Source organism: Cetorhinus maximus, chromosome 10, assembly GCF_964194155.1.
Source record: "Cetorhinus maximus chromosome 10, sCetMax3.hap1.1, whole genome shotgun sequence".
NCBI lineage: Eukaryota > Metazoa > Chordata > Chondrichthyes > Lamniformes > Cetorhinidae > Cetorhinus > Cetorhinus maximus.
The window spans coordinates 31,771,409-31,843,497 of record NC_135888.1 but is presented as its reverse complement, the minus strand read 5'-3'; the positions used below and the strand labels follow the sequence as shown (position 1 = coordinate 31,843,497).

General features: G+C 41.2%; 1 long non-coding RNA gene across 1 annotated transcript; it reads left to right on the top strand.

Annotated features, from left to right (window-relative positions):
- The first annotated feature begins 27,581 nt into the window (after nt 1-27,581).
- LOC144685220 (uncharacterized) lies at nt 27,582-62,098 on the top strand. The gene is made up of 3 exons (XR_013577674.1): nt 27,582-27,651; nt 61,005-61,112; nt 62,043-62,098. It is a non-coding gene; the product is annotated as an uncharacterized LOC144685220 (long non-coding RNA).
- The last annotated feature ends 9,991 nt before the right edge of the window (nt 62,099-72,089 follow it).

Here is a 72,089-nt window from a genome sequence, read left to right as displayed (position 1 = left end):
TCAAGCTAAAACCACAGAAGCCATGGAACGGCAGGAAGTCGATTTACGTCAGTAATTTGGGATGCCATCATGATCCCTACAGATAGCTGAGAATTTCCAGCTTTTTTTTTGTTTTGCAAGCTGTCAAATCAATTTTCTGACTGTGTATAGTTTCAACAGTCTGCCTTCTATTGAAGATAATTCATTTTAACTCTGTAGTTGCACTGAAGGTTAAACGTAGCAGACATAAATATGATATCTGTCTTCACCTGTCTTAGTGAAACCAGGAATTTGTTTTATGGCCTTTAGCTCCTCAAACATTGAACTTTGTTACAGCCTTTTCGAAAGCTGTTGTATTTTGAGATGTTTTGTAATCTTTGTCTCCTTTTAGATTTTGGTTGTTTTTTGAGCTTTACTTTTGAAGGAGTGAAATTTGAGTGGTGGTGATCGTAAGAAACACATATGTATGCGCCACAGTCGATCTGAATATGTACAATATCACATTAATTGCCTTAGAAGGACAGAACCCAGCAATGCAGTGGAATATAAATTCTGCTTCCAAGATGCAGATTTTTGGTGAGACAATACTTCCACCTGCTATTTTGACCTGCAGGTGATCACACTCCAGATCCTGGGGATGAATTTATTTGCATTAAAGGATTCTCAAAATTGGCTTATCTCAAAATGGGCCCCTTCTCTCCAAGAAGGGGAACCAAGGCCAATGCCTGTAGATAATGGTTATCACATTTGTCGTTAAATTTATTACAGGAATAATTTTATTCGCAACATAAAATGATCTGTCTGGGGTTGATCACCACTGGAGACCCTCATTAATCCCAGAACTGGACCAAACCTCACTCTCAAAATGACACAGGAAATCCTGAGCTTGTGTGTGTAAATGCATACATACATATACACACTGTGCATAGTGAAAATTATATAGATGTCATTATAATAGGAAAGATTACTGGTTAAAACATTCAAAGATGGGAATGGAAAGGTCCAGTGGAATACCCCATAGTTTTCTGTGCAAGTACATTATTATTTTTGAACTTTTCAAATTCAAATTGAAAGTAATTAACTTAATGAAAATGACAGTGTTTGAGATTGACCTAAAAATTCTTAGATGTTGTAAAGTATTGAAGAGAGTGGTTTGTTTAAAAATCATAATGCAAGCCATTTGCCTATAAAGGCTTTAACATAAGTTTTCTCTCAAGACTTTTATGACCAAATATATTGAGCGACCACAAGACATTAAACAGACATTCACTTTAGGATTTCAGTGACTTCAACTTAGTTGAAGTTAAGTGATTTATATTTACTTTTCTCAGCTGATGTAATGGCACCAGACGTGTAGAGTCCAAGAATCCTATAAGATTTAACTGGTTGTTAATATTATCCAGTTGTGGGAGACCCATGCAGCACTTCACTTCGAAGTGCTTGCATGACAAATGAGACCTCAACAGGACAGTGCAAACCCTCATGGGGCTAAGCATGGGTCTTAAGGTCAGGTACGCAGCTTGAATTCCCGAGTCACAGTGTGTTACATTTGGTGCCGAGGAGAGATGTAAAGAGAGGCTGTAAATCAGGCCAGAACTGCATCATCGTGAAGCAACAATTATCATTATGAGTTTCCATGGAGAAATTCATGTTCTTCTGGTGAGCTGTGCCCTGGCACTCACCTCACCTACACAAAATGTAGGCGTAGCTAATCCACTTTCCTGGCCTGTTGAAGTTGGATTCATACAGCTGAGTTTCAGTTCCAAAACTGAAGCATCGATATTTAATTGTGTACTGCTGCAAAAAGAGATGTGTCAAAGCCAGGGGGTTCTCTATCATGGTGTACCGCAAGCCTACCTTCACTGGTCAATATGCGTGTGGGGTTTCTTACGGTTCCACACGCAATAAGATTGGTCTTATCGACAATCTTGTAAATAGGCCCTGACCCATTTGCTCACCATGCATGCTTGATGCTGAAATAGGGCACTTCAAAGGCATCCTGCAGGATAATGGCTACCCTGATCAGATCATTTTGCTCTATATATCACACAAACTCATGAACCAACCTAAAGTCGTCACTTTTGGCCCTGAAAATTGCCCAGTCTACCTTAGATTACCCTGGAAGGACAAGGCATCTCAAAAATTTGAGCAACTGGTGAAGCTAGCTGTTTCACGATGCTACTAGGCAGTAGCAACATGAGTGGTACGCACCACTAACAGGATGCTGCCGTCAAGCCAAAAAGATGTTCTGCCTATCACACAAATGAGTAATGTGGTATATGAATTTCAGTGCCAATGTAATGCTAGGTATGTACGTCATACGTCCCAAGGACTGACAAATCGTATCTAACTGCATGTTCCAGCCACTGTTTGCAACAGCCCAAACAAAATGTCCAACATTAGATGTGATTCTGGGATTGGACAACATTTGCAAAATAATCCTCACTGTGCTAAGAAATATGCTGACAACCAATTTAAGAATGTCAGTCAGGCTTGCAATGTGGCGCATTTGCATGTACTGGAAGCTACATATATTAATACACAGGGCCCTGTTCTTTGCAGACAGAAAGAACATACACATTGCACCTGTTTCAGCTAAACAAAATAAGTGATAGCCATTCGCTGAGTCATTTCTCAGGGCAATGCCTTGAACAATCAGGGTCAAGCTGCCTGGTTAAAATTTCAAACAATGCTTGGCAGTTAACTGTCAGTCACCATCACTGGTGCATTCTCCATGGCAATGCCTGTACCACTTGCCAACCAATCAGCACTCTCTTCACATACAGTATAAATTGTTATTTTCCCCATATATTGCTATTCTTGCCAAGAGTCCTGATGAGTGCAAGATGAAAAGCTTTGACATGTCTCTTTTTTCAGCAATACTCAAGTTCTGTACTGCCAAGCGACTATATTTAATTGTGTTTTTCTTCCTGCAATGCTGCAAAACAAAAACACATCTTTTTGCATTGTTTATTTATTGAACACAATGGCATGAATGTTGCTTGAGTCACAAATTAACATTAACAAAAGAAGCACAGAGAATGGTAATGCATTTGGAGATTCCTATTATATTCCATGGTTTGGGCGAGTGGGACAAGATCAGGAGGGGGCAGCAATTGCAGGTGCAATGACACCTGAGGTGCTTTATTTGCATTCATCACTTCCCTAGGAGTCATATTTACCCAAATAGTCTTTTCAGGGTATAGTAGAGGACACCTGTCCACATCTCTTTTGAGAAGCTGTTATTGAGCTGCTCCAATCTGATCTGCAGGGTGTCTAGAAAAGGAACAGCTCCTCCAATGAGGTTAGGGGAACATTAACCCTTTCTGTTACTGGATCTTGCTAAGTCAGTACAGGAGACATCTGTCAGATCATCAGTCTGGAGTCCAAATGATAAATGTAGCAGTTGCAAAATAAGCAGAGCATCAACTGAACTTGAACTAGGAATTCACAAGAGTATAGGAGCAGCTGGAATCCATGTAGGGATTTGGGCCCTTTATAGAATCCATGCTGTATGCCAATAGAAAAATCTTTCACAATGGTTGACTGGCATCTGACTACAGAATCAACAGAATGCAAGTCAATACTCATTTTACAGGAAGCCCTCATGATGCTTTCATTAGTACAGTTCATGGTGCCTTCGTTATATGAAGGCTCACAAGGTTGAAAGGATGGTGTCTTGGTCTATCCCTGGTAACCACTCCACCCAACGCCTATTCACTCCGCCACCACCATCACCTCCCATCCCTGCCCCCCGCCCCTACCCCCACCCCCACCCCCCAAGCCTCAAATAAAGCAGCTGAACATAAATTGAATGAGAGTCAGGTCACAACCAGTTACCATAGAATATATCATCGGGACATTAGGGCCACCAGACAAGGTGCTGTTATAGGATATCTTTACTCTCTTGTTCAGGATAAAAAGTCTAAGAATTGAATGATGCAGTGCAGTTATTTTCTAACCTTAAAGAATTTTATTTGATGCACTACAGCTTTTACAAGAAAGAATGCAATAGCTTCAAATACAATGTTTACTTTTAATGAGCATAACTCGAGAGAAGATTGATCAGGTTCTTTTGTCTGGGAGTATAAGGAGATTCCTCTGCAATGATGTTTTGTATTGAGGTCATATGTGATTCTCCTGAAAACTCTTGCAATGTAGACTGTTTTTTCTTCAAAATTGGCTATTGATCATCATGCCTTATGAGTTGTCAGCCTCTATCGCTCAAGAACCTCTTTTCACCTTATAGGGCAAGCTTCTTAACTATGAAACTGTGAACATTGTTTCCTTTTATCCATTTCCTGGGCCTTATTTGCAAGTCCTGATCTAGCTTGATCTCACATACAATGTTGTAGTAAACACATCCTTGATCATTCAAAGGCTCTCAGTGCCTGATCAGGGACGTGGCATTGAGAAGGGGAAGGCCTGCAGACAGCAAAAACCTGCCTTTGCTGGTGATCCCCAACTCCCCTCCCTCAAACACTCAACTGTGGCCTGGGTCCATCATGATCCTGGGCCCAGAGCGGATGTCATACCAGCAGCAGCAACCACCTCCTTGGTCTCTGATTGGCCAACAGTTCTTGGCAGGTGGGACTTCTGCCCCCGGGGTCCTTAATCCTGGGGAAGGCCCGCTGCTATCTTGCTGCATGCCTGAGTGGCACATGATGCGGTGGGCCTTCCTGAAGAGAGGCAAGGCAAAGCTTTCGCCAGCTCTCCAATTGGCGGGTGAGACCCCCATTGCCTCCATTAAATCTGGCCCAAAGTTTGTACTTTACATTTTTCCTCAAGATGTGAGTTTGTGACATCCTTCTTTATGTAAGAAAAGGCTAATCTGCGTTTGATATGTGATCAACCAGCAACACCTTGCAGTTTGAATGTTGGCATCTAATAGGCATCCTTAAAAATCTAATATTTCTTCTACAATATTGCTTTCCATCAATACTTTTCCCTGGATTGTTTTCTTATCTGACTCCTTGGGGGTGAATAATACTTTCCACCTTGGCCAAGTGACAATTAGTCATGATTGATGTTTGGCATTAATCTTTGAGAAGAGGACATTACAACTGAATCTGATGCTGCCCTCCTCCAATTTGTACATTTCCAGCTAGTGTCACTAGATAGCGATCATGATCTGAGACAATTTGCCTTCTGTGTTCATTATAATCTGAGACAAATTGCAATTATCACCCATCCCCACCACACAGTTGAGCTGAGATCAGCTAACCTAGCCTAGGTGAGGGACTAAACCTGTGCTCTTACTGGCTTGTGTGGCTCACCTGATCACTGAATAAGCTTGTTGTGTCATTGGGTGAATCTCTACTCCAATTGTTTAAGGGGTTACTTTTACTGTAGGTTTAGCGCAGATCTGGTAGACCTGAGAAACACTTCAGTCACCCATCCAATCTTTATTTGAAATTTGAAATAAAACGAAAGCTGCAAATAATATGCAGGTTAGGCAGTATCTGTGGCGAGAGAAACAGATTTCATGTTTCAGGGTGAGGACCATTTTGTCAGAACTAGTAAAAGTTAGAGATGAAAGAGGTTTTGAGCAAGTACAGAGGCAGCGGGAGGCGAACAAAAGAAAGGCCTGTGATGGGGCGAAAAACAGGAGAGATTAAATGACAAAAGAGATGATGGTGCAAGGCAAAAGAAGCTGACTTTTCCCTCCCTCTATTTGCTTAAAAGCCATTAAATCACTAACTTTTCCACTTCTAACAAAAGGTCAACAACCTGAAACATTAACTCTGTTTCTCTTTCCACTGATGTAGCTTGACCTGCTGGGTATTTTCAGCATTTGCTGTTCTTTTTCAGTAAGATGGGGGTAATCTAGGGAGCTGTTTCTGATACAAACAAGTGCATTCTATTGGCTATAGTGCCTGAACACACTAGTTCTTTGGTAGTAAAGGGGACTTTGTGTTGCATTTGACTATCAACTCATTTTAATCAGCTTTCTGTCCCCCATGTCAGCGCTGAATTTGAACATCCAGACATAGCAGCCCTATAGTTCCGTTCCGTTTTGAATGGCTTCTTTTATCATGGATAAGTTGATGAACCCTAGTCTAGGCATCACATAGAACCTGCATACAAATGCCAATTTTAAGATGCATCCAGCACTACAAAGCTATTCAGTGAAGGATTTTTGCAGCACCCAGCAAATGATCTATATGTTTGGCATGTCTAAGCTGGCATTGATATGCACCAAGGAGCCAAAGTGGCTTCAGAAACGACAGCTCTGGACCTTTTCAGCAGAATTGCATTTACAATGCAAACATTATCTTCCAGAGAGAGGGAAAATAGGCCAAATAAAGCAGACTTTTCAATGAAATCCACAGTGAAAGGATTGTTTCCTTTTGTCGTTAAAATTGTACTTTTCAATCTGTATATTTTTTCCATGAATGTTCTAAAGAATGAAAGGCTAACCAAACTCTACTGGTGCAGTGTTAGCTCTTAGGTCCCTGAAAGTAATGCTGTTTTCCAAAAAAACAGGAGGTTTTTTTGCGTTAAAAATTGTAAAATGGAAATTGTTTTTCTTCAAAATGCTTAAAATCTGTTTTGTTTTTAAAAAAACTATTCCCCTGTAGTTTTCTTTGTCACGAATATGGTCAGGTTTTATTTTTTTTTATCTGTCCAACGGGGATACAGCAATAGCGTGTGAACTTTTATTCAGAAGAGAAATTCTTTGTTTCTCATTTCTCCAGATTGTTACATGTCTGATCTGTCTCCATTCATGGATAGAGCTCCTTAATTGAACCGAAACTCCCCTCAGTAAATAGTCAGCCAGTGGATTATGAGCTCCCTATGGACGAGTGCTAGTGAGGTGCGACTCTTGACTTGTTTCCTTTGGCTCTGCTTTAAACTCTGTGAATGCTACTGTGTTCTTGCATTCAGAATCAGATGGGAGCATTTCAGTCATCTGGGCTTAGTGGCAGTTTTAACCACATCTTTTCAGCAGAAATGTAAATTGCCTCAAGTTAAAAAGCCGCAGTCCTGCGTGGTTATTCCAGATTTATACGGTCTTGAAATATTTAATAAGCTCACTGGTATCTTCTCACAAAGGTAACATTGTTCATGAAGAGCTCAGAAATTCCAGGCAAGTCCACAAAGCGGTCAGCCTGTGAGTGCCACTTCTCTTCAGGGCTTGGTGTCTGATTGTTTTTGAACTCCAGGAGCTACTAGAATACAAGAAAGGCAAATTATACAATGGTTGGCACAATGTCCATCTGTAAAAACCATTAATAAATAAGCATTGCATCACATGCTCCACCTGTCGGCACCTACATATAAGCTGGCCACAAATGGGCGTCTTAATTTCCTTGTGGAAGTTTACTGCGTTTTCAAGAAAATAATTGTTTCTAATGACCACAACCTACTTGTTGAAGGCTACTGGAGGACCCAGCGAAGCATGTCAGCATAAAAAATCCTGTGTGATTGAGGATAAGAGCAGCCTGAAAAAATAAGGCTGCAATTCAACTCAATTGTTGAGGTGCTACTATAAGCTCCAAGAGCAGAGTTCAATCAATTTACAGTCACTATCTGAAGACTAAAATTAAATTAAGTAATCTTAATGGTATTTGTGTGATATTAAAAACAGATGCACGGCAAAATTCATGTTTACTTTTTGCAGGGAGGATTGGTGAGTTCATCAAGACGTTGATGTCCATGATGATGGAACCATTCTGGCAGCTTTAAGCATATGCAGTTGAAGTACAGTATTGGAATAATACAGAGTGAGATGTCTTCTGTGTCCCAATAATGTGCCTCACCCTCATGGAACATTATTGGATACTTTAAAAGACTGCATCATTGTGGCTCCCAATAAAGCCCCTGAGAACATGCAGGGTGGTTTTGAGGCGAGTGTTATGACCCAGCAGTTGATAAAGCTGAGTTATTTTTTTAAAATCCCAGAGGGAAACTTTAAACAACTGTTACAACCTACATTTTTAAGTGGTATATTTCAGATGCAGCTCTAAATTCAGGAAACAGACCATCAGTTCTCGAGAGGCTTTCTATTAAACTAAATAAAGCATTTTATTAATTTACACAAGTTAACTATATACACATGGCTACAAATTACTACTATCACAACTTTTAATAAATCCTCGAACTAATCTCCATTAAGGCAACAGCACCCATAGACTTAACCGGACACCAGGCAAAGCATTTTCACCTTACAAATTCAAAATGAGGTTCCTTTCACTTTGGTTCCTGTGGAGACAGTTGGAGGCTTACAGCTGCTTTGATCCTACATTGCCTCTGCCCTGCACATACAAAAACTGCTATTGGTTATATCCAATACATCTCATTGAATATAAATTCTCATTGTATCACCAGCCTCTTTGAACTCCACTTCTTCTAACAATAAAACCCCTTTCATAGTACCAATTTTATTAGTAATATAAACATATTGCTTGGTCTCTGCTAGCTATGTGCCAGTTTCACCTCACTCCTTAAATGCTCTATTCAACAAAATGCAAATTCACCTCTACTTCTCTGTTTACATCTTAAAACTAGTACACATCAAAGCACCCAGATTAGCTGTCTTTAATCCAGTTAAGACACACCCAGAGACTAAACCTCTATTTTAAAAGGAAAATATTTTCCAATAATATTATATACATTAATAGCTTCATAACATCCCCCTCCCTATCAAAAAATGGACCGTCATAATTCTAAAAGATGGCTCCATTTTAATAACCCATCTCACACTATCTCCTATACTTATTAAACTATTACATTACCAGATGCTTGCATTAACATAAATATATATATATATATAAGTCCTTGCTATCAACAGAAATCACTCCAGTTCAGTGTCCAGATTTTTTTTTAAGTCCCATTTTCCTTTAAGTTACAAACTCTCGATAATGCATCTGCGAACAGATTTTCTCTTCCAGCAATTTGTATACTCCATAGATTAAATGCTTGTAACAATAGACTCCATCTGAAAAGCCTTGCACTTTTGTCTTGAAATTTGTCCAAAAACTTCAAAGGATTTTGGTCTGTATATACATTTGTTTCTGATGAATTGTTTGCAACATAAGTTTCAAAATGCTGCAATGCTAACATCAAACACAAAGTCTATTTTTCAACCTTTGAATATATTCTCTGTTGTACATTCGGCTTCTGTGAATAATACCCTATCGGTTTTTCAATTCCAGTGTCATCTTCTTGTAACAGTCCAGCCCCTATGCCTATTTTGCTTGTGTCAACAGCCAACTTGAATTGCTTAGCATAATTGGATACTGCCAAAACTGGTGTCGTGGTTAACACAGTTTGCAAACTATCAAATCACTTCTGACACTCCTGTGTCCATTGAAACTTCTTGTTCTTTTTTTAATAATTCAGTCAGTGGAGCAACCACTTGACTAAAATTTGGTACAAATTTCGGTCAAACCCACTCATGCCCAGAAACCTCAAACCTTCTCATTTTGTTGTAGACACTGGGAAATCCATGATAGCCTTGACTTTTGCACCGCTCAGAGCCACCTCACTATATCCAATGGTATGACCTAGATACGTAACTTGCACTTTTGCAAATTCACTTTTAGCCAAGCTCATCAACAAATTAAATTCTTGTGGTCGAGTAAAAAATTCTTCCAGATGCTGTAAATGCTTCTCCCACGTCAGACTGAAAACAATTAGATCATCAATATAAACAGCAGAATTGTTTAGAACTGGAATTACTTTGTTTGTCAGTCTTTGAAATATCACAGGGGCATTCTTCATACCAAATGGCATGACTTTAAACTGATATAGTTCACTTGGTGTTACAAAAGCTGATACCTCCTTTGCTCTCTCCAACAACTGTACCTGCCAATTTGCTTTTGGCAAGTCAATCTTTGTGATAAATTTCGATTGTCCCACTTTCTCAATGCCATCTTCCAACCATGGTATGGGATATGAATCCACTTTTCCCATCACGTTCACCTTTCGATAGTCCACACACAGTCTTTGTGTTCCATCCAGTTTCGGTGCCAGTACAATAGGTAAATTCCAGTTACTGCAACTAGACTTAATGATATCATTTTGAAGCATGAAATCAATTTATTTTTGTACTTGTGATAACTTTGCTGGGTTTAATCTATAAGGCTGTTGCCTAATTGAAGATAACATTTCTATGCATACATCATGTAAAGCTACATGTGTCTTTCCCAACTTATTTCCACAAATCGGTTTGTGTGACTGCAATAGCTTTTCCAAATCACTTTGACACTTGCTTGGAAGGTAATTCATTATTTCATTTAAATTTTCAAGCACCCCCTCGTTATTGCATTTGATTAGAGGAAAATCAATTTCAGAGTCCTGTACTTCTAACTTTTTCTCATCATCCACCATCACTAATGCCTCCTTTTGTTCCTCTTCCCTGTCAAAGTACTTTTTAAGCATATTTACATGACACACCCTCTTCTTCTTTCTTCTATCTGGAGTATTTATTAAATAATTTACTTCACTCAATTTCTTTTCAATCCTGTAAGGTCCACTAAATCTTGAATTTAATGACTCACCTGATACTGGTAACAAAACTAGTACTTTCTCTCCAGAAACAAAACTACAAGTTTTAGCTTTCTTATCTGCTTTCACTTTCATCATTTGCTGTGATGTATTTATATATTCCCTAGCCAACTCGCATGCCCTGTTCAATTTTTCCCTGAAATTTGATATGTAATCCAAGGGAGTAGTTTCTGAATTTTGACCCACCAATTTCTCATGAATCAATTTCAGTGGTCCCCTTACCTCATGACCATAAACTAGTTCAAACGGGCTAAAACCAGACAATGCATTGGGAGTGTCTCTAATAGCAAATAACTAAAATGGAATTCCTGTATCCCAATCCTGTGCATAATCATGACAGTATGCTGTTATCATAGTTCTTAAAGTTTGATGCCATCTTTCCAAAGCACCTTGAGATTCTGGATGATAAGCTGTTGCCTTATATTGTTTTATCCCCAAACTGTTCATTACTTCCTTAAACAGCTGTGATATAAATTTTGACCCCTGATCAGAGTGTGTTTCCTTAGGTAAACCATATCTTGTAAAAAGTTTAATTAACTCCTCCACAATCTTCTTAGTTGTAATATTTCTTAAAGGTATCACTTCAGGAAACCTGGTGGACACATCCATTATTTTCAATAAATACTGATTTCCCCGTTTAGTCTTAGGGAGGGGTCCTACGCAATCAATCACGACCCTGGCAAAAGATTCTTCAAATGCTGGTATTGGGATTAAAGCTGCTGGCTTAATCGCTGCTTGTGGTTTTCCTGTTATTTGACCTGTATAACAGATTCTGTAGAATTTGACTGCATCCCTATGCAATCCTGGCCAAAAACAAAACCTCTGATTCTCTTCCTGTGTTTTCCTAATTCTTAAATGTCCCCTCATTGGAATTTCATGAGCAATCCTCAGAATCTCATTTCTATACCCTAATGGGATAACAATCTGATGCACCTCCCTCTAGCTTTCATTCGCTGAGACATGCTCCGACCACCACTTTCTCATCAAAATACCTTCTCGAAGATAATAACATACTGGAATACATTTTGCATCTGTTTCTGAATAAGCTTTCTGATATAACTGTTTTAATTGCAAATCATTTTTCTGTAACTCCACTAAACTCTTTGAGTTAAACACTTCAGCTGAACTTTCCTGTAAGCCTTCCCCTTGAACAATGTTAATAAACACAGTGCCAGCTAATTGGATTTCGGCACCTTCTTCTTGTCTTTGAACTGCCTACTTATCTCGTTTGTCTTGTTCTTCTGTATGAGCCTTTGATCTCATTACAGCACAATCAGGAAACAATCCAAGATGTTCCTTCTGTAACACCTCTGCTGAAAACACTTCTTACAGGCTGCTCAACTATCAGAAACATCACCCACATTTGCTATCCAGCTATATCATTACCCAGAATAAATTGAACTCCTGCAATGGGCAATTTTTCCACCACTCTATAAAACTTCACCTATGTTCCATTTGCTCTTTAAATCTATGCTCCACAACGGAATAGATTTAGCATCTCCATGAACCCCACTTATTATTACCTTCTTCTGCAATACTTCCTTTGACTATCACTAGCCCACAACATTAAAGATTGACTAGCCCCTGTGTCTCTTAAAATTTTAACTACCTTCCTACTGACCTACCCCACCTTCAACACATGGAAAGACTTTCCCTTCACACACAAAATCTTTAAACATTTCTGCAACCTACTCTCAGAATTCTCTTGAGTAAACTGTGAACACATTCCCACTTCTTTATCTTTCACTGATTCTCCATTTCACCAGTACACAAACCATTGGTTTCTCCTGTGCTTGAACCTCAGAACCCACAGTATTTTTACTTCTAGAGCTTTTCTGTACCCCAACAATTCCAACAGGTTTTTCCTGCAATCTCCAACACACTGTCTTTGTGTGCCCTACTTTATTATAATGAAACCACATCAATTTTCGAATGTCACTTCTACCTTCAGCACCTTCCTTTTTATTCCGAGAAAAAAATCCCTGTGAACTTCCAGCTACCCCTTCTCTTCCCTGACTACCAACCTTCCTTTCACCTTCTCACTTTTTATCCTTTTCCAATTTGAAATGGTGATAAAAAAGGTTTAGCTCTATGAACTAATTCATAATCATCAGCTACCCCTGCTGCTTGTCTTACAGAATCAACCCTCTGTTCCTCCACATGAGTTCTCACTACTGAAGGGATTGAATCTTTAAATTCTTCCAAAATAATTACTTCCCTAAGAGCTGCATATGTTGTCTCTATTTTTAACGCCCGTATCCACCAGTCGATATTATTTTGTTTTACTCTTTCAAACTCAATATAAGTTTACCCAGGCTGTTTTCTCATATTCCTAAATTTCTGCCTGTATGCTTCAGGAACCAACTCATATACACGCAAAATAACCTTTTTCACCACATCATAATTTACCGACTTATCTTCTGATAGTGAAGCACATACCTCAAGCACCCTACCTAACAACTTAGACTGTGATAATAATGTCCAGTTTTCCTGTCACCATTTCATCTGTCTAGCTAGCTTCTCAAATTAGTTAAAGAATGCTTCAATATCTTTTTCCTCAAATTTTGGAAGAGCTTGTACAAATTTAAACATCTCCCCACTGGGTTCTACTCTAGAAATAAATACTTCCTCACCTACTGCCATCTCTTTTTTAACTGCCAACATTTTCAATTGGAATTCTCTCTCTCTCTCTCTCCCTCTCTCTCTCTCTTTCACTTATTCTCTATCTTCACAATTTCTAATTCCCTTTTAAAAGCTGCTCAACTATCATAGGCTCTATTTTAAAAGAAAAAATATTTTTAAATTATATTATATACAGTAATAGCTTCATGACAGCCAGAAAACGGCCCTTTGTGGGTTTACCACTTCTAGGAGGGAGAGACATAGAGCTGCAGCCAGTTACAGGGAGCAACATTATATTCACAGTTCCAGCCATTGGCTGAGAGAGCACCAGTTCCGGCAGCAGCAAGAAGAACACTAAGGTTCTCAGGTGCATCTGTTGGTAGAAGTCAGGGCAAGAATGGACTCTTGAGCACTGCAGGGAAGCCCACAAAAGGGTGGGGAAGGTGTTCAGAGGGGAGGTGACAATGGAAGCCATCTCAACCCTTAGTACCTCTTCTACAGCAGACCAAACAATATCCAATGATTTCATAATGATATTCCCAAAGGCAAATCTATGTGCAGAGTGTTGACCAGTCATTTGAGTAGGGCTGAGTAAAAGTAGCAGTGAAAGTTTTACCTCATAACACTTTATATAATGCTATCCCAGCAAAGAATACCAAACATCAGTGTGAGATGACAAAATAGCCGTCTCCAAGCTGTATCTTAACCAGTTGCAGCCTCTACCACCACACTTTTAGATGTGGCAGTTTTTCTGTGTGAGTTTGGGGCAGAAATGAAATGGATTGTTTTGGAGAAACAGGCCAGAGCCCTTAACTCCATTAGGGCAATAAATATTCTTAGACTGGCAGTTTTTTAGAAGGACAATCCCACTCTCTGAACTTTTTGTAATCTTTTTGAGTTAAGATGCCTTTTTAGGATCAATTAGAGGTAAATTGTGAGCAGATTTAAACTGTGGTTTTATACCCAAATACTTAAATCTATTCATTTAGTATCTAATAAACACAAACCTCTAGTGCAAAATTGTTGTTAACTCACATATAATTGGTAATATCCTGTATTTGAATGCATAATGATATCAAGAATCAGTGCTATGGGAAATGGAGAAAAGTACAGGGTAATGATCCCCAAGGAGATCAACAAACTAAAAGAACCAGATTTACCAAATGTCCCCAATGAGAAACCAATGGATAAGATTTCAATTTGAAAATTGAAACTATCAAACCAAAATCAACATAAACATGAGTTGACAGGAACATTGTGGTCAATATGAACTATAAACTACACATTAAATAGCAAATATAATAAAAGTGGATCTCACAGATTTCTCTTGGAGTTATAAGCGTATATGGCACTAATCTCAGGCACAAAGTCCTTCAAAACTCTGTCTTCCACAAGTAAATTTCCAGTTACTTTATTCACACAAGATTTAGCCCGTGATCTTCCTCCAACATGTGTTCCCCACCAACCCAATTCCCAGAGAAACACTCTTCACCAAAATCGCACATTTCTCTCCGTTCTGCTCATGGTGGGTTGTGATGGTGTGGTTCCACCAGAGTCCGTTATGTATTGTATGGCTGGCTCTGTTTAATCAGTACAGTTAGAATAACTGAAGTGGTGGCAATAACTTTTCTTATCCCCACTCTCGGTTTTAGCCATTGGGTTTTCTTTTCAAACTGCCTCTCACACACCTCTCCATAGCCTGCCTGCACTGAACGGCACTGCTGAAATCATCTCATGGCTCTATCTTTCACCTGGTTTCAACCAGCTTCTATGTCTTTACCAACCTGAGATCCCAGCACATTTCCCAGAAACCTTTCTGACTCGGCAGACCCATCTCCATGGAAAAAAAACCCTGCACACACTATTTTCACTCCAGAGGGCAGGGCATGATTGAGTTGGGTCTGCCTCCTCCAGAGGCAGTTTGGAGGTAGCTATGGAGGTGGGCAACTGATGTGGCAGGCTGGTTAGAAGAGGCCAGCTTAGTTCTCTGAGATTTGAGCCTAATTTTATATAAGGCTGTTAGGTCCCCTAGCCCTCACCCACCCACATGTCCCCTCAAAACCCTACATGGCCATTCATATCCCCATGCCACCTTCATGCTACCTCATACCCCCATGCGAACTCCCTAGCCACTGACCCAGTTTCCACTCTGGGCAGACCTCAGGAGCCATGTGTGATGGAAAAAAGTAATCATTCTAACAATCTGAGATTTTTCTCTCATACACACTCAATGGGGAAAACAAATTCTCAATCAGGAAACCCATTTAAAGATTTTAAATCCCCTCGAGTGGTCCATCTGTCATAAAAGCAAACCCACTTCTATTCAGTAACCACAACAAAGATAGGTAATCCTTTAATAGCTTCTTAAAACTGTCAATCAAAATGTGAACTCAGCATCACACCCTCCCCTCTTTCATTTTTTACTCTACTGACAGCTGCAGCTTGTTTTTATCAAATGTTCAAAGGGCTGGGGATTTTAAAAACTTTAGATAATGGCACTTAACTTCCTTATCTGCCCTTCAAGAGCGTTAATGTCTCCTCCATCAATTCATGATTCTCTTCCTGTGGACTAACGCCCTTGGAACTGCCAAAATGGGGTTGATTTTAGCTCAGTATGAATTTCAAATGGCCCTGCTGAGTTCAGGTTTCCCACCTGTGTGATTCTCGCCCCTCCGCCTTACCCCTGGCAACAAAATGGGATCTCATGGAACTGAGGGAGGGCTTCTACAACTGCATCACATTCACCATTTTTAAAGGCCTACAGAGTCGGCCCAACTCTGCAAAAATCAGTCCTTTGTTTCTCTTTCAGTTAGGGGCTGTCTTTAAAAACAAAGCTTTGAGACCAGAGTTAGAACACCCAACAAAACATTTGACAAGTCATCTGTGCAGACAACAGTTTGTACATGCTTCACCACTGGTCCTGCAAACTAGATTTCATCATAACGCTAACAATGTAGCTTTGTAGAAACGGGCAGAGTGGAGGGGGTAGAGTGTTCTCTGTATCTGTTCTGTGTCATATTTGGCCAACAAATACTTGCTATTACCATTTATATTTTTGGTATTTAACTTTAATATTTAGAAATATATGAGGACAAGCTCCTTTCTGATTGCACACCATTTATTAATAAACAGTTCTGTAATTTTCTTATTGCACACATAAGAATTTAACCCAGTAGGGGTTTGCTACAATTGATATACTTCCACCATTTTGTGAACCTTTTGGGCTTGAGTGAAAATTACATTACATCATTTTGGTGGAGTGTTATTTAACATGAATAGCAAATTAAGGAGTAGAGAATAAGACTCATCTCCAAAACTGCAATAAATACATGCCTTTCTTAGAATTTAATGGAAAGATGAAGTAACTTGGTTTAGAAATACAATGCTCTGCTACAGCCTGCTTTTTTCAATGTAAATACAATTTATAATTCTTGGCCCTACTTATGATTACTATTACGCTGAATTTCCTTACGGTCTTTAGCACTTATGCTCATGCATCTTTATTGCACTGAATGCAGCTGTCCTCAAAAAATTTAAACATTGAAAATCCTCACAGGGCTCATGAGCCAAGCTGTCCTGTTGAACAGTATGGAAATTTTCAGGGTTTACACCACTTCTGCAATCAGTGTAACCTTTTGCACTCAACACAAAGGCCTAAAAACTCCCCTTAGTACTTCAAATAAGTGTAAGTGAGGAGTTGGTGAACTAAGGAAGATATCAGCAGCAGTTACAAGGTTCTGAGGGACGATTGTTAACACCCTCCTCCACATCTTGCAGTCACTGACATTTGCAACTTAATTTTACCGTAGTGCTTCCCTGCATTCTTAGAAAAAAATTAAAGGATCTGACAATTTAGATTTACAATTCCTTATGTGCCTGAAGGATTCAGTGGCCAGGATGTTACGGCTCCGCCGCACCATGTCTCCCCCTGGCGGATAAGGCGAGCGATTTAAATCTCCATTCAGTTTGGTGAGACCATAATATCCCGCCAGGCAGGAGGGGATGTAAAATCCTGGCCAGTGTTCCTGGGTACCAAAGGAATTGGCTGTACCATGCCCTGTGCTCTGAGTTCAAAGTTAGTAACAATGGCGGAAACAATCAATAGTGAGGAACCGAAGCTTATCTTTGACTTCCCACTCTAATTGAACTGGTCACAAATCTGGGAAGAGAAAAAGAGAGTGGCAAATATCAATACACTTCTAATCAGCAAATCACCCCTTTTAAGGGCAATTTTATATTTTTCCTTTCCAAAAGTACACATAGAGCAAATTGGTAATATTTTCAATTTATTCCAAAAATACACCTTTAAAAGTTAAGTTTTTGTTGATTTCTGCTGTTAATTTCTTTTGTAATGATAATGGTATTGTGTTAACCTGTTTATTTTCAATGGTTAATCAGTTAATATCGCCCAGTAAAATAGCGGAAAGAGGAATTTGGTAGGATGTGTTAAGTCTCTGTCTAATTATCACCAAAATAATATCTCAGGTTTACATATTCATTTCCAAAAAGTTAACATGGTGCCATGAATAGTAAATGAAAGGAAACATAGGCCCAGATTTTTGCTCCAGGGTTAGGTGCGCAGGGACTGGAGAATTCCTGACTCCACAAATGGGACCTTTAAAAATAGCTGCCTGGATGACGGCATTTTGGTCTGGAGGTGTGGGTTGGATTAAAAGTCAGGGCAGGCGACCCTGGAAGAACTGAGGAGCTGGGCAGAAGGCCTGCCTTGGGGATCCAGCACTGTGTCTAAAGTTCAAAAACAAAGAATGAAACATGAAACAACCCCCAGTGCTCACCTCTCACCAACCCCCCCTCACCCCCATGCCCATCCATGCCAACCCATGCCATTTCATGCACCCACCCACCCTCAGTGCTGAGCCATGCCTCCCCAAACCACTCCTATGCTCTGCATGCCAAGCTATGGCCCCATAACAACTACTATTGTCCCTCTTGCCTCCCATGCCATCTATTCCCCACGCCCAGCAGCCTTTGCCCTTACACATATCATGTCAACTCACCTAGTATCCACCATGGACAGACCCCAGGGCCCAAGCAGAGATGAAGTAAAATAAAGTTCTATAAAATAAAGTTTGAGTGTCCATTTCTCACTTCACTATATTGAAAAGAATCCAATTACAAAACTTACATTCCTTTAACCAACTAAAGCCTTGTAACAAAAAACATTTCATTGAGTGCACAATCCCTTATAACAGCAAGCGTTGGAATTCATAGTCTCATTCAAAAAGTCTATAACCACTTGTATCTGTCAATTAAACTATGAAATGGCAGGCATCCTACTGTGATAATGGATGGTTGTGAAATCAATCATGCAGCACTAATCCAGTAATGGAAACCCACAGGATTATGTCAATAGAGTGAAATAACAAGCATTTTTTAACACTCTAGACATTTTTCTTTCAAAAATTTAAATGGCAGGACTTTTAAATGCCTTGACAGCTTGATGCTCCCTTTGTCAGGTCCTCTTGACACTTTTGACAGGTCCTTTGGACAGTTTCCTTGACAGGTGCTTCTGACAGTTTGGACTGTTGATTTTGACAGGTCTGTTGATAGTGCCAATGAGCTTGATAGTAATGAGTTTATGCACTTTTTCTGCACATTTAAGCTTACTTTCACCATTCCAAAGAGCATCTGATCTCCCTCAAAGGTGTCCTGGGACCAGATCCAAAGGGATAACCTGCCTCCCCAAAGGCTGTCCAAATGAACCCACAAAGTTCAGACCTATTCTTATCAGGTCTAATCTACACAGCTCAAGGCTACCAAAATCCCATTTCACTGGAGGCAGCTGGTGATTTTAATAGCCAGCTGCCTCTAAAACATATATGTGCAAAATGCGCCCTGCCCCCATTCTCGCTCCCATGAAAACGGAAAGTGCTATGTGTGGGAGGGCTGAACTGCAATTTTCGAGCAGTTTCGCGATTTTCGCCACAACTGGGAGCCTCTTTGTCATGGTGAAAATCTGGGCCATAGTAACTATACAATACCATTGTTTATCTTTACAATGTGGCTTAGTCTACTGTATGTCAGAAATCATGATCATATTTTATGTACTGTATGTTTTGCCAATCATCTGCTGAAAATACAGCAATGTTTCACTGCAGATATTCCCTTATGACACTATTATTTTAGATGTCAGATTATAGACCGAAAAGTGTCAACATTACCAAACACTTCCAAATAAAGAGTATTAATAGTGTATTAGCGTGTTAATGATTCTTCAGAAAATACTGAGACATTGTTGGTAGCAAATTAATAGTTATGTTTCCCTCTTCTTCTCAAAGGATAGTGTATGAAAGCAGCAGCTTGCTAATTCTTCAGTTAGCTGCCCATTCCTCATGTGTTTGTCTGGACAAAGCAAAATCAAATTAGGCGGGGGGGAGGTGGGCGGTAACGGTGTGTGCAAGGTAAGCAATGCGACCTTGGATTTCAAATTCCATCCATAAAACTCAGAGGGCAAAGCTGACATTGGGTGGAATTTTCTGTGCCCTCTGGCAGTGGGTGTGATAGGCAGTGTGCGCGGACAATATGGCGCGATCGGCTTCACGACAGTGGGAAGGCAGGTTATGAGCGTCTGCTCAGCCCGCCAATGGTGGGCTCCATTTCCCGCCAACCGTCGTTGGGGAGCTCATTGTGATACATCAGCACGTCATTAAAAGGCCGTTCCGCCAGGCTCATGACCCGCCTCCAGATCGTCCGTCCATGTCGGCGGGAACGCACATCAATGTGTTTCACAGCAGCACACAGGCGACGTGCACTTGGCGGCCTTCGCTTTGGAGAAACTGGAGGTGAGTGAGCAGCATCGTCCTGCAGAGCTCACCAGGGTCGCCTTCAGGGATGCCAGGGGGCTGGGGTGAAGTGCTGCCCTGCCATGGAAGCAACTGTTGTTGGGGGATGTCCAGGGGCAACTGCTGCCCAGCCTCGGGAGGTGACTGTTGTCGGGCGGTGGGCAACTGCTGCCCTTGTGCTGAATCCCGTGCACAAGAAATCGAGGTGGGGGGCAGGGTAGGCAAGGGAAGTGGCCACACAGTAGGGGCACCTGTATAAACTGACCATTCCTCTGCAACTAAGACAGTTCAGGCGCAGCCACAGTGATAAGATTGGGGTCGGGCTCCTAGCCTGCCCGCCCATGCGAGCAACGAGGAGGCACCAAAGGGCCACCAAGCATTCCAGACCTTAAACCACCACCCCCCCACCACCACCCCACTACATTCTGGCAGCAATGACAAGCACCGCCGAGGTGCAGGCATCAGTAATGTGTCCAGGGAGCTTGAGGCCGGATCATCACTTTGGTCTGAAGGTTGCACAGAGCACAGGGAAGAGGCCCTGGACTGAGACACCTGCCTTTATCTTGTGCAGAAAGGTTTCATATCTAAGTGACAAGAACACTGCTCATCAGAACAAAGGTCCACAGGCAGGGAGACATTCTTGGGAGTTTATTGACAATAGTGAACAGTATGTACAACTGAGTAACACCCATGCCCAGGCCGTGCAACTAACTCTCCTTAACCTTCCTAACCCTGCAGCTATGCCTTGGTACTCCTCGGGCATCCACAGTGGAGGTGGAGGCAGCCTGCTGGCTGTGACACCCTGTCTGTGGTGACTTTGGCTGGCGTTCTCTGGAGGGCCGAGACTTAGAGGGCCCCAAGCTGCTTTTGGGGTCCTGCTGTGTGGCAGTGGCACCCCTCTCACGTACACACTGTTGGAGGCCAACTACGGCATCAGTGATGGAGTTAAGACTGTGCAGCAGTGCAGGAGCGACATCCTGGATCAAGGTCTCCATGGTGGCCGTCACCTTACCAGTGTTGACCTTGGTACTTTGGCATCCCTGAAGGTGAACGAACTCCTCCATCGTGTCTTGCAATCTGACAAGTACAGCGAACATCCCTTCCTGTTGTTCCCGAGCTTACCTTTGCAGTTCCAGCAACTGTGTCATGACCAAGTCTAGAGGCTCGTCACCTGACTCGGACTCAACAACATTCTGGTCTCCAGCAGCCCTCTGAGTGCTGGGGACCTGGGAAGTCCCTGCCGCTGCCTGCTGTGGATCAGAAAGTGCGATGTACTCACCAGATTGTGATCCTGAGGCTACTCTTAAGCTAGGCCCCACCGAGGTGTGTATCTCTGTGCTGTTGGAGGGTGTGGGTGAGTGCTGTGATGGGACTTCAGGGAGGGTGCCTTCAAATTCCTCTTCAGAGGTTTCTTTGGGGCTTGATTGGAGGCCCTGGGTCATGGGCTCTGTCGGCTGTTTGGCAGATGTGCCTGCAAAAGCAAGGAGAGATTATTAATGCATGGCAGTGGCCTGTGAAAGAGGACACATCACTCATGGCATGGTTGCCTGATGGATGTAGCACCGCTGGATCCTCACTTGGTTGAGCAGCATTGACCTCACCGTCAGCACAGGACCAGTCCAGATCATTGCCAGCCAGCTGGATAGTTCTGATTTCAAAGTCTGTGAGGACCTTGATTTTGGGCGTTCCACCATCGGTCTGCGACCCTCTCTCTTGTTGTGTGCCAGCTTGTCCTGCATGAATAGAGATGGAGAAAATCTAAGCAGGACTCCAGCCAGGGCAGATGATAAGTATGCCTGGCCTATGTGGGTGTGAGTTGTCCCATGAACGGGATGAGGATATTGAAGGTGTGTGTGAGAGAGTGAAAGGTGATGTCCCTTAAACTGGCAGTGAATGAGGGACCTGTGTATGTGTGATGGGTTTGTGAGTGTTTGAGTTGAGAGTGATGAGAAGAGTGACTTACCCTGGCAGAACGGAGATCATTCATCCTCTTGCGGCACTGGGTGGCTGTCCTCTTCTGAAGGGCATTGGCGCCGACCACCACTGGCACCGCCTCTCATGCTGGATTGGTCATGTTGCTGCCCATCCTACGGCCAGAGCGGGGGTACAGCACATCCCGGAGGGCCTCCAAGGCATCCAGCAGTCGCCCTAGGGACTCGGCATTGAAGTGCGGGTGTGCGGTCTTTTTTCCTTTGTTGGCCATGTCTCCCGGGCAGCGGTGGTGAGCTGGTGGTGATGAGCACTGTGCTGGCGGCTGCCTTTCAAACATGGTGGCCAGCGTGATGCAACAGTGGGGTGATAGCGGGCGGGCGAAGAAGAGCCCACCTGCCATGGAAGCGGCGTGTTTCCCGGGAATACATAAATAATGAGGCGGGTTTGGGACAATACCGCATGAAAACCCGCCATCGCCATCGGCGGGTGGAATGCCATTTTGCCCGCCAGCTACCGCCCTTAGTGCAAAGGAAAATCTGCCCATTGTTTATGAAACCTCTAGACTGATGCTTTGTAACTTTGTCCCAGTATGTATTATTGAATAACAGTTTTTCTGTCATTTTCAATTTTGAAATTGTATCATAATAAGATCCTTTACATACAATGAGAGCTGAAACCTAATTAATAAGAAGAGAAATGTTTGAAGCCAGTAATTGCAGAATTCACAACAGTTAACCACTATTATTGAAAATAAAAATTGCATATTTAACAAGAGAAAAGGCCTTGCAATCATTTTATGGAAGAATGGTTACAAAATAAAGTTCAAATCCTAGACCGACCTAGGCTTGAATCATGACTTTCTATTTACGTTGAGTTATTAGTTTATTTTCCATGATAACAATATTGCTGGTGTGGATTTTACAATAATGACAGCTCATGCAGGCCTGAGATTGGATGTCGTTACAGCTGTTGATCTTCCTGAATAGGTGCAATAACCAAAACCTACAGTGTAGATTTCAACCACTATGATATAGGTGGCTAAAGTAACTGCCTTGAGGCTGACTTTGCTTTGGGTGGTGAATTGACCCTGCTCATCTTGTAAGCTTCCTCCATGTATATTGGATGAAAATGTTCGTGCTCACCAGGGTGAGGGATGGCCATCCCTGATGGCTGAAATGCTTTACACTTTTGGCACCCATTGCCAGAATCATGCACTTCAAACAAGATAGACCACTGGTACAAGGTCCCTGTACGTTCTGCTCAGTGTAAGTTTAACCCAGCTTCAGAAGAACATTTCAGTGCACTAATGTGGCATTTCCATTTTCCAACGAGCCATTATTAGGCCTTTCTGAATGAGACACGGGGCAGAGTTTTTAGCTCGGCGGGTGGACGCACGCCCAACCCGACTGAGCGTGAAATGACGCGCGATGACATCGGCTGAGCATGCCAACGTCAATGCACAGTTGTGCGATAGTTCGGTCGGCAGGCATGCGCCGGAGCTGGCAGCATGCCCGGCAACAATTAAAAGGCCCATTAAGGCCATTAAGTTAACAGTTAGCAGAGTCACATGAGGGGACACGGTTCAGTACATTTTTCTACTCTTTATTTTTTTTTTGAAAATTCTTCATCTCCCTGAGGCAGTTCCGTGCCTCTGAGAGATTATTCTGCGGCCTGTCATGCACATGCGCGAAGTTCACGCTAGGCCTGCTCGCACTCCTGGCCCCCACCCGCACAGGTAACACTCAGCGCTGCCACTCGCGTATCGCGGAGCACTGCCAATCGCAGACGGTGGTTGGCTTCCCGGTCGCTCCTTCCCATCTCCGTCGACCCCATGATGATTCCACTGTCAATTAATGCTAAATTATGGACAATTTTGACCTTCTACTCAAGAAGACTTGGGTGAAAAGTGCGCAAGCATTATTTCTTTGGTACATACATAGCTAGAAGAGAGATTTATGTCCCATTTGTCTGGATCAGATTTGTTGAGTGACAGAGGCATCAGCTCCCCTTATTTTTGTTCTGGCTGTTTAAATGTCAGCCTCTAGGACTACTGTCAGTGTGATAGACATTTTCTGCAAGACCCAATGCAATGGCAATCTGAAAAGATCACACTAAGCTGTAACTGCAACTGGACCCAACAGATGAGAGTGTTTAATATTTTTAAAAGGCAGTGTCGAATTCAGACCAGCTTGGGCACATTCTCTATGCAGTGCTGCAAATACTGTAATGTACCTTTAATCTTATATTTAGTTTGCAGCACAAGATTTATGAGTGGCCACACAGTGATGAGGCACAAAAATCTTGTCACTGCTACTATGCAGTGGCTACATGAGTGGTATTTCCCACTAACAGAATGCTACTGTCAGTCCAAAAAGATGTTCTGCCTACCACACAATTCAGCAACGTTGGGTATGAATTTCAATGCCAGTGTGATGCCAGGTATGTAGGCTGTATGCCCCAGTAATTGGCTGATCAAATCAAACAGCATGTTTCATCAGTTGTTCCTAATAGGCAGAGTACAGACCATACTCAAACAGCTCGTACTTGCAAAACCCCAAACACAAAGTCTATTGTTAGATGTGATTTTGTGATTGGGCAGCACTTGGTGAACAATCCTGAGTGTGCTAAAAACTGAGCTAACAACCAATTTAAGATAATCAGTCATGTTCATAGTGTGGTTCCTTTTTTAACTTGCTAGAAGCGACATTCATTCATATGCAATGGCCCATCCTCTGCAAGCAAAAGAAATGCGTTCAAACCTTGTACCTTTTTTGAATTATCCAGGAGCCAGGGGAGCCTATAGTTCCCCATTGCTTTCTCCATGGTGATACCTCTGCCAATCAGAGTTAACTTGCCAACCAATCAGCACCCTTTTTTCCTGTGGTATAAATTGTTGTGATCTTTTGAAATTAGGCATTCTTGCGTTTTGTCCTGATGAGTGAAAAATGAAAAGCTTCAGCAACATGTCTCTCTTTTCAGCGATATTTAAATCCTTTTGTTTTCCTTCAAAGAACTTTTTTCTCCATTTCTTCCTTCCTCTCTGGATTCAAGCTGGGTGGGTCAGGTTAAAATTGCTCCCATTAATAAATCCAAAACACAGATATTACTATTGTTTTTGTTCATTGCACAAATCAAAATGCTGAACTCCTAAAATAAGGTTATTACCATTATTTGCTAATGAAACAAAAGTAAGCATTTAAACAAAGGTCAAGAAGCACTGTAAAAGACTTCATGGGAACATTGATAGGTTAGTAAAAGGTGCAAAGGTGCAAACATATGCAATCTAATATAGAAAATGTGAGGTGTGGCATTTTACAAAAAAAAGACGGAGTACATATTTAACAGAGAGATGTTGAAGATGAAGGGATAATAGACACAACTAGGAGGCACACCTTAATTGAGAGTGCATAATGATAAAAACATAATATTTCTGGGTTTTAAAAATAAGCAAAAATATATTTGTGGAAGATAATCGTTAGGTGATAGCTACGGTACTGTTTGCAGTTTTGGGGTTGCCATAATAGAAAGGGCATTAAAACTATAGAGAGTGCATAATCCAGATTCACCAGGGTGATAATAGGGATGCAAAGCTGTACTTAGGAGGAGAGTCTTGACATTTTGGTGCTATTTTCACTGGTAAAGAGAAGCCGAAAGGTGAATTTAATAGACTTTCTTTTAAATTATGAAGAGTTTGGTCAATCAAATAAGGAAAAATTATTTCTTCTGGTCTGGAGTACATGACAAAAAGTTATCAGTTTCAACTTGCTACTAAGAGAGTAAGGAACAAAATTAGGAGAAATCTCTTTATGATAACTATCATTAGAAGATTGAATAATGGTTAGTTTTGCCACGAGGAATAATTGAGGTAGAGACCATTGCATCTACTAAAGGAATCAGGGGAAGATACAAGATTGTAGAGACATAGCACGGCAGTGGGGTTTGTTTTAGATTGCTTTAACAAAGAGTTGGCTCAAATATAAAGTGCTGAATGTCCACCTTCAAGGGATAAACTTTTACGGTACTATGGACAGGAAATTACGCTGTGTAATATTGTCGAGCAAAAGCTTCATGCATTCATATTCCTTTGTATGCTTTAAACAAAACTATTCTGCTTAAAATAAATCGATTATTAACCCTGTTTTTAAAACATGGAAGGAGGAATTTGATACAAAAGGAATCAAAACATATCATTGCATGGACTAATTTCCAGGCTTACAGTTTAACTATGTGCTTCATTTTTAAAAATGTTGACAAATCCATGTCTATTCATTGCAGTTTGTTCCAAGCTTTAATCAACGTTCTCTACTGAAATTAAATTTTTCACTGATAGTGACTGCTACTGAGTTGAATTGTGAAAAGCTGTATTTGAATCTACATCTGGTTTGAGCAATAAGGTGTTCATCAACAGCCGTACGTCAACTGGCTCACTATGTACTTTAACAATAATTACAAGAATAAGACAGAAAACAGATCATCGTTCTTTTGTAAATTATAACAGGGATATACTGCTGCAAGGTTGCAGTAAAACACAAACTACATGAGAATATGTTGCTTTTCAAAGGAGTAAGAAAGAAATGATATGATATCTCATTCTGCTAATCAGATTAATAAACAATACCATGACTTTGTCAATATTGCCTTGGGATATTAGCACCCAAATGCTGAACACATTTGTCTGAAATTCCTTTCACCACTGCTCTAGTAATGTCGGTAGTCCTGTAATTTTAAGTAGTTTAACATTTCTGTTAAAATAGTGGGGGAGAGGAATTCAGGCACTAATTATTTATGTGCTAGTAACCCACGCTGTAATTTTAGGGCCTATATCTTTAGCCAAACAAAAAGCATTTGTGACCATGGAGCTGTAACCTAACTGTGAGGAGTGCTGTGAAGAGAAGAGAAGAAGAGGAAAACTTCTGAGGAATTTACCCATTTCTCTCTACCCCCTGTGTAATGGCATCAAACCTTCTGATAGGGACAATTAAAAAGTGTTATGTGATTTTTGACACTCAAGCATAACATTAGTATTACACTTTTGAGGTGCTAACTATCAATCAATCTTAGCAGTAAACATATAAAGAATTAGTGATTTTATTTAAACCTGTATCTTCTATTAAGTTACTGATCAGTTTACGGAGTGTACCAGCCACAAGCAATTTTTAGTCATGATAAATACAATTCTAACTTTAACCTTATTATGAACACAGCAAGACATGTTGCACTGTGTTCACTACTATTAATGATTTAAAGAAATATCCCTAACTAAACCTCCTGAGCTGTTTTGTATTATAAAGTTTTACTCCCCCTCAGCAGGTTGTGAGATGCTTTATAATGCTATAGAACCTTTTTTAACTTTTTTTCTCTAAGAGAACACCCAAAGGGGAAAATGCTTCTGTCTCACTATTTAAAGTTTCTCACTATGAATCTCTGCTCTCACCCCTATTCCTCTATTGTGAATTAAACACCTATCCTGAGTTGCTGCTGACTTCAATACTCCTATAATCTGGCGTGTATATGTTCAACCAATAGCTAATCACAGCTTTCCACTTGCAGGCAGCCTTCTCTCCCTTGGTACCCTTAAACATTTGAGCTGGAAATCTTTGATTTGTGGCAGGGGCTCTATATTTGGAGAGCAAGAAACTCCAGCACGACTGCAGCTGAAGACCTGTGGTATTTAAACAGGAACGCAGAGCAAAGCCTCCACTCTTCCAACCTCGTCAGAAATAGCAAGAGCTACTGCCCAGCTGCACTGGGAAATGTCTCCACTTTCTACTGGGATGCTGTTGTTACTTCAGAGCCACTAAAGGTAAGTGGCTGCTTGTTTTTTTTTTTATTCCATTAAATTGAAGGAAGCATTTTGTATGTCTAACCTGCTACTGTAGTTTGTCTATACATTTGTAGTCTTTTTCCTCACAGGATAATCTAACTGTTGATCAGCAGCTTTCATTTCAATCCTTAAAGATGCTCGTGATTAAAGTCAGCTGTGAACTTAAAACTTAGCAGTTTACAACCCTTTTCTGGCTTATAAATGTAGTTGTGTCTGGTGCTGGACACATTCTTTATCCCCCCAAAGAACATTATTTCCTTTAAGCACTTTATCAATCCTTAACTCCAATTGCATTTATCTCACAGTCTTGTCCCGATTTTGGCAAAGAACTAGAGAACAGGTAGTGAGGAATGCCAGTAGTCCCTCTATCCAGACAGAAGTGACGGTGCACATTTGATTGCATTTCCATGTGTTGCCTTTGGTTCAGAGCTTTTGGGTGTTTGCTCCCACTTCTAATAAAAAGCAGGGGCTCATAAATACACATCTGTGCCACAAATTGTTTGCCAGTTGGAGAAATGTACACAGAACAAAGTACAAAAGTGCAGTTTGATTTATATATGATAAAAACTGCATCCCATCAACGTATTCCTATGTTTAGAATGCAGATATGGTTTGTTTATGCGTCCTGAATAAAACAATTGTTATAGGATTAATTGTACTTCAAACTGTTTTCCGTACCACAATTGTATAGTGAGAGAATTTAAAGTAGCTTAGAGGACAGAGAGAGAGTTCATAGAAGTTTACATCATGCAAGGAGGCTATTCAGCCCATTGTCCCTGTGCCAGCTCTTTGAAAGAGCTATCCAATTAGTCCAAATCCCCTCCTCTCTTCTCAATTCCCTTTCAAGTATATATCCAATTCCCTTTGCAAGTTCCTATTGATTCTGCTCCCACATCCATATGGGAAGTGCATTCCAGGCAGTAAAAATAAGATGAATCAATTTTTTAGGACAGAGGATATGTGGCCAATAAGACCATTAGTGGTGTTTTGGTACAAGCCTAAAAGCCTAATGTGTTTCAATAGTTCATCCCCTGGCACACTGTTATTTTATATAACACATACCAGTCAGGCCAGTATTCCTTTGCAATTGCTGGCTAAACAAAATAAGATTGATTTTAAAGCAGGATAAATGGAATATTCAGGTGAAGAGGCCATTTGGTAATAAGATCAGTAAAGATATGACATCAGCAATGAAAAGTAAGAGCAAGTGCTTTTCTTGTGCTACAATTAAGATTATAATTTTAAATTTATGATAGGTTGCACTTACAGAAAAGACATGATGTATCATAACATAATATTGGAAACACTCAACTTCATTCACTTCCCCTTGTGTCTGCACATCACGCATAATGTTTTGGTACGGCTGCATCTTTACATCAAATGTATCTAGTTTCCTTGTTTCCATTGCACTTAAGTGCATTAGAAAAGATATTTGAAAAAATACCTTTTTGTGTAATGAGTGGCTAGGATCTGAAATGCATTGCCTGAGAGTGTGGGGGAGGCAGATTGAATCATGACTTTCAAAAGAGAATTGGATAATTTTCTGAAGAGAGAAGGTTTGCTGGGCTACTGGTAAAGGCAAGGCAGTGCAACTAGCTGAGGTGTTCTTGCAGAAAGTCGGCATGGTCAAGATGGGTCAAGTGGCCTCCTTCTGTACTGTAACCATTTTATGGCTCTATTCTATGATTCTCTACGATCTAGCCAAGGCCAATGCCCTAAAATAACAAGCATATTCATTTTGTTGGTGAAAATGATTGGACAGTGTAAGTAATAATTAGTAGAAGGCACAGTAAAATCTCAATGAGAAAAAAGAGCACATGGCGGACGGGCGAAGTAAATGCCTTCGACCCACATCAAATGCAAGGAACCAGCAGTTACTCACCTGGTGTTTCCATCAGCAGTATACAAGAGCGCAATACAAGTGCAATATCACACTGTATGCCACTGTGTGACAAGGCAGTGGCCAGCACTGAAATAGCATGGCCATACTAATGTGCAAGTTGGGCGGAAAGCGGTCAGTCATGGCAAAAGTTAAGATAAAGCAATAACTGTAGGATGCCTCTATAAAGAACCTGACAGTCAGATGATTGAAATAACTGCCTTGTCAAAAGGCATTGCTGTGTGTTTGAGAGATTTATGGCCTAGCTGGCTTGATTCAAGTGAAAATTGCAAGATCTCCACATGTGTCCTCAGCAGCTAAATTGAAAATCCAGCCAAACAGTCCTGCAATAATCTTTCCTAATCAGTAAAGGGACATGGTGAACAAGTGGAGGTTTGTTCATGCCATTGTTACATTTGAAAAGATTCCAAGAGCTTTTCCATGCATTCAGTCCAATACAATTTGTTTTTGATGCATGTAGTTGTGCATAATAAAAGAACGTCACTGAGGATATCTGATGGAAATATCAGTGTTTGAATGGCTTGGAAAAATGGAGCATGTGATTACCAAAGATAGAATGTGCCATAAGTGCCAAAAAGAAGCATTCAGACAATATTAAGATCTTGCAATGTGTATGCTATGTTGATAAACCAATCCTAGAGAAAGAAGACTAATCAAGTGGTAATGTTCTTGAATATTAACTTCAGCTTTTATCCATTTCATTGTAGGGGCAGAAGAATTGTTTAGTTTGAAATAGTCTACATATTGAGATAACACTGTTATTCTGAGAGCCATCCAAATGATGGAACACTTTTTGTCAAACTCAGTAGATAGAGATTTAATTTTTTCTTTTGGTCCAGCTACAAATCATTTGGGGCCATTGTACAGATTGATAGCTCTGCCTGAGTATCAAGCACAAATTGAACTCCAAGCTGCAACTAGAAGCAAAATCCGAGTCCTTGAAGTGTAGCAGAGCAGCCAGTTCTCATTTTTGAATCATTAGGAAATGAAGGAGAAACTAAGGAAGCGTGCATTTATTTCATTGTCTTGTCACTAGCAATGGAAACATTTTAGTTATCCATTTTACACCCTGCCCAATTTTACTCTCCATTGAAGTCAATAGAGTATACAATTAATAAAATGGACATCTGACACACATCTGCCTCATTCCTACCAAGAGGGTTATCTTACTATCAGGAGCCTTAACTTTCTGAGAATTTTTAGCTTCTAATTTAATTCTGTTCAACTGGCACCTGGCTCTATCAGTTCTGAGGCACATTTCCACGCTAGAGCTCCAAGGTCGGCATGGTTAGGAGACTTATCAAATGTCTGTGCTCAAGCAATGATTGAATTTACTGGCAGGCTGCTTGGAATAGTGCTACTGTCAGAGGGTGATCAAATAAAGCAAAAGATAATTCTGATGAACAAACCATCCCTATTGTGCAGCATAGGGTTAATTAATTCACACCATTCTTTTATATTTTTGCTTTCAGCCTTTTCATTCTAGTGACATTTTAAGAATAAATCTAATAAGAGTTGAATGGGTTTTACATATTACATTTTGTAATATTAGAATTTTTAAAAATATTGAATTGGTTGCATATTTGAAATTAGGGCCACATTTTGATTTTCTTTTAGAATATATAAAACTCTGATAATATTTGTAGAGAAGCAGACCTATTTGCACGTTCTAATGGAATTCATTGTAGGCTTGTGTGCAATAATAGCTTACAAACCTTGATGTTATTCATAATGCAATACTTTGCTATTTTAGCAGAAGTGTTATCTGGATTGTTATATGAATTTTGGATCTCTAGAGAGAGGATTTTAAACTGCAATTCTAAGGAAACCTCTTATAATTCACTTCAGCCCTATAATCCTCAATTTGATGTTCCTCTGACTCTTATTTCTTGTTCATTCTCCATTTCCTTCACATCATCATTGATGGCAATGCCTTCAGCCATCTCACCCCAAGCTCCCAAATTAATTCCTGAAACTTCTGTGCCTCTACTATTCTCTCCTCCTTTTAAGACCTTCTACAAAACTTATCTCTTTCATCAAGCTATTAGTCATTCCTTCTGTTATCCCCACCTTTAGTTCAACATTAATGTCTGCCTCATTGCACTTCTATGAAGTGCCTTGAGACCAGGTCCATTGGCTCCAATGGAACAGAGTATCTGGCGTTACATATAGTGGGGGGGGGGTGGGGGGGGGTGAGGAGCATATGACCCCTCATAAAATAGCAAATAAAGTAATATCACACAATCATATTAAACACTCCTGAAATTATTGCACAAAGCAATTTTAGGCTACAGTGATCTTTGCCATCTCCTATGAGACCAAAAGAGTCAAATCGCTGGAGCAGATGATAGATATATCAGAGTTTGCATTGCTTGGATAATTAGTACCTGCGATTATCAAGAATACAGTGTATCGTTTTTAAAAAGTGTCAAGAAGAACCATTCAGACTCTATTAAGCTCTTGCTATGTGAGCACTACATTGATAACCCAATCCCAGGTAAAGAAATATGGTAATATTTTTGAATATTATCCTCAGCTTATATCCATTTCATTGTAAGGATACATATATGGTTTAGTTCAGACCTTACTCCAGTTGATTGACCTTTGGCTTTCCTTATACTGTTAGATTTCAGTCACACCATTGCTGAGACCGGCATCTAGCATACTGTTGAACAGATGATCCGAGAAATATGTTGGTTTGTAAATGCTTCACAATGATGTTAAGCCTGAGCTTGTTTAAAAGAAATGTTGTGCAGTGATGGAGAGGTTAGATTTCCCTTTCTAACCCCTTACATGCTCCTTACTTCTGACAGATATTCAGCCATATTATCTTTATCATTACATTAATCCTTCATATGAGGGACAGTAGTGAATATGACAGGTTTTTTGGTGGTTTGTCAAAAGAGCCACTCATAGACATCACAGCACAGAAAGCTCATCACGTCTGTGCTGGTTGCCTGAAAGAGTTACAAATTAGTCCCACTCGCTGCTCTTTCCCCATAACACTGTGTTTTTTCCCTTCTTCAAATATATGTCCAAATTCCGTTTGAAAGTTCCTACTAAATTTGCTTCTAATACCCTTATTTTTGATTTGCCTCATGTAGAATTCCTATTTAATAGAAGGCACACACTTTTTTTTTACTATTCTGCAAACAAGATGAAATTTAATGTGTGATTTGATCTTGATGTAAACCAACGGATATTCTGATTAGCTGTTCTGATTACCAATATTGAACATATGCTTGGACTAATAAGTCACAATGCAGTGCAAAACTATCACCAGAGAAATGTTACATTCTCACATCTCCAGCTTTATTTTCACGCTCAAAACTGCACGCCAATGAAATCCTGATACAATTGTCCACTTCACTTTTGCCAAGCCTTTTCTCTAAATATTCAACACAGAAAAATAAGGTCAATGCACATCAATGTGGATGCACACAGGAATTATTGTTTCCACTCTGTAAAAAAAATCACAGACACCACTCTGAACTACAGTACTCTGAAGGAGCAGTAAATAGCTTGTACAGAAGAAAAACCTATTCATTCTACATTTTCTTATATGAATGAGTGGGGATTGGATAGTATGAATGAATTCCATCTACATTGTACTGAGGATAGTAGACTGATTGAAGGATTCAAGCTGCTTATCCTGAACTCCCTAGTAATACAAATGGTTGTCTATAGTAATATTTAACGAAAGGAGTACATTCAACTGTGTATGAGGACTCAATCTGATAACCGCAACCTCCCAGAACAAAATAAACGATATACTATTATTAGAAATATGATATCTTAAAATGCAAAATGTGAGATATAAATTTCCATTCAAAATAGTAACTTAAAATATTATGCTGACAGCATATTTTTTTAAATTAATGTCCTTCAGGAAAAACTAAATAATGTTTTCATTGTCTCCTTCTACTGATTGACATTTCAATTCAATCATTCCTTATGGGTTGTTTTCTAGGCATATTGCAGGGCTAATGGGGTAGATGTAGTTTCCCAAAAAGTTAAAACTGGCAACATATTCTACTATCCTGGCCGAGTATGATTTCCACCTCCGATGGAGAGCACAAATGAGAGCAAGTCCAGTGCTTTCTGCAAATTATCCAATGACGACAAGGACATAATATACCAGAAGGAAGGCGACAGGCAGGCAGAGAAAAAGGCGGGAGACAGGAGACATAATAATAAAAATACAAACTTGCAACAGCCAACTAATATCATTTGCAAGGGTCGTCAGTTATTCTTGAAGTTGCACGTTTCAACTACCTGTGCTTCAAATCATTGTAACTTAGCTCACTCCTCTAAAATTCAGACCTTTTTAACCATTTTTCTCCAACACTATCTCCAATGCATTTGAGACTGTAATATTGTAGATGAACTTTGTTAACTATTAAACAATATTACTGAAAATGCTGGAATCTGTGATATGAAAAAACCATATGATTAGTAGAAACACAACCATGTTAAAATGCATCCTATTTTCCTTTAAGTAGTATTCTAGGCTTTGTTAACTGTAAGTTGAGTTTTCTCCTACATTTAAATGTATTGGTTAATCCCCTGTGGTGTTGTTCACATTAAAAGTCATGTTTTTAGAACAGTTAGGAAATGGGATAGCAATAGTTGTAATTATTTGTTGAAGTGCTGGGGTTTCTATATATTTATTATGTCATGAATTTTATTTTAAGGTATATCATAGCGTAAGTAGTATCGTATTTTGGAAATATTTTAGCTGAAATATTCGTAGTTAGCATTTTATTGGAATGTGATTGCAGGGAAAACAAAAATTTGGGAGAAAGGATTTGCTTAATATGGCGAGTAACAAAAGTAGTGAAGTAGTGAAGATTTTAACGTGGAATCAAAATATGGAATGCTGGTTATGGTGGCTCAGTAATGATGCAGATGGCAGGCTTGACAGAAACACCACTTTATTAGAAATATCGTTCAGCACTATAATTGTGAACAGCTACTTAAATGATCACACAGCTTTTGAAAGCAAAATATTGATTTAGCATTGGGCATCAAATGTGTACTGTATTCAGATAAAATTATTGAAATCAACCACACATACATGTGTTTAGAGGCATGTTCTTCAGTGCACACTTAACAGACTTTATAAAGCTGTTGACAGGGCACTTTACGCCAAATTTTCAAATCACTGAGAAGGCGGCACTGGAAGCCGATGGGCTCACAATTTCCTGCCACCAGCCAGACTCCTGCCACGGCCCCACCTCTGAGCCACTTTTGTTCTGGGAAGATCAGGGGGGTGACAAAGCGGCGAGTGGCCCATTAGGCCAATTAAAGGGCCTATTAAGGCATCTCAGCAGAAACGGACTGGGCCCCCTCACTGAGTCTGAAGCATGTCCAAGGAAAGGAGGTGCCACTTCAGAAAGTCTCTCTCCTTCTCGACCGCCCTCTCTCTCACCCTCTCCTTCACCCTCTTCAGCCAGCATGCACCCTAGTCACTAATCGTCAGCTTGTCAAAAATCATGTTGGACATCAAATATCAGGATCAGAACCCAGAAATTCACCTGATGTTGAATACTGACCCCAGGACAAAAATTCAGCCATTTGCGTTGATACTATTTGCAGTATTTGCTTTTTGTATCTCATTTAGAGTTAACAATTATTTTAAGTTAATCAGCTTAACTTAATCAACAGTTAAGAGGAACTCTCACTAGCTAAATTGTTGGTGTATTTTCCTCATTTGCTATTTTCAGGTAGGGTTCCGCTGATTGTGACAGAGTTGTTGAGAAAGCATCATTAGCTAATCAAACTTGACTTAACTACAGAAAACTCATAAATTGTTAATGGTACAATTAAACATTGCTTTCCCTGAGAGCTACTGAATGCCTTCAATAGAATGATTATTTTGGTTCTGAGCCCATTTTATCAGAAAGACAAACAAAATGCTCTGTGGGTGGTCTTCAGCACCAGTTCTATCAATCATTTAGAATTGGTGCATGACATTTTCAACACAAGTGCGATATTCCATTCTGCAACCCTGGCTAAAAGCTAACACAAAATATATCATCCTATTCCTTCCATGCATATATCCTATTAACACCCAAAAATATTGTTGACATTAGTTTACATTTATACACTGCTTTTAAAGTAGTAAAATGTCCAAGGGCACTTCACAGGACCATTATCAGACATATATCTGGCACTGAGCCACAACAGGGTGTTAGGACAGCTGACTGAAAACTTACTGAAAGACATAGGGCAGAATTCCCCAGTCAGCGAGCGGGGGCGGGGCCCGCTCGCCGATGCATAAAGTGACGCGCGGTGACGTCAGGCAGGCATCCCGACATCACCGCGCGTCATTTAGATTTTCAGTTCAGCGGGCACACAGCCGAGTCGGACTGTCAAAGGCCTATTAAGGCCATTTAAATAGCAATTAATTCAATTAGCTGAGCTGCCCGTCCAACCTCAAGGTTGGCGGGCAGGCGAAGAGCCCAGGCGGCCTTTGCATTTTTCATGAAACCTCATCCACGGGCGGGATGAGGCTTCATGAAGTGTTTTAAAAGTCAATAAAAATTTTTAAAATAATTCTTTCGCGTGGCCCAGCTCATGTCACAGTGTCAAATGAGGGGACACGTTTTAAAAGTTTTTATTTTCCTTTATTTAAATTTACACATCAAACCGAACTCCCTGAGGCACCTCTGTGCCTCAGGGAGATCTCTGCGCTCTTTCGCGTGCATGCGCGCAAAAGAGTGCAGGGAATGACTCAGGGAATCCCCCTCCTCCCCCCACACAAGAAGCACTCAGCACTTCCGGGTGTGCGTCACGCTGGGTGGGCCTTAATTGGCCCGCCCACGTAAAATGGTGGCGTGTCCCCAATCAGGGGCGCAGATCGGGTTCACACCTGCACAACCCCCCTGACGGGGGGAAAATTCAGCCCATAGGTTTTAAGGAGTGGTTCATAGGAGTGAGAGGTAGAAAGGTTTAGGGTGAGGATTCCAGGGTGAGGTTAGCGCCAACCAGCTGAAGGCACGACCGCCCTCAATGGTGGAGTGATGAAAATTGGGGACATGCATCAAGACAGACCGTATTGGAGATCTCCAGGGACTGTAGGGCTGGAGGTTAAAGATACGGTGGGGAGAGGCTATGGAGGGATTTGGACACAAGGGTGAGAATTTTTAAATTGTCAATTTTAAAGTGATCAGTTAATAGTGAAACTTATGATGAACTACTGTAATTATTCTAAATATGGAGCAGCAATGTTTTTCAATATAAATAAATTTAATGAGGAAACTTCATACTCAATCCTCTTTTTATTTCAATAGTGGTTGAGGCCTCTTTATGTGTAACTTGATCCTGAGTGACCTGTTTGCTCTAGCATGCGTAAACATTATTTGTTTTATCATCTGCCTGACCTTATAAAGCATTTGCGACCTGCTGCCACCTTTCTGGACTGAACCAAAACACAGTTGGTGGAGTAGCCGTGACAGCCAAGTGACTGTGTCAATCCATAATGATGCATCCTAATCAGCCAGGTGCAAAGAGCTTGATATCACAAGAAAATCCTGAAGGTTCAGAATAAGGGTGGGATTTCTGTTCCTTTAATAGTTTTACTCAATGGGGGGAGATTTAATTCACAAATAACAGGTGCTGTTTCAGTCGTGTGGGAGGTTGATTATCTTCTCTCAGCTTCTCCCATTTTACTTGGAGTCGCAATAATGCTAGTTGATCATCCTTCTCCATCTCCTCCTGTCAGTCACCTGTTCCACTTCCAATCCTGCTGTGTTTAAGTCCTTCGCCACTGTATCTTTCCACCTGGTCTTAGACTTTCCTCTTCTCCTTTTTTCTGGCAGTACCATCTCCATTACACTCCTCACCACATTTCCTCTCTCTCTTGCTCTGCAACAGATGACTGTAATAGCATCCTCTTATGGCTATTTGTGTATGTATATAATCAAATGGGAATAAACCAGTTTGGTTGGGTACAATGCTGAGGGAGTGTTGCACTGTCAGGTGTGCCACCCTTTGAGACGTTAAACCAAGGGGCATCTCTAGTGGACATTAGATCCCATAGCACTATTCAAAGAAGAGTCTGGCAGATCTCCCATTGTCCTGACCGATAATATCACTGAAACAGATTATCTGCTCACCATCATATTGCTGTTTGAGCGATCTTGCAATGCGCAAATTAGCGGCCATCTCGTCCTACATTGCCACAGTGATGAGGGGCAGGATATTCAATCTGGGGTTGGGAACATGATGGCTGGATGGTTTCTGGATCCTGAACTCACACCACATCAATGATATGACTGGGTTTTTAAAGGGAAGTACCCTAATTGGCTCAGCAGTGAGTTCACCATCTAATTGATGGCGCTGGGCATGGTCTGGAGTGGGGGAGAGTGATGGAGGGCAATTTTGAAAAGCAAAAGCAGCCATTACTGAGTTTGCATTGCCTGGAGGATTGGCACAGGCAGAAGAGCAGAGAGCCAGTGGACATTCATCAGGTACTTAATCTGCTCAAGTGATGGCAACTTTGTGCCACTGCATAAGCATCTCAGTTTGACTAGTCCTTTTTTATACAAGATTTTTCATTTGCAGCCACAATTAATAATGGCTCCCCACTGTGCTCCAGGCAGTTGTGCATTAACCTGTACAACTAAATAATTTATTTTTCTCATTATTAACATTGAAAGTTTGATTCTATCCCTCTCCAGCATTTAACAAGCTCTTCAATGAGCTTAACAGCAAGTTAATTAGAGGCATGCATCTTGCTGGTTCTCCACCCTTCATCATCCATTTAAACATTCCAGTGGAAGACTGACACATCATCCCGGGGCACTATTTTCAGAGCACGCCTGACCTCACCTCTCTAATATTCTTGATCTCATTTTGCTAATACAGAATATTTACAGAGTCTGCTGAGGTAAAGAAAACATTAACTTTATTGGAACATTTCTTACTATATTACCACAAGTTTCTACAAGAAGGAACAAGATCATGTGACAATGCATCACATCCTGTGATGATGTATGTGGCTTCTCATTAGCATATTTCACAGTTATAACTAACCCCTTATGTGACATCTCCTCCAAGCCTCTGATTCTGCCCATTATACTAAATCTCTCCCAAGTCTCTGCCCTCAATTTCTTTTTCATTGGGTCAAACACTATGGCGGTTTCATTAGTCTACCCGACTGGATCCTCTTCTCCATTGGACAGGTTTGGAGACTTGAGTCCCATGGGTGATCTCTCAGACTCTTCTGGGCAGAAGAATTAATAGATGAATCAGGTTCACCAGTCCCGTAGTCATATTGATTGGTAGACGAATGCAGCATCTCTGGCCTGTTCAATTTGGCAGATTATTTGCTCCGACTGTGTATAAAGTTGCTTCTGTGTGGAAACTGTTTCCTCTCACCATACCATTATCTGTTTGGATGAGGTAGGACCTTGGACGTGCTGTCTGTTCAACCAATTGTCCATTGCGAGCTTGGTCTCGGATTCAAACTGGCTCTCCTGGTTGGAGGTCTAGCAGGTTGCCTGTTTTGTAATGTTTGTCACAGTTCCACAACTGGCTGGAAAGATACTCAGCCTCTTTTTCCCTCACCTTGTCCAAGTCAGCAGCTTGTACTCACGGCATGAATGCATGTGAGAGTAGGGAGTTGAGTTCTCAGTCTTCCTTCCATGAGGAGTTTGCATGGTACTAAACCATTTTTGAATGGAGTTGAACCATAGCTCAGAAGTGCAAGTTGGATGTCATCATTCTTCTTCAGTAATGCTTTCACTATAGGCACCCATCTTTCAGCTTCACCATTGGCTTGCGCGTTTCTTGGTGAGCTGATAGTGTGGACAAATCCATACAATGCTGTGAACTCTTTAAAATATCCATTGGCAAACTGTGGTCCATTGTCTGAGGTTACAACATCTGGAATTCCATCTGTTGCAAAAATCACCTTCAATGATGTAAACACTGCTTCAGAATTGTGGCCCTGCAGTTGTTTGACTTATTTCCACCTGTGGTAGTCGTCTACTATGATCAAGAATATTTTACTTCTGTGTTCAAAGTTGTCCATCCCAAGACGTTCCCATGGTATTGATGGAAAGGAATATGACATCAATTGTTCTCTTGTCTTCTGACTACGAATAGCACAAGTAATACAGATACCATCTCCTACAATGGTTTTGAGACCTGGCCACCAAACAGAATATCTTGCTCAGGCTTGACATTGTGTGATGCACAATTGTCCTTGATGCAACCACCACAGTATAACAAGTGTCAGAGCTCTCAGCATAATCAATCTCTCATCATAGATGAGTAAATCATCCACGACACTGATGTGTCCTCTCTGTTCATAGTACTGCCTGAGAATAAGATTGTGCAGCATGTACGCTGGCCATCCTTTTGCCACAGTGCCCTCTGGCCTGACCACATTTGTCATCAGATTTCTGTGCATTTCTGATTTCATTCAGTCGCTGAGTTGTTGCTGTTGGCGTTGTGGTTGTTGTTGGTGCAAAGGTTTCTACTTCTTCGACAAGGACTACATCAGCTTGTTCAGGTCTTGCCATGGATGTGGGTCAAAGCACCTGCTGTATTCTGCTGTTTTCCTGGAACATACTCTGTGTTTGCTCAAACCTCATCATCCTCAGTCTGAATTGTTGCACTCATGGAGCCATTTCTACTCGCTCCTTGGAATTTAAGAGGGTCATTAAGGTATTGTGATCTGTCTCTACCTTGAAGTGGAGACCAAGAACATAATCTACAAACTTTTTGCAAGGTCATGTAGCAGCTAATCTTTCTTTCTCAATCATACCATATATCTGCCCAGTCTCTGTCAGTGAATGGGGTGTGCAGTAAACTGATCTACACTTTCCATTGGGAACTGAAAGAGTACAGTTCCCAATCCTGTAGAAGATGCAAGTGCAGCAGTGACAGTGGGTAGCTCTGGGTCATAGTGAGCTAAAATATCAAGCGATAACAGCATCTCTTTGATTTTCTCAGTTGTGCTTCCTTCCAGCACCATGTATCATCTTGTTCTAACAACTGACCAATTGCTCATTGACAACAGCGAGGCTGGGCAAGAGCTTGCTGGCTTGGTTTACCATACCCATGAATCTCTGGAGCTCAGTCACATTGCAAGGAGCTGGAAAATCTTTGATTGTTCTTGTCTGCTGTCATGTCGATCAACTCTGACACCGGACAAATCCACAACATGCCCAAGGAATTTGACAGAATTTGCATATGTTGTTGAGTTTAAGCCCTGTTTCCTGTAGGGATTGTGGCACAACTCAATCTCTACTGTCATGTTCTGTCTGAGTGGATTCATGGATCGGGATCATCCTTCTAGGGTACTTGACATTGTCCTCTGGAAGATTTCCAGTGCTGATGTGATGCTGAAGCAACTTAGACTCTTAATCCAGGGATAATTGCCAAAAATCATTATTTGCATCTAGCTTAGTGAAGATTGAACTCTTTCCCAATTTATCCAAGCCCTCATCCACAGTCATAGGACCATAGGAAATAAGAGCTGGGAAGGCCATTCAGCCCCTTGAGTCTGCTTCGCCATTCAACTTCTACCATTTTCCCGCACTATCTACATATCCCTTGATATCTTTAATATCCAGAGATCTGTTGATCTCAGTCTTGAATGTACTCAATGACTGAGCTGCCACAGCTCTCTGGGGTATTCCAAAGATTCCAAAGATTCACCACCCTCTGAATGAATAAATTCTGCCTCATCCCAGTCCTAAATGGCCTACCTCTTATTTTGAGACTGTGTCCCCTGGTTCTAGACCAACCAGCCAGAGGAAACATCCTTCCTGCATCTATCCTGTCAAGCCCTATAAGAATTTTGTATGCTTCAATGAGATCACCTCTCATTCTTCTAGACGCTAGACAATATTGGCCCAGACTCCTGAAACTCCCCTCATGGGACAATCGCGCCATCCTCAGAATCAATTTGGTGAACCTTTGTTGCTCTCCCTCTATGGCAAGTATATCCTTCTTTAGTTAAGGAGACCAAAACTGTACACAATACAGGTGCAATCTCACCTGGTTGAGACCCGCAAACTGCAAGTGGCAGAGCTATCCACCTACAGGAAGTGGGTAGCCAATCCTGCTTCTTACAGTCAGTTAAAAGTGGCTGACTGGAATTTCCCAGTCAATCCCCATGTGCTCAGAGGCCACAGGAGCCAGTTTAGCTACCTGGAGGTGGCTTCCCAGTGGTAGGCCAGTGAGCCTGAACTCCAGGCAAGCTTACAGGACCTCCCTGCCTGCTTGGGTGCAACAGCAGCTGCAGGCCGCACTATAGAAGCCTTTCCCCAACAATGCCACCAATGGTGGCCTAGCTACAAAAGTGATTTTTAAATTACACTTTGAATAGGTTTCCCTTCCTTCCTCCCGTCGCCGTCTACTGCTTCTTTAAAGCTGGAAGGCCTCTGATTGACTCTTGCTTTCTTCAAGAGCCCACCAGTCATCCTTAATTGGATTGCGAGCCTGCCCTCTGGCCATTAATTGGCCACTTCAGGGAAAATCATAATGAGTGACTGTCCCACGCAGAGGGTGGAATTTTAACTGTGTTCCCGGCAGCGTAACTGGCAGTTTGCGCCACTTCCGCTCTCTTGCTTTTTCCCGCGATTCTAAATAAAAATCTAAGTTCCAGTGGCGTGCACAGGAATCATGTGTGATTCCCTGGTGGGGAAGCTTTTCATTGGTGAAACCCGCAGTCAGCTGACAATGCTGCAGCTGCTGTCGGGCTATAAAAGAGCCTCCTGGACGAAAAGGGAAGCCCTGCTGTCAAACACCAGTGCCCGTCTTCTCCGGTGCCATCCCTGGATGGCTGCATCTTGACTAGTCTGGTACTGCCTGCTGCTGGCATTGCAGATTCTGTTGTTGACTGGGAAGAGGCCTTTTTAGTTGCATCCTCTCCTTCTGCTCCTAAGGAAGCAGGAATATTGGGTGTATGAGACCCATAGGTACATCAGCAATTGAACCATGTGAGGAAGGCAGACAGGGCTATGACAGCACGTGTGTGCATGGATTTCACCCATAGAACTGATGAGCAATGAGATTTTCAACTCCCTCCACTGCCTGCAGCCAAAACTTCACCCAACACACCCAGGATGCTAGGCCCTTCCCACTTCAGCTCCTTGTTGTCCCCGACCCCACACACACTCCCCCCATCTCCCCTCCACCCCTGACTCACCCTCCCCACGCCCAACCCCTGACCTGCCCTTGCCAGTCCCGAGCCTCTGTGTAAGCTGCCATTCTCCCGTTCCCCTCCCTTGTGCTGCAGGGTTCAGCAAAGAAAACCACTGGCCTTAGACACAGCTGCACAAAGCCCAGTGGTGCATGCTAGCTTCAAATGAATATGAACTGGGCCCCATGAGATTCTCGTGGGCCGCTGGCTTTCTCTTGAAGAGCGGATGTAATTATAAAAAGATTCACGCTGATGAGCATTCATGGAATGCAAACGTATTACAAGTACAAATCTGCTACAGGCCTGCGTGAGGCACGACACGCCGCTGAGTTAACCTCAGCATCCCCACCCGCCACCGGGGAATCAAAAATTCGGCTCATTCGGCCACCTTTCCTTCTCTTGCGGGATCCGTAAAATCCCACCTCCCCTGTCCAGCAACCCCACTCCCCTGAGAGCTTCTGATAAACATTTGAGCCTGATCACGGGGCTCAGATGCTGACGGGGAAAATCAAAGCCCCACATATTTTGTTTTACGAGAATCTGTCAAAATGAGGGTTGCAGAACTTTAACAATAATATTGAGATCATGAAGGAAGTTCTACATCTGGCGTTGACATAATTGAATATGGTATCATGATATATAAGACATGCCTTGCTGTTCAACAGTAAACCAAGAAAAAAAAGTACTGGCTGCTTTGTAAATGGAAAGTGAATTTCCTTTTGCCAGATTTTGCATAATGTGAAAAAAATACATTTTTATTTCCTCAACGTTCTTTAACATATGCCCTTTTGTGAAAGGCCTTTTGAGTTCTGCAGTTCAGAGAATGAATGTCTCTGACATGCTATTGTAGATACTGAAGGAAGGGCTGTTTATTTTATTAACACAGAACTGCCATTAGCCTTGAAGAGTGAAGGATGTTCCAGAAAGAATTAGTAATGTTTTGTATGCTTTCTTTGACAACTTGCAAGAAATATGCCGATAAGTATTTAAAAACTTGGCACCATTGCTATCCAAAAAAAGGAAGGATTCACTTTGTAGAGATCATATTCTTAGAACTTATTTCCAAATTTATTTGTATTTTTTCCACTTTATGTCAACAATTCTTGTCTTCAGCTTGGATGTCTAGTGATTTATCTTTAGTATTTATTGCCACGAGTGTCTGAGCTGGTAACACAGAATGTAAATACAATATTTATTGAATTGTTTGCAAAGGGGGCACATAATAGAAACCTTAAAAATTTTGAAGCAGTCATAGACAAGATTTTACCACTTGTGGATGCTTCCAAAACTAGTGGCTACAAATATAAAGTAATCGCTTCTTTTTTCAGTTCTCTGCCTGAAGGCAGCTCCAGCCCACAGCAACAAGGCCAACACCATGTGAGTGGCAAGGAAGCAGGTCCTGAATCCACCCCAGCCCCAGAATGGGGATCAACCCCCATGCTATTGGCACCCAATCTGATCCATGCCAACCAGTCCCCCAGAGACTCTTGAGTTGCTGTGGCAACACACACTTTTACATGCATGTTGTAGTCCAGAGTTATGAATAGTGTTGGCAGAGACTCCAATTCTTCTTTCCATCACATGTATGACCAGGAATCTCTCCTGCTCTTACCATCTGCCATTAGCATATGTTGGAAGAATTTACAAGTTGATACCTGTTTGGCCATGTTATGAACGTTTCTGCCTTGGCCATCAAGTCCTGCAGTGGGACTTGAACACAGAGCTTCTAGTTCAGAAGCAGGGATACTATCCACTGCACCACAAGACCTCCAGAATAATCACTAATAAATCCAATAAGGAATTCAGGAGAAACTGCATTACCCAGAGAGTGATTAGAATGTGGGACTTGCTACCATACGAAATAGTTAAGGCAAAAAACAAAGATGTATTTAAGAGGAAGCTAGAATTGTACATGAGGGAGAAAGGAATCAAATGATATATGGATGGTGTTAGATGAAATAGGGTGGAGGAGGCTATTATACTGCATGAACACAAACATTGACCACTTGGGCTGAATGGCCTGTTTTGGGGCTGTAAATATTCTGCTAGTCCAACATGTGCAAACACTTCTTAAATGGAAAGTGCAACTCAGACTGAAAAGGAATTCTTGAAAGATTACTGCTCAGGGAGTTTAATTCTCCTGAGCAGTATTTCTAGTGTACCTATTAATGCAGAAATATGTCAGTGTATTAATTTAACAAGTTGACCCATTTACTTTGATGTGATGGTATAGTTTGGTATTGTTATAGGCTAGTTGGACACATTTTGAATTCCTGCAAAGAGCTATCAGAATCTTTAATACCCTCCTGCAAACGGCATGCTGCTTTACTGTCCACTTAACAGTCTTAATAGACTTGTGCTGCATTCATATTACTGCACCACCATCAGAGGCAGATGCAAATGCAAAAGCATTATTACAGTACAAGCATGGTGAAGTTTGTGTGGGAAGCATCAGGGACATCTGCATTAAGAGGCTGCCCATGATGTGGGTGGCATAGAGCTAGTGGATGCTGGTCATCTGGCTGAATGGGTTCTTCCTGACCCCACCATTCACCCCAACAACAGGAAATGTCCATCATCAGCAATGTAAAGACAGAATGCAGGCTTTGGAACAACTGCAGCTTTGTGCTCTTTGCATCTGTGCAGTTGCTTCAGTACATTTACTATTGCTTTACATTCTCTTGCACTGTGTAAGCACCACCAGCCTTATCACATTGCAGAACTGCTTCCAGTGGAAACAATTGTGGAATAAAAATTTGCCTTAAAAAGTTGGCAGGAGGTGGGAACAGAAAGTGCAGTATTAAAATAAAGTAAGTAACTTATTCTTCTATTAACCCTCACTGTAACATTAACCATCATGGACTAAGGGAGATTTTTTCTCTCACTAACACATTAATACAATAACCAGTTACTAACGATTGACATGATCAGCGTCCACATCATCTTCAGGGCTTCCATCGCTCCTGCTGATGATGTTACCTTGGCGCAGGCCAGCATGTCTGAGGAAATTCAGGGATGTGAATAAAGGAGTGGATTACAAAACTATGAAATAAAATATTTGTTGCTAACACTGTGGATTAAACAGTGTGTCCAAAATAATCAAATCACTTGTTTCTCCTGAAGGGATACAGTTAAGTTCACTAAGTGTTATACTGTCAGCCTCATCTCAGACACTGAACTTGATCATTTTGAATACTGAGTGGGCAAGAATAAGTTGCCAACATTTTCCCATTTTTGTTAGTAAAGGTCAGAGGTGATTGTTATAAGCAGATGGATGGACTGGAGATAGAAGTTTCCATCTTGTTTTACCTCTCCTGAAAGTCAAAGGTTTAAGTGTAGTCTCAAAATAAAACAAATGCCACTCTCTTGGACAGCTTTTATAACAGCTGTGAAAGCACTAGGGGACATCATTAGATGGAGAATGGAAAGGAAGAAGTGGTAATTTTTAACGAGGGCTTCTAGAAGATGTAGAGAAACAAGTTGAAGAGCAATCTAAGGTGATGCATGTTTATTTCAACGTTTGCCGAAAGTTGAGATTTTGAAAATAACACCACCAGATAAAAAAAAATCCTAGGAGGAAAAGCTATGTTCTTTAAATATACAAATATCATTCATGAAATATATATCAACAATATTTGCTCCAATATTTTTTGTGAGTGGTGTCTTCTGTTGCAATATAATCAGAGCTTGTGAGGACATGAGGAATGACACTTACAATTAGTAAACGTGTCATTGATTATAAGGCCATCAAATTAAGTCGTATGTTTAAACCAAAATGGGTGATTCCACCCTCTAATCACTCTGCACAAATGCAAAATAAATTTGTTATTCAGAGAATTTTGCAACTGTTTCCCATGGTGATATCTCATTAAACTGGCATTCTAACTGTGTCGTGCTTCATTATGTAACAAGGTTTATTATACTGGTGTATATTATGTTAGTTTTAAGTTTAATATTATTTAAAATCTTGTTATAATTTAGTTTTGCTAAGAACATGTAAAAACTTACTAAGCTTTGTATAAATTGTGCTTTAAAGCCTTAATTATGGCACATTTTAGCCAATATTATTCTTTAACTTGTCAACTGCTGAAATCTCTAAGAAATTCTCATTTCTCTGGACAGACCATACTTAGAGGTTTACACAAACTGGCTTGGATCTTCTGATTGAATTAGTGACAAACTTTGAGACATTCACCACTGTTGCGCATTGGGACCCAAAGGAAATTCCAAAGTGCGCGGTACTTACCCAGGAATTTCAAATTTCCAATGGGCAGAGATAGACTGGCCAAACCCCTCTGTGACTGCCTCCAGCACTGACCACGCCATTTTAGAATTGAGCTAAATGCCCTGAACTTACCCAGAAATTTACTTAAGGATACTCATTCTGTTAATCACAGGCATAAGGCCCAAAAGTGATTAACAGCAGAAGCTGTATCTGGAAGGCCTCAAAATGTATTTAAAAGTAAACTTGCTGAACAATTAGCACCTTGCTCACCCACCCAGGCCATAGTTTTAATCATGGTCAGCAGTATGCGCCTCAGCATTGCCACTGACTGGAAGATCTGGCCAAGTGCATTGAAATAAACACTAATAATACAGTAATAGAGCTATTTTGATATCGCAATAGCTTTATTTCTGTAATATTAATCCTATACTCAACAAAACTCAGTTTTGCAATATTCTTGGTATTGTTCAACCAATACAGAATACATAATGAGTCTGCAGAGATATATAAAACACTAGTTTTATTGGAATACCTCTTACTGCTCATACTACATCTTCCACAAGGCTGCACAAGAGAGCTCAAATCATATGATGTTACATCACTTCCCTTGATGATGTACACAGTATATGATTAACACTTTAAACAGTTAGAATTAACCCATTACACTGCATCTCTCCCCAAGTCTTGGATTCCCATTTCTATACAAACCACAGTTTTAAACTCTCCTGTACTGCTATGCTTAATCTTTTTTTCTGCCCTTAGGTCCTCTACTTTCCTCCATTCTTATATGGACAAATGCTGTGGCGGTTTCATGAGTCTGCCAGAATGGGTAAACGATAGTTTCCACTGGGTGGGAGGTTGCTTCTGTTTGGCAACCAGCTCACCACACTATGATCTGTTTGGATGAGGCTAGGACCATGGATCCGGTGTCTGTTCAACCACTTGTCCATAACAAACTTGGTCTCAGATCCAGACTGGCTCTCCTGATTGGAGGTCTGGCAGATCTGACAGGTTGCATGCTTTGTGACATTCATCATAGTTCCACATCTGGCTGGAATGCTATTTGTCCTCTTTCTCTCACATTTCATCCAAGTCATCAGCTTGTACTTGGGCATATTCTGGCCATCCTTTGCGCAGTACTCTCTGACCTGAGCACATTCTTCATCAAATTTAGGTGCATTTTGTTCATTTGCTGAGTTGTTGCTGGTAGAGTTATTGTGTTGGCAAAGGTTTCTACCTCTTCAAACATCACCTTGTTCAGGCCTTGCCACTGGAATATGGGACAAAGCATCTGCTGTAGTCTGCTGTTTACCCAGAACATACTCTGTCTTTGCATCAAACCTCATCATCCTCAGTCTGAACCATTGTACTCGTGCAGCCATTTTTGCTAACTCCTTAAAACTAACGAGCATTACTAAAGGCTTGTGATCTGTCTCTATCTTGAAGTATAATCTGAGACCTGTTTGTAAGCTCATGTAACAGCTAATGTTTCATTCTCTATTACTGCATATCTCCACTCAGTCTCTGTCAAGTAATGGTATACATAGTAAACTGGTATGTCCACTTTATCCGTCTGTATCTGAAAGAGTACAGCTCCCAAACCTGTAGAAGATGCATCTGCAGCAATGAGAGTGGGTAGCTCTGGGTCATAGTGAGTTAAAATATCAGGTGATAGCAGCATCTCTTTGATTTTTCTCAGAAGACCTCTGTTGTGCTTCCTCAAAGCATTATGTATTGTTTTGTTGTAACAGCTACCGTAGTGGTTCCTTGATGACAGCTAGGTTGGACAAAACTTTCCAATTCTGTTTTCCATTTCCATGAATCTCTGGAGCTCATTCAAATTGTGAGGATCTGGAAACTCCTTGATTGCTCTTAAGACAAGATGCATCCTCAATATGCCCAAGAAACTTGACAGTCAGCTGCAAGAATTCACAATTATTATTGACTGTAAGTCCTCCTTCCTGTAGGCTTTGCAGCACAGCTCGCATCCTGGTGTCTCATTCTGTCTGAGTATATCCATGGATCAGGACATCATCCATGTGAAATATGACTCTATCCCATGTTTTCACAATACTTGACAGTGTCCTCTGGAAGATTTCTGGTGTTGATGTGATGCTGAAGGGTAATCTGTTGAAGCAAAGCCTCCCAAATAGTGTAATGAAGGTTGTGAGCAACTTAGACTCTTCATCGAGGGCTAGTTGTCAAAAACCACTATTTGCACCTAGTTTCATGAAGATTGAACTCTTTCCCAATTTAGCTAAGCTCTCAACCACAGACAACAGAGAATGAATTTCATGTTCAACTGCTTTGTTCAGCTGAATAAGATTTACTCAAATTCTGATAATTCCCTTGGGCTTTGGCACTGAGACCATCCCCAAACATCAGCTTGTTGGTTCTGTCACAGATGAAATAACCCCTTGCTTGAACATAAAGTCAATTTCCTTCTTTACTTTGGTAAGAGTGGATGAGGAATTTTTCTGGGTGTAGACAGGCACACTGGCTTCCTTTCAGAACGTAGAGTGATGTGGTACACTGTCTTCAGCTTTCCTAGCACAGTGAATAGCTGTGGAAATTCAGCTCTGTAATTTTTAGGCTTATCTTCTCAGCTTTCCAGTTCCTCTATTCTGCAAATCACATGTAAATTGGTAAAGGCTTTCCTGCTCAAGGGTAAGCAACTCTGGGTCTGAATCACATACAATGCTTCTGTGATTTATTTCTCTTGATATTGGAGAGATGCCTTCAGTTCTCCTATGGCCTTGAGTTCTATCCCTCCTGGCCCGTTTGGTTTTTTGCTTGATGGCTAAAGGGAACTTCTTTCCAGCCACTGTCCAGTATCAGAAAGAAGTGAAACTGCTGCACTTGTGTCTAACGTAAAGTGGGTCTTGTTTTCCTCGACAAGGATATCAGCACTCCAGTAGCTTCTGCTCGGTTCCTGAATCTGTACAAGGAAAGGCACCTCAATATCATGGGTATCATCTACTTCATGGATCTTGCCACCTTTCAAAGGCCCTTTCAAATAACCCCTTGCTTGAACCCCTTGTGTGCATTCTGTATAGGCTTCTTGCTATAGCACACAACCTGGAAGTGGCCCATCTTTCCACATAAATGGCATTTGGCCTCTTTAGCAGGGCAGTTTTCACCTCTGTGTTTTTCCCTGCCACATGGATTACAGTTAGCTTGGCCTATTGATGGACACTTTTCCTGTCATCTCTGCCATTTTACAACAGCTGTTCCATTTTTTATTTTTGACATAGTCTACTGAGTCTCCATAACTATTCTTTCATGAGTTGCCATATTCTTGGTATTGTTCAACTTATGCAGAATATTTAATGAGTCTCCAAAAGGTATATAAAACATGTTTTATTAGACCACATCTTACTGCTCTATCTGCATCTCCCACGAGGCTGCCCAAGAGAGCTCAAATCATGTGATGTTACATCACTTCCTGAAATGATGTATACATTATTATGATTAGCATGTTAAACAGCTTGGATTAACCCATTACACTAGAGTTTACCATACTGTACTAAACAAAAATTGCTGGAAATACTCAGCAGGTCAGGCAGCACCTGTGGAGAGGGAGGCAAAATTAATGCATCAGGTCAATGGCTTTTCATCTGATGAATAGTTTTGAGCTCTGAAATTATTGCAATGTGCTGTGAGAGGATCCCAATTGTACATAATCTATTTCGAGAAGCACACAAATAGGCTTTTCACATTCCCTATGTTCATGTGAGGATCAAAGTAATCTTTTACGAGCAAGACTTTTCAACAGCAATGACTTTGTAAGGGTGAATGCAATTATAATTGATATTAATGTTATATAAAGCTTACTCAGTATTACACCCAAGATATTTAAGCAGGGCACCTTCTACCTGCAGTCTCAATGTTACTGCAAAGTTGGCATGACTTTTTAAAATAAGTTATGACGACTGCAAGAAGCCTTAAATTCAAAAGATGACAGTTCTCTTTGCCCTCCCTCTCCAGAAAACAGGTGCAAGGATTTCTCATCCAGTGTATGCTGAAATTTATATTATTAAAAAAACCTGTGATCATGAACACAGTAAAAATGTGCTGAGCTCCCACTAACACTTCAAACTATTAACCTAACATCATTGTGACTGCCATAAACCTCACTTAAATAAAAAAACACTTACTGGTTTGTACAGTTACAATACTGTTGAGAATTGTAGACACTTCACAAGTACATGGTGCTCTCGCAGATTTGTACGGTGCCAAAGGACACATTGATTAATGTCTGTCGATCAGATTTTTCCAAAAATAGCAACAGTTAATTCCACTAAAGAAAGAAAGCATCCAGAATAACCTCATCCTTTACGGACTTTGCACTCCTAATATTTTTTTTAAAATGGAATACTCAGTACTCACCTGGCTGGAGGCAGTCACAATAACCTTCCAACAAGTTCCACATCTATTCAATGTGCTTAATCAGTGCCCCACCAACATTAGTGCACTGTGGCCCAGATTTCAACCATCTCTGGGTGGTCAGAGGAAGCGCTACAGGACCCCTTGAAAGCCCCAAAGAAAGGACTGCGCAGGTATTACCTGGGAAGTTTCAACTTCCGATGGGCAATTTCCCCTGTGTTAGGAACCCTTTAAAAAAGCTCCAACTCTGAGTTGGAGACTTTGGAGGGTTCTGACTCAGTTACCCAGATAGCTAACCAGTAAATATTAGAACCAATACAACTGACCACCCCAAACCCCACTTATCCCCTCCTCTCCTCAGCTCCCCCCGACCCTCCGACTCCCCCCTAGACCTGACCCGACCTTATCAGCTACACACCCTGCCACCTACCCCACTGCCACATACCACACTACCACCTAACCCACCCTACTCCCCTGCCACCCTACCCACTTAGCTCACTCACACGCATTCACCTTCACACCGAGAAGCTATTTAAATGTCCCAAAGCATGTTAGTGAATGAGGCAGCTAGTGCCGTAAAAAAGGGGGTGTGGCTTTGCTTACCCCGACAATACTGCCCTATGAGCAAGGACTCCAAGAACAGGTACATTTCTGAAATACGGAGCTCCATCTTAGTGTAAAAAAATAGGAGCGGAGTGGCAACCCAACAGTGATTGACATTCCTTGGAAAATTCAGCCCGTGACCTACTATATACAGGATGTACTGCAGCAACTCACCAAGTCTACGTTAACAGACCCTCCCTGTCCCACAACCTCTACTGCCAGAAAGGAAGAGCCTCAATATCATGAGAACATCATTAGCTCCAGTTCCACACCAATTTACATAATGTCCTAACTTGGATGTATTCCTTCAGTATTGCTGGCTGAAAATCCAGTAATTCGCAAACATCATTGTGTCACCACACAAGAGAAGTCCAAGGAGGACACTCACTAACACCTTTTTAGGGTGCTTAAGGATGGGCAGTAAGTGCAATCTTATAAACATTGCCCACTTACCAAGAACAGGGTATTTTAAAAAAAGGATACTACTGACCATCCACAGACTCTCTTTGACCAATCTATCCTCTGTGACCACAAATGGACAGTAAGACAAGCTGAGAGACTTTTTTCTTAAATTAACTGGGACAAAGAAAGTTCACCAAAAACAAGATGTTAGACATTTATATATACAGACAAAACCTGTAAAATACTTATATTACCCTGAACAGACATGACAGGTAAATTCTAATGCAAGCCAGTGCATTTTTCTGTGAATGAACCTTGTTCTTAATCCCATATGTACAATCCCCACAAGGAAAGAAGCCAACACCAGCATCCATCTTAGACAAATCTTTTTCAACCACTGCACATGCATGTCTTCTCATTTACAAGCCTATGGTCATATTCCAGATTCTTCCCCTGTAGAAACAAATACAAAAATCAAGGCTTACACCGCAGTGCAGTGCTGAAGGAGCTCTGCAATGTGCTGTCTCAGAACCAATAAACTCCACGCTTCCAGCTCAGTTTCTCAAAGGGAACTATTTCTACAGCAGCAGTGTTACAGATACATTGGGAAAATGCAATCCGGGAGTTTCTTCTGGGTTTGGTTTTGGGGGAGGAGCATCTTGCTTTTAGAGCGGTGTGGCTGGGAATTTCTAAACTGGTGTTGAATGGGTCCAGTGCCCTTGGTTTGTTAGGGATAAAGGATCTGTGTTGCACACTTGCTTCAGGATGACCGAATTGGTACAGAGACAGAGTACATCAGTAGCTCGTTGCTAGAATAAACACATGGGGCTGAATTTTCCCCCCGTCGGGGGGAGTTGTGCGGGGACAGGCTGGAGCGAGTGCGAACCTGATCGGCATCCCCGATCAGGTGCGCAACATCATTTTACATGGGCGGGCCTTTGTGCGCTCCCTGTGCGGGCAGGGCTGGGGGAGAGGATTCACAGAGGTGCCTCAGGGAGATTGGTTTAAGTTCTGAAAAATTTAATAAAGGAAAAAAAAAATTTAAGGACATGTCCCCGCACATATAACTGTCACGTGAGCTGGGACATGTCCATTAATTTTTCCAAAAATTTTTATCTAACAAATAAACCCTTCATGAAACCTCATCCCGCCCATGGATGAGATTTCATGAAAAATGCGAAGGCCGCCTTCGCCTGCCCCCAACCTTAAGGTTGGATGGACAGCATTCTTAACTTTAACTTTTAACTTCTCTTTAATTACTTTCTTAATGGCCTTAATAGGCCTTTGACAGTTTGGCGGGCGTGCAGCTGATGAAACTGACAATCTAAATGACACACGGTGATGTCGGGACACCCATCCGATGTCACCGCGCGTCATCTTATGTGATGGCGAGCGAGCCCCGCCCCCCACTCGCTGACCGGAAAATTTTATCCATGCTGTTTATTTACAAGAGGAACTCAGCAGCTATACTTGCGCGCTCACAACTTGAAGCTCTGTCTTCACTCTTCAGACACTAACTCAAGGCTTCTCCACAGAGGTAGCCCGGCTACTCTGCTATTGGGTAACAAGATCATGTAATCTTACATTACAATATTTGTCTTAAAGGCATATTACACATCAGATTACTACATCCCTCCCCCTTTACTTAAAAATCCAGCTACAACTTTTTTTTCAATATATGAAGTTATTTGCACAGATCAATAATTTACAAAGCCAATGTTTATGGGGGTTTCCTTATGCATGTGGAACATCTCAGCTCCACAGCTTCTGAAGTTTGATTTGGAACCTCCTTTACTGTAGTCATCTGAGCATCTGGTTCTTCTGTGGGTACCAGTAAATCTATTTATTTGACACTTTCAGGTATAGACGGCTCTTTAAACACATTTGTACTCGATTGAATTTTTTCAACAGGTGATGTTGATTCAGTCTCGAACTCTGGTGGAACCATTTCTGGTCATTTTGTTTCTTCTCTTTTATATGATCCACATGTCTCCTTATTATTCGATTTTAGACTTTCATGTGGTAGGAGAGAAGTCTTGTTACTGCACCTATTTCACCAAACAACCATGTTGGTCCTTCTCTAAAATTTTTCACAAATACTTTCTGTCCTACATTAAATGTCCTGTCACCACTGTGACAGTCATGTCCAATTTCCTGACTTTCCTGCCTCCCTTCCACCTTCCCCCCCCTCCCAAGTTTGACATAATTAAGCTCAGTTGCAATCTGAGACAGCGCTTCATCAACAATTCCGCAGGTATGACACGTATTGTTGTATGAGGAGTGGTTCTGTAATGGAAAAGAAAATGTGCTAATTTAGTCCCTATAGAATCTCCAAATAATTTCTTCACCCCAGATTTGAACGTCTGAACTGCTCTCTCAGCCAGTCCATTTGAGGAAGGGTGGTATGAAGATGTTTTGACATGAACAATACTATTGAGGCTTATAAATCATTTAAATTTAAATTGAATACTGTTCCATTGTCTGATACTAGCACTTCAAGTAATCCATCGATTGCGAAACTTTGTCGTAACTTGTCCATTGTAGCAGAAGAGGTGGGCGACCTCACTTCGTATTATTCCATCCATTTTGAATGAGTGTCTACAACAAATAGAAACATTGTTCCCATAAAAGGTCCCATGTAGTCGATGTGTACTCATACCCATGGCCTTCCTGGCCACTCCCAGAGGCGTAATGGAGCCTTTGCAGGCAATTTGTGTACTTGTTGACACTGCATACAACTTCTCATTAAATTTTCTACTTCTCCATCCATTCCTGGCCACCACATATAGTTGCGTACAATTGCCTTCATTTTGGAAATTCAGGGATGTACACTGTGAAGCTCAGATAACAATGGCTTTTGTCCTTGTGGAGGGACAATCACTCGAGTTCTCCACAATAATATAGCTTCTTGGCTGGTTATCTCATCTTCTCTGGAAATACGGTTTCATTTTAGCAGATTCTTGTTTTTGTGACCAAGCATGAAGAACTTGATTTCTCACTTTGCATAAGACTTGTCTCGGTTTGTCGAATCTTTAATTTGTTTAGCACATAGCAGTGATGAGTCCAGGAAGTTCAAAAACAAGTCGAATTCTTGAGGAATTGGAACATCCTCATCTTTTACTTGCAAGGGTAAATGACTGAGTGCATCTGCATTTGCAATTTGACTTCTGGGTCTATGAATAAAAGTATACTCATACGCTGCCAAGATCAACGCCCATCTTTGTTCTCTAGTAGAGGCTATAAGAGGTATAGCCTTGTCTTCACCAAATAATCCTAATAATGGCTTGTAGTCCGTTATGATAGTAAAGTGACGACCCTGTGCACATTGATGAAACTTCTTAACACCGAAAATGATCGCCAGGCCTTTTTTCAATTTGTGAGTACTTTTTCTCTGCAGTACTGAGAGTTCTCGATACATATCCTATAGGTTGTTCTGTTCTATCATCCATTCGATGGGAAAGCACTGCTTCCACTCCATAGGGTGATGCATCACACATTAATATTGACTCTTTTTTTTGGGGTCAAAATGTTCTGGAAGTGTGGATGATTGTAACAACTGTTTCACTTTTGTGAAAGCTTCTTCTTATGGTGTTTGCCATGACCATTTTTGGTTTTTGTTGAGCAAGTAATACTGTGGTGCCAGTTCTGTCGACAAATTAGGCAAGAGGTGTCCATAGTAATTAATCATCCCCAAGAATGTTTTCAGTTCAGATGTATTCTTTGGCTCTGGGGCTTCTTTAATGGCTTTCAATTTTTCTTCAACTGGGTCTAGGCCTTGTGAATCTACCTTGTGACTTGGGTAAGTTACCTCTTTTGCCCAGAATGGGCACTTATCCTTTATCAATCTCACTCCAACCTGCGAAAAACGTTTTAAAACTTCTTCCAAGCTCATCAAATGTTCCTTTTTAGTGAGTCCAGTCTGAGAACATCGTCCAAATTAACTACAACGTGGGGTAGTCCCTGTAGTAAACTTTCCATGGCTCTTTGGAATATGGTGCAAGCTGAAGATAAGCCAAATGGTAAACGGGTGTATTGTACAATCCTTTGTGTGTATTTAAGGTGACAAACTTCTGGGATGCCTTCTCTAGTTCCAATTGTTGGTTGGCATGACTCATATATAACTTCGTGTAGGCCTTTCCACCTGCCAGTTTAGCATATAAATCTTCAATTTTAGGTATGAGGTGCCTATTCAATTTTGCCACATTATTGACTGTTAATTTGTAGTCCCCACAGATTCAAATGCTTCGGTCAGGTTTGAGAGCAGGTACAATTGGAGCGGCCCGCTCTGAAAATTGTACTGGTTGTATCACTCCCAGTTTTCCTCATCTGTCTCATCAGAATCTATTACTTCAGGGTTTTCAATGCTGTTTATCTCATTGGGTTTTTGCTTTTGCCTGAAAGTCTGCCAGATTCTATCTTTACAATGTCCCATAAGGTGTCCATATCGATGGCAGAAGAAACATTTGATCTTTTTAAACTGTGATTCATTCCAAAGTTGTCTGCTTCCACCTTGTTACTATTATGCCATGTTTTGCTGCTAAGTTATCCCTTTTAATTTGTCTGCTAGCGGTGGCTGCTTCCCGCTTTTGAGCAAAGCTCTGCATTTTCGAGTTCTTTTTGGTTGAGGCTCCCCGCCCAACATAGAGGATGGTGCCATTTGGTGCTCCTCATATGGCTTCTGAGTCTTGCACTGCACCTCCCATTGCCAGAGTGATTTCCAATGCCTTCTGAAAATCTAAATTTGTTTCAGCCAATAATCTCTTCTGAATCGCATTTTCATTTATAGCGCACACCAAACGATCTCTAAGCATATTTATTGATAGATGTACCAAACTTGCAATATTCAGGTAATTGCTTCAGACTTGCCACATAACAAGCAACTGTCTGCCCTGCAGCTCTAATTCTTGAGTTAAATTTAAACCGTAGCATCATCACCGATGGCCTGGTCTGTTAATGATTCTTTGCGAGGTTTACTGAGCCATCAAAACATTTCGCGTCTGGGGCACTGGGCGCCAGCAGATTTCAAATTAATCTGTATGCCCTACTCCCACATGTAGACAAAAGGATCGCATGCCTCTTGTCCTCCCCCACAATGCCCTTTGCCTGGAAGAACACGAGGTGTTCAACATAGCGAGTCCATGGTTGGATCGAAAGGTTCAACTCTTCAAAATTGCAGCATGTCTAAGGGGGATTACTTTGACGATCAAGAAGGAAATTTTTCTTTTCTTACAACTACCATGTGAGGTTCTTCTGATTTCCTTCGCTCTTTCTCGCTTTTCATCTCATTTTTATTGTGGCTTTTCTTGCTTTTACTCTCATCACCAGTTTGTTGGGTCCAGTGCCTTTGGTTTGTAGGGGCTAAAGGATCCGGGTTGCACACTTGTTTCAGGGTGACCGAGTTGGTACAGAGACAGGGAACATCAATAGATCGTTGTTAGAATAAACACATGCTGTTTCTTTACAAAAGGAACTCAGCAGCTACACTTGTGTGCTCACAACTCAAAACTCTGTCTTCACTTTTCAGACATTAACTCAAGACTCTCCCACAGAGGTAGCCTGCGCTATCCTACTAATGGGTAACAAGATCATTGATTTTACATTACAATATTTGTCTTAAAGGTGTATTATACATCAGATTACTACAACTGGGCACCAAAATGACTGATCTTAACAGGTGGAAAGGAAATCGGGCAAGTGTATAATGGTTGGCTGATCCATTAACACCTGCTCCCTGAAAGCTGATATCAGCCCTCAGACATCACACCACTGGCAGTAATTGCAGATAAGTGGTTAATGTGTTTGGATGACATTCCTCTGTCCATTATTTTGAAGGAGGAGTTCCACAATTTGAAATAGTAGCAAGTCATTAGAATTTGTTAAACATAGTGCTTGTCCACTAATATCGCTGATGCTAATTCCTGCACTCAAAACCTAGCCCCACTGCCATGTCTTCCAATCTTAGACTTAGATTGTTAACTTTCTGTGGATTCTTGGAGCAAATTTGTATCTTTTTTCTTTAAATTACTGTTGATGCGTGGGCTGCCCTCTAGTGGATACCGTCAAATATAAGGACTTGATCATTGATTTTGTACATTTTTGCATGAATACTCCTCAGTAGATTTTCCTCAAGGAGAAAATTCAGTATAACTGACTCCTACACATGCCCTAATACTAGTGAAGCACCTTCATTAGTCAGTGTTAAAGCAGTTATTTGTATTTTTTTCAATCCTTGTTAATAAAAGATGTCTGTATGCTTGAAATAGTGTGGACTCTTGAAGGAGCCCAAGAGCAGAATTGTTTAATTTTTTTTAAATAATACCATTAAGATATTTGAAGAAGTTTATACTGAAATAAGATGGTCCCTAGTAGCCAGCTAATGAAGGGCATTTCCATTCCCTTCCAATAGCAAATCAAGTCTAAGAAGCCAAGGTGGGGAGCAAAGGCTCATAGTTGCAAATAATAAAAGAAAGGATGCAGTAAATCAAGAAGTGATGATTAGGTGATGTCAGGTTGAAGTTGGAAGGAAAATTTGTGTAGAGTAAAGGGTTAACTCTAATGCTAGCTACTGAGCATGTGCGCAAGGAGCTCTGGCATAGTGGTATCACTCACTGACAGAAGATGAGTGAGAAGCACCTTAAAGAGTCGCTGTAGCTATGTCCTGATGTTCTCTAACCTTGTAAATAGTTAGTGATGTAAATAAAGGTATTTTGGGTGAAAGACCATTTACTCTAGAAGAGACCTTACTGGAGGCAGGAACCAAGGAATCCCGAGACAAACCGACAATAACAGAGATTGAGGAAAGGGTATTGCCCATCTTTGAGATTCTGGGGAAAATAAAAGGATATAGCGAAGGAGAATGTCTGATGAGCCTTGGCTTCAATACCTCGGGAAGGAGGAAGAGTGTACAAGATGTCATTTTTCAGCTTAGAAGCTTATAAGATGACAAAGTTCACAGGAATACTTGCCTTGGTTGTATCAAATAAAATGGAGAGAGAAGACTTTTGATAGAGAATTTGGAAGTTCGTATTTTTCATTTATCTTTTAAAAATGTGAGAGAGGTGTTCTAAGTGTCTCTCAAGTTGTATAAGCTGTATCAAAGGATTTGGGCTTTTTAGAAATATATAAGTTGTTGAGGAAAAAGAAAAGGTCTGATAGTCTTGAAGACAGCTTCAGTAACATTATAATATCAGATGGATCTATTGAGGTCAAAGGAGGCAATAGATACTGAGGAACACTTGAATTAATATGAAAGGAGTCAGAGCATGAGTCAGATTTAGCAATTTGAGAGTTAGCAAGGAAATTGTGATATATCTTTGTTGTGAGGTCAGAGAATGGTAAGTTGTTTGGGTGTACACAGTGCCAAATCCTGTTAAAGGCTGCTATAGACGGGTCAACAAGATGTTCCAGCGATGAGTAACATAGGAAACAATAGCCCAGATCTTCCAGTCCCCAGATCATCGGAGACCGGACATATGACCCAAGATGTCCCAATGCACTGACTCCATGGGAATTGCCTGGGAAGCTTGAACTTCTGATAGGAAATTACCCTGCTCCTCAGGACATTCCAAAGAAGTCTCCAATTCTGAGTTAGAGTCAGAGACTTCAGACGGTTCCAATTTACTTACCTGGATAGTTATCAAGGAAATGTTAGTCAGAAAAATCCCAGACTAACTCCTGGGTAGCTATACAACTAATCCCCAATCACTTACACTGATTGCCCTCCTGACATCCCCTGACACCCCTCACCACTCCCCCTGATCCGACCTGACTAGACCTCACCGTCCAACCTGATCAGATTACCCCACTCGCCTACAAACCCACTCACCCACTTAAACACTCATGCACCTCACCCACCTGCCACCCTACCCACTTACCCACTTACTTCACCCACCCTACTCATTTACCCACTCACGTGTTCATTCACCCATTCACTAACACATTCATGCACTGACACACAGAAGCTTGGGGATCTTTAAACACTTACCAGTTTATTTTAGCTAGTGCTGTAAAAAGGGGCTGTGCTTCTTCACTGAGTCTCTTCACTGCTCTCTATGAGGTTTCCAGTGCTGAGGGAATTCTTCTGTATCATGGGTCAGAATTTTAGCCAGAAAAATCGTATCCAAGTAAGTGAGTAGTTTCTGTCTGATCAATGTTGGAGAAAAGAAGTTCCAATGCTAATCAGGAGATTTGAGCCAACGTCATTGATGCTCCAGTTATTTTAAATTTGTACTGCTGATCACTGACAAGACCAGAACCTCACAACTGATCAATAATCTCAGAGCTAAAATCAACTTCCAAATATTTAGAAAGTGTAACTATTAGAAAGAAAGAATGGGAGTGTGAATGGAAGAGGGATTAGCACTCTTTTATTTTACAGCATTTTATGCAGCACTTTCTTGGAAATCCGCATGTATAATATCTACCCAGGTTACCATGATCAATCAGCTTTACAACATCTTCAAAAAATGCAACAAGTTGGTGAGACAGGGCCTCCGTTTCTTAAAGCTCTGCTGGGGTTCCCTAATAACCACTGCACTTGCCAAGAAACCTTACAGCACATCTTTAATAATTCTTCTTGGAACTTTCTTAGAACTGATGTGGAACTAACTGGCCTATCATTTACAGTTTGTGACTTACTCCCTTTTTAAATGAAGGCACCACAAGGGTCAATGTCCAGCTCATGGGAACATTCCCAGACTTCAACAAACTAGCTAATTCGTGAGCAAACAGCTGGTATATAATACAGCCCACATTTCCCTCTGGTGAGTATCATCCAGCTCAGTAGGTGATAACCATTCAGCATCTTCTCCACATCTTGGGAATTTGCAGAGCCTTTCAAAGCCCTTTTGCAGTCTTTGATCTCTCCCTGCTTTCTAACCAAGCTTAAAAAAGACCTTGCTATTACCGTCACACCAATCCCCATTGATCTTTTGTGTGACATTATAGAAAATGTTGTTATCCTCAACTGACCTGTAGCTGGCCCTGTTCTCTGCAGTATTTTTGCTTAAATCTAATAAAAGCGACTTCTGTTTAGTTTAATTTAAAAGCAATTTTGGGTTTTATTATACATGCTATAGGACAGATGTAAGTTCAAAAGTATGTCTTTTGAGGAGTAATACCTCAGGACCTGAGATCTTGGTGTTAAGGGAGTACAGGATCAAATAGTTCTGGAAGGAATAAACCCTGATGCCGGTCACAGTGGTTGAAGAACTTGATAGAATGGAAAAAGACATTTTTACCAAAATCATTGAGATTAAAGTTAAGGCAGACAAGTGAATTTTCTTTTCAAGACTTTCAGCAATTCTATCAAGTCTAAACACAAAACAGTGAATAACCATGAGCTGAGATGCTGAAAGTAAAATAACCTGCAAATAAATTAAAATTGACTTTATTGATTCAGACAGTTTCAGTTAAAAGTTGGGCTGATCTAATCCACAGTCGCACGACCAGACTCTCAGTTCATTTATTGATGTTTTAATACAATATGGTATGCATTATATCTGACCAGTGAAAGACAAGTAATTCTTTCAAATTGTGATGACAAAATGTTTCTTTTACTGGACCATATGGACAGAATTATAAACTGTGATCAATTCAGACTGCTTCAGATGTGATATAGTCTAACTGACAGCCTTTACTGCCAGCTCAGTGAACTGTAAATCTAACAATAAGCTTTTGCCATTTGCTTTTAGGTAGACTTCTATACATCGTATCTACTTTCTTTTCCTTTGGGCCCCAATCAGCAGGTAAGCATTGAACAATTTAAATCCCGCTCATCAGATAGCTCTTGGGCCTGTTAATTGTCCTCCATGAGTGGCTGACAGTTTCGCCAGATAGATTTATTTTTCAACATGCCACATATCGATGAGGTTGCTTTCTTTAAGTGTGAGATCAAGCACCACTAATACAGCATTGCATGGCTGCAAATTCTGAATAAAATCTCTGAATGGGAATTGAGGAAAAAAGTCCAAATTGAGTGGCTTCATTTTAAGCCCTTTTTTCCCTTTCCTTCGTGCTATACCAGTCTCGCTTTCTGTGATGTAAAGAGACACCGCCTTTGTGAAAATATATTGATGCTTGGCCCCAATGGTTTAGTAAATAAATGGACTGCTTGGATCAAAACTTAGGCCGGAATTTTCCAGCCCCTCACGTCAGTGGGTTTCCCTGCGGAGGGGCCGGTGAGCCGTTGAAATTTCTTTACACATCGGCGGGACCGGAAGACCCCGCTGAAGTGAGGGGCTGGAAAATTCCAGCCTTAGTCTCAGACACACACACACACGCACTCACGCACAAAGCAGAACATCCTAGGCTTGTTCGCTGCCCTGTGCTGAGTTAGTTGATCTCAACTGGAGATGGCAACAGCAGGGCTGCCACACCTCATCCCAGCAACCCAAGCTCAAGCAAGAGAAAAGACAGGCAAGCTGCAATGTTCATTGGCTATTGGAAAATGTGCAATTGTGGACATTGTATGAGGGTAAAATCAGCCTGACGTTTACAATGTGCATCATGGTTGTTTCCTTCCGCTCCTCGGTATCAAGGCTCGCCCATGAAGAATTGGCAACTAGATGAGTATGGGATGGCTGCTGGTGCCTTGCCTCAGATTGGTAGTGTTCTTGCATCTAGGTTAGAAGATTGTTCATTCAAGACCTATTCCAGAGTCATGGGTACAAATTGTAGGCTGGCACTCCAGTGGAATATTGAGCGAATGGTCTCTCAGGTGGACATAAAAGATCCCACTATTCAAAGAGCAGGGGAGTTCTCTGTGCTCTGACCAACATTTATCCCTCCACTTATGCCTTAAAAAATACAGATGATCTGGTCATTTATTTTATAGCTGTTTTGGGAAGCTGTGCACAAATTGGCTGTTGCATTTGCAACATTACAATAGTGACTATGGTTCAAACGTAGTACATTGTCTGTAAAGCCCTTTGGGATATCTTAAAGCTGCGATAAGCGCTTATAAATACAAGTTTTTCTTTCCTTTAGCCCATTCAAGAGAAGTGAGAGAAAAGGGACAACATTGGGAGGAGAAAACAGGAGAAGAAAACTTACCTGTGGGGAAAGAATTGGGAAAGGCTGCGGAGTACACATCGAAACTCATTGTTGTGTTGCAAAAACACTATGGCCCTGAGATTACACCTCGGGTTGCTGACACATGAACACTGAGCTCATTCGTCTAAAATTCCTCCATCTATTTTCAATAGATCAACATCTCAGACAAAATGATGGAGAGAGGAATTCCAGATCAGTGCGGCAAAAATGTGCACCCTAGTAACTCCACAGCATAATTTCAGTGTCTGTAGGCAACACTTGCATCTGAGGCCATCGCAACAGTAATGGTCAGCCAGCAGTCAAGTCAGTACATGCTCAGGAAGATGTATTGTCAGGATGAAAAACACACTGTGGCATATGTTTATAGTTTAGTTTGAGTAGAATTTAAGAACTTGGCAGTTGGAAGCTTTTATGATGCATAATTATCAGATATTGACAAGGTGGCCTGAGGACATATGATTTCATTTGTTTAAAGTGTTTCCATTTGATTTCAGTTACCCTTTTGGATCCAGTTGACCCGAATCTGGTTTTTATTTCACTGGTAAATGGTTCCTATTATTTAGGTGACTGTTAAAATGGCAGACAGTCTGCTTCCTGACAACTGATATAAGCATGTGCTACCATAGAAACAGACAGTACCACAAATAGCCTTGCAACTCTGCCCCACACAATCCTAACGATGCGCGCAATTGCCAAGGCTGTGATGCAGTTGATTTATTGGGCTCCTCATTTAAAATGAAATAAAATGCAAGATGTTTAGAAAAAGGTCCACTCCCCAAGCATTTAATTCCATGTTATATATTTTATCCTTTTCAGTTGTGGCACTTACAGGAAGGAACTCCAGCCACGTCACTAAACACGATAAAAGAATTAGTTGGCAATCAGATTATTGTATTTAGTAACAAGTTGTCAAGTTCAGAGACTAAACTTGCTCTGTCAGATGAAATTGTCCAGTAACAGACATTTAAGAAATATATTTTTAAAATATATATATTTTCTAAAAACACGGTTGTATTTTGTTCCTACATTAATTGCATGTGGGGATTAGAATCGGCATGTATGGGAGTTCAGAGGTGATTCTCAGCAGTTTAATATTGTTTGATGCAAGCACAGATCCCTGCATTACAAAGTTACAAGGTTATTACAAAGTATTTATGGCACAGAAACAGGCCATTCAGCCTGACAGGTCGATCCATGGCTGTATTTGTACCCCACTTGAACCTCCTCCCACCCCTCTTCATCTAACATCATCAAAGTAGCCTTCTAAGTAACAATATATAAAGATTAGTTTTGAATAAGATAACTGCTTTGCTATACCATTAGTTTCCAATTACAAATAAGGGAGTCTGAACAATATCACACATGTTTGATTTTAAGGGTTTTTGTAGTTGGCGTATGGAGTATCTATAACTTGACCTTTATCTTGGATTCACTTTGTGCAGATTTAATAACTTGGCTTCCATTTTCACAAATGCTCTTCCTTTTTTCTCCTGAAAGCACTATCCTCTGCAACGGTAGAGTTATATGAGGGCCAGCAACCCTCGGCTACCTCATCAGAGTGGACACTTGTCATGTGTCATTCTAGAGAAAGGAGCCTATTCAGCTGCAATGTGCCTCATAGTCAAGCTCAGTCCTGCTGTCAGCTGACATAAACACATGCATATTATCCAACTGGACAGGTCACTGGTCACTGGAGCTGGAAACCTAAGCCTGTTTCTCCTTATCTGCATCCATTAGAACTGAGGCCAGTTGTAGCCGCTCCAGCTGAGATTGTCTACCCCCTAGCAAACCAGAAATGAAACCAGGGACCTGCCTGCTCTCCAAGTGGCTTGTGTTATGGATAGGGATGAGAGAGAACTGAAACTCCCATTCCTTTCCTTTCCTGTCCATACTCAGTGTGTTTGTGAAAAGAAAGATGTGTGGCTTTCTCAATCCCCTGAGAGTATAGCTAACTTGAGGAACCAGCAGCATGCTTTTTGTGGGTTTAAATAAAGAAGATTATTTATTTGCATATTTACCCCGAAGGTCTAATGCCACATCATTCACTTGGCGCGCACGCACGCATGCTTGCTACCTCGCTCGCTCATTCACTCAAGTCAAGAAAAAATGCAGTTAAAGAGAATAGTGCACTTTTACAAGTCATAAACAAAAGGAGAGTTCATAATTCACATGTTTGTTCATCTTAGGAAAAGCAATTGTTGCAGGCCCAGTGAAGAATGTGTTTCACTCCGAAGGGTAGTCAAGGTGGGTTCAATAGCCAGCGTTATATAACAGAATTGTTGCAGGATTCCCTTGAAGGTCACAAAGCTAGTTACTTGTAGTCTCCTTAACAGATGGTCAAGTTTCTATACAGGTGGACTTGAGAAGGAACAGGTTTGGAGGATTTTCCCTTGACGGGTGAGCTCAGCAGGGGCGGGAGGGACATTTGGGAAGCCAACTGCCGCCCACGATCAGGGCTGCACCGCGATTTCACATTGGCGGGCAAATTAAGGCCCGCCCAGCTTGAATGATGAGTGACAGCGCTCAGCGCTGCCTGTGCTGGGAGGGGGAGGAGGTTGAGCGTGAACTTTGCGCATACGTGTGGGTGCACACTTGAAAATCCCCTTGAGGCACAGAGCTGCCTCAGGGATATGAACATGTTTCAAAATAAAAAGTAAAGCTTTCTAAAATGTTATGAAACATGTCCCCTGTCACATGAGCAGGGACATGTTATTAATTAAATTTTTTAATTTTTACTTTATTTTTATTTGCTGTTGGAAGCCTCATCCCGCCCGTGGATGAAGTTTCCAAAAAAATGCAAAGGCCACTTGGCCTTTTCGCCTGCCCGTCAACCGTAAGGTTGGACGGGAGGTGAAAAATTTATTTTACTTATCTTTCTAATGGCTTTAATAGGCTTTTTAATTGTCGGCAGGTGTGCTGCCGACTCCAGCACGCCACACTGACTGAAATATCGTACAAGTGCGCGATGATGTTGGGACGCTCGCCCGGCATCATCACGCGCCATTTTACACTCGGTCAGGTCAGGCGCGCGCCCACCCGACGAGCCGAAAATTCAGTCTGTTAAGATGCTGCAGTCTCAAGGTTTTATGGCTTAGATGTTGTTGCCTTTGCTGCTGCTGCTTACTGTTGTATGCAGGCAGCACTTTTTGAACGAAAGGGACAGCCCAAAACATGGCCGCCTCACCATGTGATTGCTTACAGCTCCCTCCTGAATATTGGGTTGGCCTTACTTTGAATAGCCACAACCTGGGCTATTGTTTTTAGCCATCCATCCTGAGGGCTTGAGAGCATTACTGCCTTTGTTTCTGAAAAGACCCACTCAAGTCAGAAATGTAGTTCTGGATGGTCTTAGGATATGGGTGTTGACACTTCTTAGTCTGAAATGGGCCCCATTGTCTTTTCAAGACAATGTGGTAATTTAAATCCACGAATCATGTCAGGTGACCCTTGGCAGCCTCTTTAGCAGCCTTTTAATGTCCATTTTTAAAAGAAGAGACAGTTCCAGAAAATTATTTCCTGAATGCAGTACATGTTTAAAGTTATTAATATAACTTGCCTTTACTGGGCATGGCACTTGGTGTGCCACTGAGCAATACTACAGTCAAATTTATGGTCAAACTATATTCTGCACAATTACTTTGCACAAAACCTAGATGGTCTGAACCCACTGTCTGCAATTTGCCTCTAGATGCAACCTCGAGCGATCAGTGGGCACCCCCTCCTCATTATTTTTGCAATCCATAATGTTCTTGAACGATGTAGATACAATTCAACAACAATAACTTGCAGTAGCATAGTAATGCCTTTAACAGAGTACAGCGGCCCAAGGCCCTTCATGGGAATGTCTGTGAGTGTATGTATGTGTGTGGAGTGATTGAAGATACAGCCTTTTCCTACTGCCTATCAGGGGTCACGTGATTGTTCTTGTAGACTCTGACGAATGAAGGACCTAAGCATCTGGGCCGAGACTGGTTACAAAATATTAAGCTCAACTAGTCCGAAGTAATTCACTTGAGAACAGGAAGGGTTCCTGAGCTGCTAAGGAAATACGACAGTGTATTTCGTGATGAGTTAGGAAAGCTAAAAGGCTTGCAAGCAAAAATTACGTAGATTCTTGGGTGACATCTGTTTCTTTAAGGCCAGACCTGTGCCTTATGCAATGAAGGAGAAGGTGGATGTAGAACTGTGCCAGTTAGAAATGCTGGGCATCACCCAGCCAGTCCAGTTCTCAAATGGGCAGCACCCATAGTCCCTGTGGTGAAACCTGATCAAACTATACGCAATTGTGGGGACTATAAATTGACCGTGAACAAGGCAGCTAAATTAGATAAATATCCTATCCTAAAGATAGACGACTTGTACGCAAAGCTTGCTGGAGGCAAATCCTATGCCAAACTGGACATGAGCCATGCATACCAATAGCTAGAGCTGGATAACACGTCTAGTGGGTATGTAACCATCAACACACACGAGGGTCTGTATCAATATACTCACATAACCTTTGGAGCATCGTCTGCATGTGTTATCTTCAAAAGGACAATGGAGAGTCTTTTGCAAGGACTTCCCCGAGTATTAGTATGCCTAGATGATGTCCTGATCACAGGGTCAACTGAAGCCAAGCATTTGGCTAACCTGGAAGAGGTGTTAAGAAGATTCTTGGAAGCCGCTGTACGATTAAAGAAAGTGAAATGTAAATTCCAAGCACCAGAAGTTATTTATCTGGATCACTGGGTGGATGCCATGGGGTTGCATCCAGTAGAGGAGAAAGTTAGGACAATCAAAGAGACTCTGTCCAGTGTAACTGAACCCAAGTCTTTTTTGGGCATGATCAATTATTATAGCTGCTTTTTGCTGAACTTGTCAACTGTATTGACACCATTACACTTGTTATTAAAAAAATAATCATTGTTGGTCTTGGATTCGCAAAAAGAAGAAGCCTTTGTGAAAGTTAAGGAGCTATTACAGTCATCATGTTTACGGGTACATTATGACCCATCAACAGAATTAATATTAGCCTGTGATGCGTCTCCTTATGTTGTGGGAGCTGTGTTATCATACAGGATGGAAGATAGGTCAGAAAGGCCAATCGGCTATGTCTCCAGAACTCTCTCTGCAGATGAGAAGGTTTATTCCCATCTAGAAAAGGAAGGTTTATCAGTGATATTCGGAGTGAAGAAATTCCACCAGTGCTTGCATGGACGACATTTCACCATTGTGTTGGACCATAAACCATAAATGGGTTTATTCAGTGAGGATAAAGCCATTCCGCCAATAGCATCAGCAAGAATTCAACGTTGGGCTTTGCTATTCTCTGCGTACGAATATACTTCAATGCACCATCCTGACTTGCATATTGCAAAGGCGGACGCACTCAGTCATCTCCCGTTCCCCGTTAGCATTTTACAAGCTCCAGTGCCACAAGAAGCTGTGCTTGTACTGAATTTCTTGGACTCTTCGCCTGTGTGTGCAAAGCAAATTAGGAATTGGATGAACAGAGATCCAATTTTGTCGAAAGTCTGAGACCTTGTATTGCAAAGGTGGTCAAATTCATCAGTGTCAGAAGAGATGAGACCATGCCAAGCCCAAGAAATAGAGTTAAGTTGTCAAGATGGAATCTTGTTATGGGGATCAAGCATCGTCATCCCTTCACAAGGAAGAGAACCACTCTTGACAAAGCTTCACAGTGCGCATTCAGGCATATCGAAGATGAAAATGCTTGTGCGAAGCTATGTCTGGTGGCCAGGCATTGACAGTGATATTGGAAGCATGGTCAAGCACCGTCTCCAGTGTCAGCAACAACAGAAGTTGCCTGTTTCAGCTCCACTGCATCCTTGGGAGTGGCCTGATCAACCCTGGGTTAGACTACTTATTGTTTATGTAGGACCAGTTTTAGGCACCATGTATTTATTGATCGTAGATGCACATTCTAAGTGGATGGATGTTGTATGAAGTCATATCACTGACATCAAATGCAACTATTGAAAAGCTGCGACAATGTTTTAGTATATATGGCCTACAGAAATCATTGTTTTGGATAACATTACAGTCTTCACTAGTATAGAGTTTCAGAGATTCGTGAGTTTAATTATAATCAAACATATTAAAACAGCCCCATATCACCTCTCATAAAATGGGTTAGCTGAAAGAGCTGTGAAAACTTTCAGATCAGGAATGAAGAAGTTATCCAAAGGCACTCTAGAAACTCGACAATCCCAATTTCTTCTCAATTATTGTACCACGCCTCATTCAACTATGGGTTCATCACTGTCTGCATTATTGATGAAATGCCGCCTATGCACAAGGTTAAGTCTAGTGTTTCCAAACTTAGCGAGGAAGGAGGAGAAGAATCAGTGTAATCAAAAATTGAATCACGATATTCATAGCAAAACTCAAAGATTTGCTGTAGCAGATACAGTTTTCATGCGGAATTTTGGAAGCAAACCTTGTTGGGTTTCTGGTACAATTGTCTCTGAAACTGGTCCCTTGTCCTTCTAGGTGGAAGTGGAAGACCAAGTTGTTCGAAAACATGTGGATCATATTAGGAGTAGAGAGACATTCCTACAACCAGTAATTCTGCCCGTAATAAACGTCGAACCATTAATCCCTGAGGTGACAGATCTAGGTGACCTAGTATAGACGTATCCGATGCCTCTGTAGAATTGCCTAACCCTGAACTGCTACTTTCTAATGATGTACCTGATGCTGCAGTTCCTGATCATGTTGATCCAGTGGGAGAACCTCAAGTAGTAAAGCTGTGCCACTCTAACCGAATAAGGAAACCGCCTCAGAGACTTAATCTTTAATCACCTGACCTGTATATATGTAGATGCTGTAGATTAAAATGTTCTTTGTAAATAGGAAATATTAAAAAAAACTAAAGGGGGAGAAAATGTAGTAATTGAAGGTATAGACTTTTCCTACTGCCTATCAGGGGTCACGTGATGTGTGTGTGTGTATGTGTGTGTGTATTTATATATATATTATATATACGAATAGACAAAATTAAACTAGATACAGCCTTCTCTTCAGCTAATAAATGATATGCATACCTTGTTGCACATTCAGTGACAAAAGCTACCACTGTGTCAAAAAACTCCATTTACTACTGAGCAATGCTCAGAACTTGAAATGACTTTTTTTTGCCCATTATTATTCGTGCACATGAGCGTTGATTGATTTCTGTATAGCGAGCTGGATCGGCAACTCACTAAATTCATTCTTAGATTTTGGAAAACCTAAACCGCACCTGTATTTTAGATTCATGTTGAAAATCCAAATGCTTCTCATTACCCCACACTCTTGGGTGTTAAGGACACAGAAGAACTGACATGAAGTAGCTGTGTAAGGGGCCTTGTGGGAATATCTTTGCACTTTTTGCAAAAAGGAAAACACAGTGTATGTGTCAGTTTAGTAAACTGAGCATCTCAATAGTGCCGTGAGCCAGGAATTTGAAGGCTTAGATGGAGCACGTTTGATTTAGTATATTACGAATTGTAGTTGCTTAATATAAACCTATGGCAAAACCTCTAACAGCAGTCTTGGATACTGAGGGTGGTATTTAATGGAGACAACAGGAGTCTCACCTGCTGGCCGGGGAGCCGGTGAAAGCCTCATGTCACCTCTTTTCGGGAAAGCCCGCCAAATTAAATGCTGGCATTTAACTGGGCAGCAGCAGATGGATATCCTGCCTGCCAAGAGCTGCTCGCCAATCAGAGAACCGCAGATCTTCATTGCTCAGCAGCACCACACAGGTGGCAGTGGCTGCTACTGGTATGACAGCCATCCTGGACCCAGGATCACCGAGGGACACAAGCCACAGGTGAGTGATGGCGGGAGGGGGGCTTGTGGTGTGGGGGTCGTTGGGGAGAAGGGGTCAACAGCAAGGTCAGGGATGTGGCTATCAGCAGGCCCCCCCTTCTTGATGCCAGGTACCCCAATCAGTCACTGAGTGCCTCTGAACGACCTCCCACCCCCTCCCTCCAGTGAAAGTCCACAAGCAACTCCAACAGGGTTTACTTTTCAGGCTTCCTGCATGGCAAGTCCTCCAACCACAGGATGAGGCCGTTAAGTAGGGACTAATTGTGGCAGGGTGGGAAGGCCATCCACAGAGGTAAGTGGGGCAGAGGTGGGAAGATGCTGAGTACCTACCTGCCACCCTCCCACCCAATTAAATGCCCCGCCATCAAACTCACCACAAGGATGGGTATTAATTTGCACCCTGAGTGTTACTCTGACCATAGGCTGTGCTCATTCAGGGCTGCTCTTCTAATTTAAAAAAATTCTTCCTCCTTTCTTATCAATATCATTGCTTCCCCTCCTCTGTGGAAAGCTGAAATGGTATAATTCAATCAACTTCAGCTCGGTTCCCAGTAATGTTCATCGCAGCATGCTGGTTTAGTGTTGAACATTGTAATTATCAAGATTTATTAATAGCAGATTGAAAACAGTCTGTACCACAAGAAGCCATTCTGACTAGTTTTGTTCATTTCATTTCCATCACTTGAAGGCATTTGAGTAAAAAACCAGATTTATCTTCAAAGAGGTAGATTTGAGAGTGGTAGATAAAACATACAGTATATGAGAAAGCAGGGGACTGCCTTGAAATGTGTTATATTGAATTTCAAAGATACTCTGACAAGTACTTAATTCATGCTGCCCCATAATCTTGTGTATAGCCTCTTAAAAAG